The sequence below is a fragment of the Strix uralensis genome, chromosome 18, assembly GCF_047716275.1.
Source record: "Strix uralensis isolate ZFMK-TIS-50842 chromosome 18, bStrUra1, whole genome shotgun sequence".
Lineage (NCBI taxonomy): Eukaryota > Metazoa > Chordata > Aves > Strigiformes > Strigidae > Strix > Strix uralensis.
The window spans coordinates 3,848,643-3,918,574 of NC_133989.1; the positions used below are offsets into that span (position 1 = coordinate 3,848,643).

Here is a 69,932-nt window from a genome sequence, read left to right on the forward strand (position 1 = left end):
CACAGCAGCAGGGATCTGGATCCGGCGTTGAGCACCTGGGCTGCCCCGCGCCCTCCGCCTCCAGCCACATCCAAGCCCAGCCCTGCCTCCCTGAACCATGGCTGGCACGAGCCCCAGCCTAGATGTCACCTTCCTGGGGTGTCCCAACTGGAGCCTTATGGGCCAAAATACTGGGTGCTCTTCAGCCCCCAAGACATCAGCCTTGGGGAGAGGGCAGCACCGAGGTGGGCAGGGGCTGATCCAGCATCAGCGAAAATCGTAGGAAGCCCACGTGGCCACCACTGGCTCTGCTCCCAGTTGCAATTCCTTCCCAGTTTACAGCACTGGGGAATGCAACAGGAATTAGTGCCTGAGCACTTCAAAGCCTTCGCAGCCAGCACTCGGGGTTTCAGCCCCATGATGGCAGTGGTGGGTCTCACAACCTCCCTTCAGCCCTGGGAGGCTTCTTTGCCCAGGGCAGAGCGGAATTGAGGACTCAGCAATCCCAGGAAGTGTTTACCGTTAACATCAGGGGTTTCATTTTTTTCTTTTTTGGAGTAGAGCCAATTATTATTTCCCCTGGCTCGTTATTCAGCAGAGATTGGTTCCCAATCCCATTTCACAGCAGCCGATCCTGAGCTGCACGAGCCGCAACAAGCCGTGCCATGCCTCGGGTGGCTTTTACTTGCTGGGAGAGATCACCCAGCCCTGGGAAACGGTGGGTTCTGCCCAGGGAAGTGAGAGCAATGACTATTTTTAAAATTTTTTTCAAAGACTGTGAGATCTCTGCTCCATTTTCACCAGATTTGCTCAAAAGGCAAACACAGTGACTCTGAGATGGTTTGTGTTTAGGCAGCTGTTTCGCCAATCCAAGCATGCTGAGAACACGCAACCCGAGCTCGCTGCTTCTGCTCGCTGGCGCGTGCCTCATTTCTTTTGAAAATCAGACGCTTTAGGGGAAAGTTTCTTCTTCCAGCTCTGCGTGCCCACATCTTGCATATGCAGGCGATCCGGCACACCTCTGCTCTGCATGCAGATAAAGGCACAGGCGGGCTGCAGGCAGGGAGCCAGGCTGGGGGTGTGCTGGAGCCCAGCAGAAACCTCCCCTGTGCCACAGTGGGGCTGAAAAACCCGGGTCCCAGCTCAGCCTTTTACCTTCGAACAACAGAGGAGATGTTTTCTCCCTGGTCATCTCTGTGTGGTTGAAGGCTGAGTGTCCAGGTGCTTTGTCAGGAATGGGATTACTGGCCACGACTCAGTAACCCAACATGACTTTTAGGGGAGAAGCTCCCGTGTGGCGGTGCTCAATGCCCTCACATGGAAGTGCCTCTTCTCCCAGCGTGGTTTTGGTGGTCCTGGAGGACACCCCAGGGTGTGCAGGGATTTTCTGACCTGCTCGTGGGGGCAGGGAGGTTGCACACCCCTCCTGCCCAAACCCGCAGGGGACCCTCCACGATGCTCTGTGGGGATACTCGGACACACGTCCCTCCCCAGTACCACCATGGTCCAGGAGGGACCTGGTCCCACAACCATTTTGGGGGATCTGAGACTCCCCAAGACTTTGGCTGATGGAAAAGAAAGAATTTACCCAACATCAGCATCGCAGGGAGGAATGAGGTCATCACCGATGTAACGAGCTTTCTCATCTCCAAAGTTTCCGCTTTCCATCCCTGCTAGTAATTTCAAAGTTCATGGGATTAGGGCAAAATTCTAAAAATTAGGGCAAAAGTTCTTAAAAATTCTTAAAATTAGGGCAATATTCTTAAAAAACAACCCCTCAGTTTCAGGCTATTTGTTTACCTCCTGCCTTTCCCAGCTTACTGAGCTGGGGGTGTCGTGGGTTGCTCTCCACCTCTCCTGTTATTTGGGGATGTTTTCAACCAAAAAAGGAAAAAGCAAGGTTTCTTTTGAAAGTAGAGCACTTTATCTGTTCTTGGGGATTATTGAACACTACCGCCATCACTTAGTGATGGCACTCAGCATGCTGGAGCATTAATAACCCCATAACATGAATGGGGAAACTGAGGCAGGGACAGGTGGAGCAGAGACCTGAGCCTGGGGCAGGACGTGGGATGCTGCTCCCAGTACACGGGGACTGAGGGCAGCCAGTGCACCCCGGGGTGCCCCCAGCTCATGTCCAACCCCCCCAGCACCCCGCACCAGCTCTCCACCCACCAGGCTTCCTGCAGGGCTCGGCTCTGTGCATCACCTCTCCAGGTTTCTCTGTAAAATGGGGTGAATAACACCCAGTTTGGTGTCTCCCAAGGGTTCAGAGAGGCTGCAGCCAGCAAGGCCATGTGGGGTAGCTGAGCAATATGTGTTGCCTCTGTAGAAGTTGTGTGTGGTGCCAAAGGGAGGAGAGATGCACAGAAGCATCTCAGGAGCCAGTGGGAGATGGGTCCATCAGGCTCAAGCACCAAAGCTGTAAGTTTTCCCATCATCAGCCCCCAGCAATGTGGTCCCGACACGAGTCCTGCAGTTCCTTCCTCAAGAAGATGCCTTGCCCTGCCTCATCCCAGAGAAATGTATTTTAAACAGCTCAAAAAGTAGAGGAAAAGCCCGATTTTCTACCTGGGCTTTCGTTACTCTTCCATTTTGCCTGTGCCCCAGCCTGGGGCTGAGACACTGTGGACAGGTCTCAAAATGCATCCTCAGATGAGCCTGCTGCTTTATGTGTGTGCGTGGTTTAGCAAATGACTTCACCTTCCAGATTTGGGCTTTGCCCTGTTTCTATGACTTTGCTAAACATCACATACACAAGATACTTCTCTTTTATTGGACTTTTTGTTTCTATTTTAGGCTGAAACCTGAATAATTTGAGACATCCTCACCTGGCGTGCAGCACAGCCCTGAACATGACCACAGAGAGTTTTGCAGAGTTCCTGAATAAGCTCAAGGAAATCCATGAGAAAGAGGTCCAAGGTAAGGAGACACGAGAAGTCATATTAAAAACTGGCCAAGGTCCATTTCTTTGTAATGCCACCTTGATCTGTTTGGTTTCAAATAACCTGAAGGAAGGAGGAGCGGGTGTGGGTTAGGGAGCTTTGGGAATTAGGGCTCAGCAAGTATCACCCATGGGGATAGATGGGGATGCAGGGTCACAGCCTGGCCCTCAGGGGAAAACACCCTCTGATACCACCTTGGTATCTCTCACCAGAGAAGAAGTAGGTTTACTGAGAAAATCAGTAACTTTGGATGATGAGGAGGAGCAGAAGAGAGAGGGTATTCCTGCATCCAGTGTTCCCAGAGGGCAAGTCACAGAGGTGCTGAGTCCCTGCAGGAATCCCACTTGCTCCAAGCATTAATCACAGGGGATTTGACTCCTTTCCTGCTGCCATGGTCTGAGATAAAGGTGAATTGGGAGGTTTGCACAAGTGACTTCCACACCTGCCGGGCATTTTCTCCGAGCAACCTGGATTGGGGTGTATTTGGATACTGAGGCATCAAAGGCAAAGTGGAAAGATGCAATAATCTATCAGACAGAAGCAGAGGAGGATGAGGCTCTGTTAAAGAAAACCTTAGAGTCAGGTTGGAGAGTGTATTTCTCTAGGCAATACATTATTCCTCAGGTCATACATTATTAAAATAAGAACCACTAGGTTAAGCAACCAAATGCCAAATCCAATTGTTTTCTTATTAGAATAATTCCCAGTATCAATATTATGAACAAGACAACAGCACTTTTGGAGGATTCTGGCTTATGAATTCATTCTTCTCTTGTGTAATTTCAAGCCATGTGAGAGTTAGAGGAAACTGTTGAGCAATTTAAACCACATGTTTACATCTACTTTGCATAAAATGGATTTGACAAGATGTAACGTCTGCAGATCCATCAACGAAAGCTGTTCTTGTTCAGCTGTAAATATCCTCCAAGATGCTCTGCAGCCCTAAGAGTTATAAAATACTGCCCTCCTGGGAAATGCATGCTGTAACAAGAAATAAGTAGAAACAAAACTGAAACAGACTTTTTGGGGGTGGGAGGGAAATGCAGACTCATTAAATAGTGGAAGTACAAAATGTGCTCACATTTTGTACAACTTTCCCAGCTATATTAAACTGCGGTATTGTTTAACACAGGCAATGAGTTATTCCTTCTTGGAAATAAGGTTTGTAAATTGATGAGGTTTCTGCAAAGCCGGGCACCCTCCTGAAATTCCGTCATCACATTTTGTTTCTGAGTGCCAGGGAATTGGCAATAAATACCCACCTCTCCATCTCTGTTAATTATTCCAGGCCTGCAAAGCAAGCTGACGGAGCTGACGACAGAGAAGTGCCGGTAAGACATGCCACGTCTGCTCTACCCACGCCGTGGTGGGATGGGGGGCGGAGGGGAGGTTACACCTCTTCCTTTTCAGATCTCCCAGGCACTCCTCCGAGGCTGCCTGATTTAGAGAGCACAGTTTTCCTGTCTGGCTCTGCCAGATTCAAACCTTTTGGTGACTTTTGCCATGCAAGTCCCCAGCACAGGCCAGGCTTGAGGTGACCCCAGCCCACCTCCTGTTTGCCTTCCCACCAGCAAGTGATGCTGGTACCAATGGATGCTTGTTCTCCTGGGAAGCAATAAACTGGAATGAAGCAAGCTGCTAACTCCAAGGGTGGGTGTCACAGGGCATCGTCTGGGCTCTAACACATTTGTTTCCCCTCCTGCCACACAAGCAAAAGCAATTCAGCCATACTGGTGCAAGCAGCACAGCAGGCTCAGGGCAGAAATCCCTCCCCTTGACAGGGCTCTGCGAATAAAGGCACAGATTTGGGGGAGAAATCTAATAACTTATTTGTTCTGTTTCTTCAATTAGTGATGCTCAGAGAATTGAAGAGTTGTTCGCTAAAAATCACCAATTAAGGGAACAACAGAAGGCCCTTAAAGAGAATGTAAAGGTGTTAGAAAACAGGTAAGATTTATTTTTCAGTAGGGTGTTGGTCAGTGGCAGCGAGTGCACCCTCCTAGGGACAGAGTTTGGGGTTTGCTGTCTTCCCAGAGGTGGGATGTAGCCCATGAACCTCTTTTTTGCTCATACGTGGCTGCTGGGAGAGCTGGGGGAACCCAGACACATGCAGAGGAGCTTTCCTAAGTTGGAAACTGGAATGGAACTGGAATGGTGGAACTGGAATGGTGGAACTGGATCTAGGAGGGGTGGAAGGGCCAGGGCTGGGCTGTATGGGTGATAACCCCTCTGACCAATTCTGGGTGATGGACTGGGTGTTCATACTTTTCCATGGAGAGGGCAGGAGCTTATTTCCCCCATGGGAACCATGTGGTAACAAGCTGCTGGCCATGGGTTTTCCTCCAGGCTGAGAGCGGGTCTCTGCGACAGATGCATGGTCACCCAGGAGCTGGCGAAAAAGAAGCAGAATGAGTATGAGAGCTCCCATTTCCAGAGCCTGAAGCACATCTTCATCCTCAGTACGTACCACCGCCTGCTGTAAGCTCAGCTTTGGCTGGCTGAGTCTTTGCTCAGTTAATGCCTCTCCCAGATATTTGCACATGAGTGTCCCGGTGATGGGGAACCCAGGAGGGGTTTGAGAATGGAGAGAAGGGAGGGAGCCAATGTGAATGTCGGGATCTTTAAAAATCAGATCTGACCAGGACTGGCAGCCCATGTCCCCCCCAGGCAGAGGTAACCACTCAAACGAAGTGGCAGAGCTGGGGAATGAGAGATGCTCATGTCGAGAGCAGCCCCAAGCTGGCCAGACCATGTCAGCTGCCTGGAAAAAAGAAGCATTTGGCACTGCAGAAGCAACACTCTGGCAAAGACAGGAAAGTCATAGCAGCAGCTCAGCATGGGTAAATGAAAATCAAGCAACACGTGTGATGGATCTTCTCCCGAGCCTTTGGCAGAGCTCCCAGCACCACTCAGGCTCAGGGTGTTTTTCCCTGGGGATCTGGCTGGCCCAGGAAGGGTCATGGGGGTAAAGGAGATAAGGCATTCAGGAGGGATGGAGAGGTGCCAGCAGCCCTTGGTTTATCTCCCCTGTTATGCCATTCCTGCCCCAGTGCTGCTTTTGAGCAACAGCAAGCCAAAGCAGCAGCCCACCCTGCCCTCACTTGCTGGCTCCTCGCTGGGGCAACTGTCTGCTGGGTGCTCACAGCTCCCGCTGGCCTTCGTCCGATCCCCCCCAAGGCCCCCAGCCCTCCCCTTAACACAGCACCCGCTCCTCGGAGGCGGCCGTGGTGCTCATGGGCTGGCTGTGTCCATCCCGCCGTGCCACAGCCACCACCCCATCTGGGTCATGCTCTTCCCCCAAGTTGGATGGGCTGCAAGCAGACCCCAATCCTGACCAAGCCCGAGTTGGAAAGTTGCTCCCTTTTATCCCTTAGCCCCCAGTGTGTTTTTGGAGAAGGAAGGAAATTCAACACCCCTCCAAAAGCTTTTGTGGCATTCCCTCCTCCTCCCCCATGCACCCCAGCAAGCTGTGAGGAGCATCAGCTCTCTCCTTGCAACACCTGAATCCACAGCACAACTTGTGTCCCTGCAGCTAACGAGACGAACCGCTTGAGGGAAGAGAACAAAACTCTCAAGGAAGAACTGAAGACGCTCCGGAGCCTGGAGTAAGTGTTTTCCTGGGTTTCATTTATTATGAAGGGTGTTGGCAAGGACAGAGGCATCTTCATAGCTGAGCAGGGCTACATCAAGTCCAGGTTGTCCTCAGGAGTATTTCAGCATCTACTTCCCATGGATTCCTGTAGATGTTAGACACCAAAACACCCATAATGTTCTCTAAGTCCTTGTTGACCTTTGCTCACTTCCCTGTTTACCTGCATCCAAGGATTCAGTTTTTGGGGAACAACAGTATTCAGCACCCTACCATGGGAGACTGCTTATGGGAAGCAAAGCCCTGGGCTTCTCGCCTTGGCCATAGACCTCAACCTGGGCTTCCATAGCTTTTCCACGGCACCAGCTCCCCTCCTGCAGCAGCCAGAGAGGGTCTGCAGGAAGCAGGTTGTGTTTTGGGGGAAGGAGAGTGACACACAAGGGACTGAGACAGGGTTAAGAGGGAGAAGTGATCTGCACCAACAGGTTCATATCCCAGCAGAGCACTGTGCTGAAGCCAAGTAACCTGCCAGGCTGGCCAATATATACAAATCAGTTCATTCCTCAAGGGTTTAAAGTCCGGAGGAATTAGCACTGAGGGATTAGTTTAGAAATGTGTTTTCTTTGGAGCACAGAAACACCATATGCTTAAAGAGAAACTTGTTTTTACTCCCCAGTGCTTCCCAAGGCCTGAGGAGTTTCAGATCTGTAGGTCGGGTTGGGTTTGCTGAGCACTGAGTGCTCCTCCTCTGCTCTGCTCTGCTCTTCCTTGGGTTGCTCAATAGGAAGATTTCCAGCCGTACACCCATGACTCAGCATCAGGGTCCAGTCAGGACTTTGTCCGTGGCATAAGCATGGATCTCCGAGACTCAGTGATTCCCTCATAGTGACCAAGAGCATCAGCCCCACCAGGTCACTATGGTGAAGGGGGACAGCTGCTGTGTCCCCGTGCTGAATCCACCCCTACGTCAGGCTGAAAGCCCAGTCAGGGACGTACATGTTCTCACAGAGCTTTTGCAATAGCCACAGTTGGGTTTTGGCTTACCCAACGTCGTGGCTTCCTGCGATGTTACCCACAGCCAAGTGGGGAAATCAGACCTTGAGCTGTCGTGCTGGCTATGTCCCATGCTCCAGACTGCAGCTGAGCTAGCAATAAGCTGCAATGGAAGGAGGTAAGTCTGAGGATCCAGTATATCCACATACATATATACATATATATATATATATGAATATGTATATTTATATATCAGGCTCTATAACTCAGTGCTCCCAGTACTGTGGCTCTCAAACCTTCCTTCTCCTGCCCGAATTCATTCATTTGTGACCTTCTCCTTTCAACAGGGACAGGACAAAGCACGCAGGAGTCACTGCCAGAGAAAGCAGCTCCACCCCCAGCTCCCCCTTGCCTTTACTGTCCCCAGTGAGTAAGAATGCTGGCACTGAGAAAGCAGCTCACAGGGGAGCAGAAGAAACTCATCACGATGTGTCAGGCCTCGAGCTGGAAGAAGGTGGGTGCTGCTGGCTCCCACCACCCTTGAAGACCTGGGAATGGGGAGAGTGACTGAGCCACAGTGCAAAGCTGCTCTGGGAAAGGGTCTGGAGAGCAAAGACCAAGCTGTTGGCAGCTCAGATGGACATTGCCATGGGCAGAATAGCTGCTGGGGTGCGAAATGCATGTCAGGGGAGAAACACGCTGCTCTGCATTAGAGCAAGAGTGGTTGGGTGCCCTCACTGTAAGATGAGTGCTGTGCAAGTGTGGACCCGCCACCCATTTCATGCAGCGACCATGTCGTTGCCTTGCTGTCACCCACACATGCAATCAAGGGTACATTCAGTCAGGTGCTGGCTTAAGCCAGACAGAAATTTTGACTCAAAATCTTCAATAGGAGGTTGTTGGTACCAGCCAGTGACATCCTTGGGAGGTTGTGAGACTCCAGCAGGCTGCAGGGCAGGGCAGCCTGCAACAGCTCTGCGGGACCACCACAGTGGCTGGTTGTGTGTTTTTTTGCAGAAAAGCCTGCAGGACAGAAAAGCTCTCCAAGCAGTAGGACTTCCCCAGGCACTGTTCTCCAAGAAGTCAGCCTCGCAGAAATGGTGAGTTGCCAGAAGTAGCCTGATGCCCTCAGGCCTTCTCCCCACCACTGTGGTCATCTGAACTGGATCAAGAGAGGTAGACTGGGATAGGGAAAGGCAATCAGGGGTGAAATAATTAACCAGACTCAGGGAGTTTGCAGTTGCCAGAGCCAAGAAGGGCACCAACCAAATGCCAGATGCATCCTCTCTGCAGAAATTGCCACTCACTGCAAGCAAAGCATTTGGAGTTTGGCACAGGGTCCTGTCCCTGCTGCGAGCGTGCACGCCTTTGTTTTCTCCTGTGTTTATCCTCCATGACAACACATCTAGCATCCCTGAGTCCTCTGCCCATTGCTCTGGTTCCTCTCTCAGATGTCTTGCTGGGGAAAGCTCTGAGGAGTGAAGGATCTGGGGAGATTGTGCTGAGCCACATTTCATTGCAGCTTATCCTGAGTTATAGAGTCAGCTCTCCATTATCTGGGCGAGCAAGGCGCTGGAGCATTGTGTGTCGGAAAACCCTGGAGAACATGTAAACTGTGGGAGTTGTGGGTACTGAGAACAAATACACCACAGCAGCCCTGCCCAAGAGCATCGCAGATGTGTCTCCATCTGCAGCATAATGAATATTGGTATTTTCAGAGGGCCTGGCATTCAGTGGTTGCCATTTTGTGCATTGATGCAAGACTGCCATGCCTTTAAAACATGGAGAGTATGTGTCAGCTGAGGGATGCTGAGTGATATGGTGATACTGGGCACTGGGAGATGAGACTGCAGGACCTGAAGCCCTGTTCCTGGTCGTGGGAACTCAAGCCCATATACACACCCACATAGATGCTTCTGTTCTGGCACAGGCTTCGCTTACCTGAACTCCACAGAAAACTTGAAAGAGCAGGTGAAAAGGGGTTTTGGTAAGGCTGCAGGCAGGCTGTGAGGATAATTAATAGGGATCGCAGGAAGGGTTGGTGACATCTCCAGGTGGGCAGGGGAAAGTCAAGTCAGAACATGTGGTGAGGCTTTTATGACAGCAGATGGAGATGATGATGTCCTGGCCTCACAGACAGGTACTCCACTGGAAATACACCCACCAAATCAGTGCATGCCAGGAGCTTGCATCAATAAAGTCTAGTGGCCTGACTAGGGGTCAAGGAATTTGCAGGGTCTTATCTTGGTTAAGCCACTGAATCATGGCTTGACTTGAGAGGAGGCACAAGACCTGCTGGGTTACAAATCAGTGCAGCCAGAAAATAAAGAGTACTGTATATCTTGCTAGAAAAAATGAAGGGGAAATTTCCTGGGAAAACCAATAAAAATATGGCTGAGTCATTGACCAGAATCATACCAAACAGAGCACTTAGGAGCTGTCTGTCTTGTTCACACTGGCGAAGAGCTGCGTCTCTGCTTGGTGGGGGTCCCCTTAGCCAACGCACTGCCTGGGTTGCACAGCAGAACAGCTCACCTGGACTTTCTCCCCTCTGCCACAGGCATCCCAGAGGGTCGCCAACCAGCTGCATGGAACCATCGCCCTGGTGAGACCTGGTTCCAGACCCTGCTTCCTGGAAAAAAGTCCCTTGGGGGCAGCAGTGTCCCCACCAGCAAGGAAGACTCCTCTCCCACCAGAGCATGAGCACAGCCCCAGCCTTGAGGCGTGAGTTACCTGTTCGTGGGTCGTGGTGTGTCGCAGCTGTCCCACCGGGCAGACTGTGATCAGATGGCCAGTATTCGCTGCATCTGCCCACTTTCTTCTCCACACTTCTCCCACAGCCTCAGGGAGGGGGGGTCTCCCTGTTTACAGCAGCAAAAAATGACTGGAATCCAGCCTGACAAGATCAGCCTCTCGTTACTCCAGCTTCCTCAGACAGACCCATAAAGTAAAGTGGGTGCCCCCATCTCCAGCCGGGAGGAGAAGGACTTGCCTCACGGGAGGCAGCAATCCCTGCTCCTCCTTATCTTTTCTACTGGGCTTTTCTGCAGGGATCAGCATTTCCCTGGGCTTATCCTCCCCATTGATTTCAGAAGCGCAGAGGGCTGAGCGAAGCCAGTGAGTTCACCTGTAGAGACAGTGAGTTTCCCAGTGTGGGAGTAGATCTGCCGAGCATTCCCAGGAAAAGCTCGCAGTCACAGAAGTTGCCAAATAACCAGTGATAGCAGAGACTCGGTTTGTAGGGGAGGATCATGCACCATACTGACCTTCTTAGCATGGCTGTAAAAATCTCCCAGTGAGTGAGATCAGGGAGGATGGGCTGTTCCCCTATCCTGGAGGTCTTCAGGCCCACCAAGGCACTAAGAAAGCCCAATGCTGGGTATTTAGGATGCTTCTGGCTATAAGGCATCATTTGACAAGTGACTCCTCAGCAGCAGTGCTGATGTGAGCAGTCACTGCATTCCCCCACTCACTCAACCCCCTGTCTGGAGCTGCCGTGGCCCAGGGACAGCAGAGAACTCTTGGATGGTGGGATGGCGGTGGTTTCCTGCGGTGCGTGCTGTGCAGAGACCCACTGCCAGCTGCCCGACGCCTGCAGCCACCGGGACCCTCCTCCGCAGCACAGTACCCAGAGGCAAGTGTGATGCATGGTCCAAGAGCTGCAACAGGGCACAGAAAGAGCAGGAGAGACCACACACATCACTGCAGGAGCTGGGAAATCACATGAAAATTCTCTAATTGTCATTATTTTTTTCCTGCTTCTTTTAGTTATTTAACAGCAAGCAAACCGGACTCCCCCAAACTTGCTCCATCCTATGAAAACCTAAAACTGACCACCCGGAGAGAGCAGCTCTGCCTCCTCCACAAGCACCTTTCCCTGCACCAGTTGGGACTGGCGAGCAACTGTGCCTCAGCTGACCGGGACGGCAGCAGCTTCTCCAGCCATTTGCTCAGGACCAAAGATGCCGACAGCAGGACGCGGTCGCGTGATGGCTGGGAAGATCACGCAACCTTGCTGAAGCTCCCCGCCGCTATGGTGTACGTGAGGGATCAGCAGCTGGAGGAGAAGCTGCACCTCCTCAAGCACAGGGAACGGCTGCAGCATTTCCTCATGCAGCGGTGCCAGCCAGGCCAGCGGGCAGATGGAGACCCAAAGCCCCTGCCCGAGGAGCGGCCCCTCTCCCCATGGCCAAACATCACGGCAGGGTGCAAGGAGGAAAGGTCCTTCCTGGAGGATGCTGCAGATGGGAAGGAAGAGAAGGCGCTTTGGCTGAGCAGGGACAGCTCTGAGCTCCAAGAAAAGGTGAAGGCAACAAGGGACGATGGTGCAGACGCACCGCTGGATCTGTCAGACTCTGGCCGTGGCAGGGACACAGGCTGGCACAGCCGCCGGGAGCCATGGGGGGCCAGCAGCCCACAGCCAAGCCCCGGGGAGAGCCCCACTGTGTCGGCAGCCCACGGCCCCGGCAAGAGACACGAGGCAGAGCGGGACAACTTGCGTTTCCCCTACCGCTGGCCCAATGCCACCCGGGCACTGCCTGGTGCTGTTGAGGAGGAGGAGGAGGAGGAGGAGGATGCAGCTGTGGTGAGTACAGTTCGTGTTGGCATCAACCATGGACCCTTCCCCTCCCCAAGGTGCCCGGCACTGGATGCTGGCACCATTATGACCACCATTAATGACCCGTGGGAGGATGGCTTTGCTGCCTGTGAAGCCAATGGGGACACATTTAGACATGGCAAAGCCACAGCCGCTCAGCCCTGGCTCTTGTTGCCCATCTCCCCTTCCTTCCAGCACCCGTGGGGTTTCCATCCAGGTCCAAGGACCAGTGTGCAGGAGCGCCTGTGTCCCATCCTGCAGGTTGGTGCAGGAGGGGTGCTGAGCTCCCCTGCAACACACCACCAGTGCATAGAAAGGCCTCTGCGATGCTCGTCCCCACGGGTGTCACAGTCATCATGTAGGGGCTGGGGACAGCCCTTTCCTCCTGCCTGGCAAAGGCAGCATTTTTGCTCCCTGTATCCTACAGCTCACGCTCTCACGGGCACATCCGACAAACAACTCCACGCCGAGAGACCCAGAGGCCCTTCCAGAGACTGGGGTGAGACTGGATGCCAGTGCACAGAAGGGAGAAGCAGGTAAAAAGCCCCAGGCAAACATGACTCTTGATAAGGCAAGAGCAAAAGACACATTTTGGTGACGGTATCTTACAGCAGGAGCTCTCTGTGCTGGGCTCTGCACGCACCTGCAATCCCGCTGACCAAAGCAGTAGCTAACCAGCACAGGATGCCCTTCCAGGGACCCAGGTGGCTCCCAGCTCTTTTGGGCCATCAGGGGAACTTCGTGTTTCACATTTCCATCCTTGAAGTCTCAATTTTCAACCCTAGGGATGCCCAAAATTTAGGCTCAGTATCTATAGGGAGAAGAGCCCAGTATCTCTGCCCAGCATAGACCATGAGCCACCCATGGGGTGCCCTTGGACACCCTGCAGAGCACCCTGCACTCAGCTGCTGGGTGGCGCGGAGTTCTCCAGGAGCTAAAGAGGTCAGTTAGCACCGACCCATTGGCAAAACCCACCCCACGACGAGCCGTGACAAGACAAAGTTGCTGCTCCAGCATTACCCGCCCCTCTCAGGGAAGCAGAAGTTCAAAAGTCACCCCAGCAGAGATGAGAAAAATCTGGGTTTGCAGGACTCACACTGGAAAAACCATCCCTGTCTGTGCCCCCTTGCTCCAAAGCGTGCCCTGTGCTGGCACAGCGCGTAGGGTTGAGCATGGAGCGAGGGATGCTGGTACCTGCAACAGGTAGGACAGGATGCTCTCCTCCCCTTCCCTTCTTCATCCTCTGTAAGAGTCCTTTCCATTCCCAAAACCAGCAGTGCCCTTTGTCAGGGGACACGCGGTGCTTTCTCCCTGCCTGGCCGCCATGGGACATGGGTGCCAGGTTTGCCCGGGCGGGTGGGAGGCAGCAGCCATGGGGAGCGGAGCAGGGAGCACGTCTGCTGAGAGCTGCTCGGTACCGGCCTTACTGGCTTGGCCAGAAAGTTGAGCTCACCTGGATTAGTTGGTCTGGGCGTGTCAGAGCGGTTTGGGAACACTCTCCGGAGCAGGATTTTGCATGGTGGAAAAAAAAAAAAAAAAGGGAGTCCTCTGTGATTTATATGCTAAGGAGATATCATCACAGCAGAAGAATTTCAGCTGATTACATTCTGGGTGTGGGAATACAGGACTTTCTTCAGTTCTCACCTTAAGGTTGACACAAAGCCCAGGAAACAATACACAAATACTTCTGCACTTTCTAGTGAACTTTAACCCGCGGAAGAATAAAGTGAGGATGGGATCAGACTACGGGGGCTCCAGGAGTGCCTGAAAGCAGCACCGTCTGCTCTCCCACCTGAGCAGGGGCAGCGGGTGAGGCTGCCCTGCCAACAGTCCTACCCCAGCTAGACCACCTAGGTGTCAGGAACAAGAAATATTGAGGTCCCTGCCCCTCGGAAGAGGGCACAGCTCCATCCCCAGCCTTTTCTGCCCCTCCATGGCCAGCACAGGTGTGCCGGTGTGGGTGCAGACAGGGTGATGCCACCGCCAGCAAGGCTGGGTCCCTGGCGCGGGCAGCTTTGCTCTGTTCAAAGGTCGGGTGCGTGTCTGGTGCGTGCAAGTACGTGTCAGGGGTTGTGTAGCCTCGGGGCCTGTGTGCAGCAAAATCCTTTTGCTGGGCAGAGAAGCAGCTCCCCCACCTTTCCTTCCTCTGCTCCTCAGCACATGTTCCCTGCCGAGAGCCACCAACTGGCACAGGCAGTAAACGTGAGGATTTGGCCTCTTTACCCAGACATGCATCTCCCCACCTGGGTCTCAAATGGGAAGGTGCAGTCTAGGGTTTTAAATATCCCTCAGCTTCCCAACCCACACACGGCCACGGACTTTGGGGCAGCACTTGTGACCTTGGGGTAGCAAAGTCCTACAGATACAGCTTTATTGGGAGCTAGTTGCCTAACAGAGTCCTGTTGGATCTCCCATAAACATTCATTTCAAGCCACATAGCTCAGAGTGCCTCTGCTCTACAACACAGTTTATTGCTGAATCTGTTTTCTGCCTCGATGTCTCTCAGAGCCTGGGCTGGTGACTCTACACCTGCTCATGAGCTTGTCGGGCCCCCCACCAGCCAAAAAAACCTTCCTTTTTTGTTTCCTTAGATGATGATGATGACACTGAGTCTGGGAAGCAGGAATCTGATGAGCCAGACACGACGGACAGCGAGGTGTGTTTGCTCTCTTCAGCCATTAGCTTTGGCTGTTGGGTCCGAAAGGTGTAAGATGGGTTGTCCCTGCCTGAGCTCACTCCAGGAGGTGATGGCTCTTTCTCCATGAGGCGTCAAACCCCATTCCCACACTTTTACCCAACTTGTTGCTGAGGGGTAGAGATATCACTCTTTCCAGCTAGTCAAGACAAATGCATTTGTCACCACTCCGTAGCAATGGTCACAAAGATCCCCAGTAATGCCACTGGGCCATCAGCTTCCTGAGAAAGTGGGGCGGTTTGTAGACTGACTTCTCTTCTTGTTGGTGTAGGTGGCTGCCTCATATGAAGATGATATCCTACAAGAAGCTCAGGCTGAAGGGAAATATTTTTGCACCAAAGACAAAGCTCATGCATTACAGAAGAAGAGAAAAAGAGGACAGGATCCCTGGACGAAAGGTAGGAAGGACGAATTCCTTGTGACATCAGCTCAGGGCTACAGCTTCTGCTGCTTCCCCAGGGGCTCCCGTGAGAAATACCCGAGGGCACCGGCTGCCTTCCCTGTGGCGGAGAGGAGGGTGCTCCTCCACCGAGTGCATGCCACACTGCAGACAAATGTTTGCCCAAGGTGATACAGTGGAGTCTTTCATTTCCCAGTGATAAGACACGCTGCACTGTGCTTTGGCAACGGTTGTATCTCCAGCCAGAGGAGCCCCTGCTAATGGTTAGCCAGGGGACCCTGGGCAGGGTAGCCAGGAGAGCACTCCTGAGCACCTAAGATAACAGGGTTAAGTCCCACGTGTTTGCTTAGCTGGTCAGGGAGGGGGTGATTGGAGAAGGACAAATTCCCAGGAGTGAGTTATTGACATTCAGGGAAAGGTTTCTGCCAACTCTGTTGATCTTCCAGTGCGGCTGCGGAGGTTTTCCCTGCTGACAGAGGAATGTGTTGTACCCATGTTTCCTACAGGTGAATAAGCAGAAAACTGCTCCTGATAAGGGCAAGGATAAGACAGTGTGTCTGTCAAACCTTAAAAAGTGCTCTGTCAGAAATACCCCGCTACAAACCCCCTTTGTACTCTTGGTAAAGACAGGGAAGTGTTGACTCAATTATAAATGTAAAGAGGGCAGTTGCTTAAGCATGAAGGGAGTTTGTTTAATGGCAAGCACTGCCCTTTGTGCCCAAACTTTTGAGGTGCCTGCTCACTCAGGGGACACCACCACAGCTGAGTGAGAAGAGGATTTGCTCTATAAAACCAGCCACTCAGAGCAACGGGGTGGAAGCTGCTCTGTGGTCCCCGGAGCAGACACCATCCAACCCTCTGGGACTGGATGGGGATGTCCCAGGTGAGGGCTGGATGCAGCTGTGGCAGGCATGGGGTGATGGAGAGGTATAACCCCTTTCTCAGCATGTGGTGTGTGCCATGTACCACACTGGAAGCAGGAGAAATCCAGGAAATGCATCCCGCTGGTCTGGGCACCCTCAGGTACACTCCAGCACCAGGTCGGTTCTCTGCCTATTTCTGCTTCACATATTTCTGTTTCCAGAGACACAACAGCCTGCCCCAGGTACCCGTGCATCTCACGTGTGAGAGGGGTTTCTCTTCATCTTTCCTTTGCTGAGCTTTGCTTCCTCCTGCGCTGTCCCTATTTCGGGAGGAGGTCACGCTGACCTTGTACATGTAAATCCATTGCGCTGCAGTTAACTCTTGCGGTCATCTTGCTGTTTACAGGAGCTAAGAAGTCAATGAGAGGAAGAAAGAAAGTCAAAGTGGAGCAGGGCTCAGCAGGGATCATGAAGCAAACTGAGAACTGCTCCGCTTCCCACAACGATACCTCCGAGGAGAGCTAACAGCAGGGCAGGATGAGAAACAACACACACGCTGCAGACCAAAGGAGAGGGCTCAGAGACCTCAGCACCCCACCCACGCTGGGAGAGCAACTTCTCCTGCCGTGCTGGGCCAGGCAGTGGGGAATTCATAAGGACTTATTAATGAGTAGAGCATCCTGAAAATCCTCACTCAGTGCCCTGGGAGAGGCAAGGAAGAGCCGTGCAGATGATACCTGGAGCAGCCAGGTCACTGCTGGTGGAGCAGCGCATTCAGTGACCCCCAGCCCTGCGCTGGAGCAGACCCTCAGACTGGTGCAAGGAAGAGGAGACACCCTCTTTGCAGCACTGACCATGTTCTTCCCTGGAATTTCATTCAAGAACGGACTACCCAGACCCCACTCCCCTTGTATGATGTCCTGGTGGCTGGCCCAAGGGTGGTGACCAAGCAGGGCCCCATGAACAAACCTGCACTGATTAAATCCCTATCCAGGTTTCATACTGGATTGTGTTTGCCTTGGAGAAAGATGATGGTTTTCTTTTCTAGTTAAGTGAGGAGCAAGCACGTGGCGGGCAGGTGGGACTTGTCCCTGGAGAGGGCAGGGAGAAGAGCATGGGAAGGGAGGGCTTGTGTTGCCCCCTCTCCCCAGGGTGTCCTGCATGCCTGGAGAAAGCAGGTGTGTGAGACCAGCTCAGCAGTTCACACTGACCTCAGCAGGATTGCTGGGAGCTTGTTTTCACGTGAACAAACTGTTCTTAAACCATTTTTTCTGATGTGTTAAGCACGGGCAAGTATTCCTTCAGCATCAAGTATCCCTGCAGCCACGACACTGCACCAGGACCCAGGCTGGGTTGTTCCTAGTGCACGTGGGGAGAACAGGGCAGAAACGGAGGGAGACCAGAGGAGAAGTGCCAGAGATGATACCTGCCCTGTCTGATGCACCACCATTTCCTTTACCCACAGTTATTTCTATTTAAACATGGTTTTGTTTGCCTGTTCACAAGAACGAAGGGCAAAGCACAGCAAGCCAAGAGCACAGCCTGCCAAAAGCATCCTTTCGCAAGCAGGCAGCAAAAAAAACCCACCCCAAAAAGCCCCACCTGCAAAGGAGCTGGAGAGAAGAACAGGGCTCAGCCTTGCCTGGTGCAGCTGCAGGGCTGGGGGGATGTCAGCCCTGCACCCAGCCAGGGAGGAGGATGGTTTTTCAAGGGAAAGGTGAATCCGGGTGGCCAGGAAAGGACTAGGGAGGGTGTGGGGATGTCCAGGGAAAGCAGGGGGGCGCCCGCAGGGGTGGTTGCTGCCAGAATATTTCAGAGCAGCTAAATGTCCCAAGCTGAAAAATTATTTAGACAGCTCTCATCTGCCTCCCATCTCTGCAGTTTTGCAGGACTCGTTGGGCGCCACGGGGTATTTTCATTAGCAGCTGCCTGTGGAAGCTCAGCCTCCAAATGACCCTCGGCAGAATCACAGAATCATCTAGGTTGCAAAAGACCTTGAAGATCATCTAGTCCAACCATAAGAGCAGCGAGGCAGGACGGGGTGTTACATCTTGTGCAGAGCACAAGCCACCATGTCCCAGGTGGGCTGTAGCCCTTTGCCAGAGATCATGTCCCTTGCTGATGGGCTTTTCCTCCTCCCATTCAATCACATCTCTCAGCAGCTTCTCATTAACACAGGCCAAACCCCGAAAAACAGAGAGGGTTGACAGGTTGGAGCCGTAGCAGGAATTTGTAGCTCTCTTGCACTGCTGTGGCAACCGCTTCCCCTCCTTCCCCCCCGAAAAAAACATGCAGTAGAGGCTGTGCTCAGCTGGGAAAGCTCCTCTGGCTCAAGCCTTTAGTCATGCTCTGCGCCAAGGAGCAAAGTCCCAGCTTGTGAGTTTCCGACTGGCAGTGGATATTCTGGGAATCAACGTCCTGGAGGTCTGTGCTCAGAAATGCTTGAGCCATCCAAGTTATAAAGTGGTGATGGGTCTAACGAGCCGTATCCGGGTGAGGCAGAGGGAGGCGGGTGGGCAGCGCAGGAGGGAGCCCAGGGCTCTCATGGCATGACCACCCGATGAGCAGACCCCAGCTTACACAGCACCTTCTCCTGGGGGCCAGCTCAGCCCAGGTAACATCCATCTCTCATTTTGCATCTCAGTGCCGGGATGTGGACCCAGCACACAGGAGCTGGCACAAGGAGGGGGTGGGCAGGTGGGGGTGCGGGGTTGCAGGGCTGGTTTATCCCAGCTCAAAGCGTTCATCAGATCACAGCCCTGGGAAGTGGATCAGGACCACAACTGACACCTTCTCCTTTCCCTCCCGGGCAGCCAGCAACGCGTCTGTCCCTTGCTCAGACTGACTTGCAGGGGGCAGCAATACCCAGAGCAGCACCGAATGCTCCTTGTGAACTGGACAAATCTGTCTTTTAAAAATACCCCATCCAGAAAAAAGGAAAAAAAAAAGGAAGTTGAAATGTAGACCTGTAAAGAGGCCCCTCAGACTGCAGGGAGGCAGCCTGGGATCAGGAGAACTGAAGGAGGGAGGGAACTTTTATGCGACTATAAAATAATCTCCTCCCTATAACAATCCCTTGATAAGCAAAACGTGCAGAAGTCCTGCCAAAAATAATGAATTCCTCAATTTCTTTTTTTTTCCACAGAGATTTTTTTTTCCTCCCAGTGCACAAGACCACCACAGAATTCACCTTCATTTATCAAACTTTTATTTTCTTTTATGTTGTTTCTTGCCTTTTTCCAGCAGGCATTTTCAGCTGATGTCCCATATCTCTGTGCAGGATGTGTTTGAGGGTCTGGCAGGGACACATATTTCATAGTTAGGGCAATCCCATAACTATAAAAACAAAAAACAGTTTTGTCAGCTCTGAGCAAAGTGCTCTTCCGAGGAAGTTGCTGAAGTGAAATAAACTTTATACGCTGCACTTGATCCAGCCCTGGAAAATCTGCTCCTACCCAGCCCCTGGCTTGCTGTTGCCCCCCACCCCCACCATGTTGCAGAAACATGGATAACTGCTAAAGTCCATTAATTCTCGTAATTATGCTTGTCAGTCTTTTGTTCAAGTCATTCTTGACAGATAAATGTATGTATTGATTTGGTAATATGCAGGCAGCCTCAGACTTGAATTATTCTGCAGTGAGGAAGAAATCTGAGACCTGCAAGGAACTCTGGAGCTTCGCAGAGGTTTTCCGTATGCAAGTTCAGCTCTGCTCGAGGTAACACGTTTGCAGGAACACACTGAGCAGCATTCAGCCCAACGGGCTGATCCTGCCTTCCCTGAGAGCACAGCAGCCTTTTAATAACTTCACTGGAGTTTAGCTAATGATTCCAAGGGGCATCGGTGTAGCAGACCCAGCAATCTGTGGTTTTTGCAGAGTTAAACCATTCTTGTTGCCACGTTTCTGTTCAGCACAAGAAGGACGTTTTACACAATGATCTCCAAAAAGCCACTGAAATTACCCTTAAGAGTGCATGAGTTATGACTTGCAGAGCAGTAAAGAAGAAGAGAAGCTGTCCCATGAACAGATCAGTCCTTCTGGGAGACTGGCAGCTCACGTTTGTTTTGTTTAGACAAATTATAGCTCTGATGTCACCAGTGACACGATGTAGGTAGGATGTCTGGGTCGATGAACTGGTTTCCCAGAGGAACGGGCTCAGAGCACAGCTTGGGTTCGCTCAGGTCAGGGGCTGGATTTGAAATTGCACACAAATTTGAAAGAGGAATGGTGTAAGCATTTCAGTTCACTTTTAGTTCATTCAAAATAGCAACAACTGGTTCCTTTATTGCCTGTCATGCAAAACAATTCCAATAACAGACCATCGCAACTCTTTTGCTTCCTGATCCTTGAGCCTCTGTACATGCTGAATCATTCTCACAGCACAGATCGCTGCTCTCAGCTTGCAGACCCCCCCCAGTCCTCCCTACGCATCATCCTCCCACGAAACTCAGCAGTAAACTGACATTTTCAGCTACTCTCTAGACCTGATTTGTAAAATTTCGTAAGAAATAAGTTTGTGCAAGTCTAGCCGTGAGTATAAATCTCCATCTCGGAAAAAAAAAAAAATCGCCACCACACAAAGGTTCCTCTGTTGCCTGTGTAATGGAGACGGTGCTGTGCAGGGCAGTAGGAAGCCCAACGAGCTCAAAGCAAAAGGGAACTGTGCTGGGGACGCAGCTGGCTGCAATGTAGGAACCAAAAGCACCAAAAAAAGGAGAAATGCACATCAGATTCTTCCCCCTTACGATCTTCTGTGGTGGTATTGCCTCTATGGCAATAAATATTTTGAAGGTGACTCAATCCATGCCCTTTTCATGAGACTGAGCACCACCTTCTCTGTAGTGAAATGCTTTTAGCCGAGATCTGATCAGTAAGTGATGCCCATTTATAGTGCTGGCTTTGGAAACACAGCTTCAGTCCTCAGTTCACCACAGGAAAACTCATTCCAGGCGTTACTGAAGTCTTGCTTAAGCCGTGTTTTGGGGATTTAACTGGACTGGGCATTTTGTGCGGGTCCTTCCCAAGGTCAGATGCATCCTGCATGTGTGATGAAGGCAGCAAGCACCCTGGCAGTCCCATGTGCAGCTCTGTGGTGCACAGCTGGGAGCTCAGAGGGGACAGGGACAACTCGGGCGCTCAGAACAGAGCACAAGGGCAAGGCTTTACACTTTTGAAAGGAGGCTGTGAAGTTGTGGATCAGTTTATCAAGCCCAGCATGCAGTGGTTGTTCTTGGAAGGGAGACATTTGGGGAAGTCCTTTGCTCCTTTATCTCGAACAAAGTTTATTGTAGGAAATTCTGAGCCAAAGTGCATGTCCCTCCTGCATCCCTTGGGCATCACAGCTTTCTGCTCTGCCTTGAACGTTGTCATCAACCCTTCAAGAGTTCCCCAGCTCCCGCAGGGCTGTGCTGCACACCCTGCTCTTACCAAACTTGCTGCTAGGTGGGGTGATGTCCAGTGGGACCTCTCCAGAAAACACATTTTGAAAGATCTTCCCATGAAAATTATTGATCTATTAATAACAGCATGTAGTGTAGCGCCACATGGTTCAGGGGAGAGGGTTTGATTCATTCATTCACAAATCCTCATGTAAACACCACATACATTTTTCATGACTGAAGCACACGGCCCTCCTGAGTGCAGAGCTATATGATTAAATCAATCAGCTCTGTGTTTTTTAAATATTTCATGTCACACAGGAGAGCCTGAGTCATTTTCCAAGGCACACCGTTACCAGCACAGAGGTCTGTTGGCAGTGTTTGCCTCCTGGGGCTCAGCATGTTATTCCGCTGTAACGGGAAATCTGCAGTGGGAGCAGAGGATTGCGTCACCCACCACAGGTGACTGCTCAGGAGTCCAGGGGACACAGTCACTCTGCTCCAGCAGCGGCCAAGAGAAACCAGGACTCACAACTGGAACCAACTGGAGGCAGGTTGCCACTGCAGGCTGCACAGATAATGTACTGGTAGGGCCAACAGCTTGAGTCAAACCTGGCTCACAGGTTTGGGATGCAGGAGGAAAGCGATGGAGATGGATGTGCCAGTGGAGAGCAGGAGCAGTCCAACATGTGAATGAAGCTAGGAAGGGTTTCATAATTTCTTACATGCGTAACATCTGTAGGGAATGGTACCTCCGGGCATTTTCTGAGAGATAGTAAATAGGAGGGGGAAGACGAGCTCAGGAAAATGCGTATTCCCAAAAATGCGGTGGTTGCTCTTTAGATGGATGTGGTGAGCCTGAAGCTTAGCTCCAAAGAGTGCTGGTCCCCCTGAATGTGTTGATTTAAGGAGAGGATTTAAGAGGGGTGAACTGCGATAGATCCTCGGTACAAGGTCCTTGGATTAGAGCCTGTTCAGGAGAGAGGTGACAGTAAGCTCTGGATGCATGTTGCACTCACGCATCGCCCTCCCAGGCTTCCAGAAACCACCCTGGTCCCCTGTGAGGCCTCTTGGATACCCAAAAATGTGTACAGAAATATCTGGTGCCTTATCTTAATACTAGCAGTTCCTCCAACTGGAAGGCTGTTCTTCTGGTTCCCAGCCTAAATATATTCATGACCTGTTTATCTTTCCTTGATTTTGGGCCATAATTTTGCAAAAAATGTAACACCCAGCCCACATATGTACTTTAAAATGCTGTTTCATATCAGATGCTTAGACCAAATCCTGCAGTTCTTAAATGTAGAAAAATCTTTGGTGGCTCTACTCGCCATATAATATTGGAATAAGGGCTTGCAGGCTCGGCCTGCTCCACACCAGCTCCTTATTGCAGCTCAGACACGTATCCAAACGGCCCAGGACTTCCTTTAAGGCAAAGCAAGAGCTCCAGGAGCAAAATGAGCATAAGTATGGGAGATTCAGAGTAATGCTTTTCCATTTGTGCAATAATGCTGTTGTAAATGCAAAGCTACCTGTCCTCCCATTTGCCTGGGGTTTTGCAGGAGTGAAGATTGGAGCGTGCTTCAGCCCAGAACTAGAATCTGCTGTGCAGCAACAGCGTGATGAGTCCAGCCTTTCCCCAAAACACCACTCCTGCGTATGAATTAGGAGCATTTCCAGTCAAAACAGAGCTCGGGCTCCCTCCATTCCCCCCACTGTGGGAACTCCCTCATTGCAGAAAACAGGGAGCAAAGGTTGCTTGGGGTTGTACCCAGTCGCTGCCATTTGTGGAAATGACGCTGATGTGCCACCCATGTGTTTTAGCGGCAGATTCCTTGAAACACAGCAACGTGCCCACTGTACTCGTGTACTGTGAGCTAGTTCACTCGTCAGACGTGGATGAAAGCTCCCCAGCATTAACAGCAGCAACATTCAAACTGCTAAATTCAGCTTTGAAGTTAGCAACCCACTAAGCTATGGAGGCTGGCTTCTCTCTGCTTCGTCCTGCGCTGACTCAGTGTCACAATTTACATCCTACAGCTGTTTTTACAAGGAAAGAATGAAAAAAACACATTTCTTTTATAAAATCCAATCTTGCATTCTAGAGAATTGTTTGCAGCAAGCCTAGTTAGGTTTCCATGCCCCTTTACCCCTTGGCTTATTTGATGAGCTTGACAGCAGGAAGAATTTTAATTCCTTTTTATCCCAAATTATTTTTTCTGCAGCTGTGATATGAGATGGTTCTGCCAAATAATTTAGGCTCAGAATCTGACCTATATTGAATAGCATAAGATGCTGAGGATGTTCTTGGGATTTTAAGGGGAGAGTTTATATTTTTAATGGAAGCCTACAAGAAAACATTGTCTTATATTTCCTATCCTAATCCTATTATTATTAGTAAATACTTTTAATGTGATAAGACAAGTGTTGATGTCCCACTTGCAACAGTATACAAACAAGGATCTTATGAGACAGCCACATGAAAAGACAAAGAACCTGTATGTGTTTTATAGGACAGTTTCAAAATCTATCTTTTATTCAGTACCCATATTTCAGGTCATATCCTCAGACATCAGTTTGATTGCTGGTATAAATGGAGAGCAATATTAAGAATTGTCATGCAGCTTCTTTAAAGATATTTGGCAAAAGCATTTACCATTCCAAGGGTCCAGTGTTGTGAATACATTAGTACTCGGTTAATTGTGAACATCTCAGTAGTCCCTTGTTAATGGCAAATTTGGTCTGGTACGTCCATGTCTATGGGCAAAATCCCACTTGGGAGCATGACCTGCTTCAGAGCATGTGAGGTGGGAAGCATGGGAGTCTGCCAGGGCCATTTGGGTTTCAGAGGAACACAGAGGCCACCAGCACCCCCACCCTGCTGTTCACAGCACCAGAGGCTTCCTCACGCCCAGCAAAGCTCCCAAACCTCCTCTGCCAGGCCCAGTGGCATGGACATCATTGGTGCACATCAATGTCCTCCGAGGACGGCAGAAAAGGCAGAGCTTTCTTTCTTGGCAAGCCGTCAGAGCATCACCCTGGGATGTGGCAGACATCAGTTTAACTGCCTAAGGGGTATGTTTATTCCGTGCAGTATAAACACACCAGTCCGGGAAGTGGCGTGCTGCACAGAAATGCCTTGAGTCACTTTGTGGAGATAAATACTAAGTTTACGCTCTCCCAGATGCGGGTCTGCCTTGCCCATATACGGCCCACGATCAGCACTGCCTCGGCTTTGCTTCAGGGGCCAGGAGGCGTGGGAATTCACCCCTCCGCAGGGGTTTCGGGGGCTGCCGGTGAGTCTCAGCGCCGTGCACGGGTACACGCCACGCACGGGGATTCGCACAGGGATCCACGTCCTCGGGGCCAGGGAGTTGGGGTCCACCCCAGCTCCACAAACGAGGACGCCAGGTCCCAGGCTGCTGGGCTGGAGCAAGAGGAGCAACCGCCTTCATCTGCTTTTTGTAGGAACGGTCTGATGGGCGCAACCACCTGCTGATGGTTTTAGCCGATGTGTGGTCCCTGCCTGCAGGAAGGCCACGAGACCTTGGGAATGGGAGATCGGTGGAGTCATTGGGGTGTTGGGTGAGGAGATGAGGGGAGGAGAAGTTTTTAAAAAGTCATACAAAGGGACACGGCGGGTGTTTGCGTGGGCACATGGTGCGTGGTTGGGTGGGGACGTGGTGGGTGGTTGGGTGGGGACACGATGGGCTCGTGGCTGTGGTAGGGGAGTGCCTGAGGGAGGAAGGAGCTGCCTGCGTGACGGGGAGAGGGCCAGGGAGCGGGGTGCCGGGCCGCGGCCAGCCCGGCCGCCGGGGCAGCGCCTGCCCGCCCCGCGGGGGCACCACCGAGCCGCTTGGGCCCACGGAGCCGCTGCGCGCCGGCGCTAGGACCCGGCAGAGCCCCGCCGGCCGGCGCGGGAAGGGCGGGGTCTACCCGTGATGAGCAGCCGAGCCAATGAGCGCGGGGGCCGCTGCCGGGTTCATTTACATTCCGGCGCGACGCACCCAATGAGCGTGCGAGCTACCAGCCGCCCCGCCCCTCCCCGCCGCCCCGCCCGCCCGGCCCAGGCGGTCGCGGCTCATTCGGAGAATGGCCGCGGCCACGGCGTGCGGCTCCCCGCCTCCCCGCCCGCCCCGCGAGCAGCCGCCGCCGCCGCGGAAGCGGGGCGATTCCCGGCGGCGACAGGCCGCGCTCTTCTTCCTCAACAACATCTCCCTGGACGGCCGCCCGCCCTGCCCGCCCGCCGAGAAACCGCCGCTGCCCGCCGGCCCGGGCGATGGGGAGGAGGCGGCGGCGGCGGCGGAGCCGGCCGGAGCCCCCCCCCCGCGCCTGCTGTCCCCGCTGCCCGCCTGCCAGCCGCCGCCCGCCCTGCTGCTGCCCGGCGTCCCCCCGCTCGCCGCCGCCGGAGCCAAGGGGGAGGCGGACCCTCCCCGCGGGGGCATCTTCCTGCCGCAGCTGCTGCTGGGCGGCCCGCTCTGCCCGCCGCCCCCGGCGCCGCCCGCCCTGCCGGGGATGCTGGCGGCCGCCAAACCGGGCGCCCCGGGGCTGCTGAGCCCCACGCAGAGCGCGGCGGGCAGCGGCTTCGCGCTGGAGGCGCAGCGGCAGAGGTGAGTGAGGGGACGGGGCACGCCGGGCCAGCCCGCACCCCCCAACACCACACCCCCCCCCCCCTTCCCCGCCTCGGCGGGGCCGCCCTGACCCCGCGGGGCGTGGGAAGCGGCGGGACCCCCCGGGGCTCTGGGAAGAGCCGGACTTTCCCAGGGCCCTCGGCCGGCCGGCGGCTGCCGGGGGGGGGGAGCGGAGCATGGGAAACGGCCGCCCCCGGGGAGAGCGGCCGTGGGAGGCGGCGCCGGCCCCGCCGTCGCCTGGCCCCGGGACGGGAGCACCTGCCTCGGGGCAGCCCCGCCGGAGGGGTGCCGGGGGGTTGGGGGGTGGTTCAGCCTCACAGGCAACCGGGGAGCGCTGGGGGTGCGGCTCGGCCCTGGGAGGGACGGCTGCTTCTGCGGGGGGTACCCCCGCTTGCGGGAGGGTCTGGTGAGGGGCATCCGCAGAGTTTCACCACTTGGAGTCTCTGGCTGCAGCCCTGCGGGATCCTGAACCCCACCTCCTGCTTTGCCCTAGCCCGGTTTTTGCATTTTTCTGTTTGCAGATGAAGCCGACAGAGTCATTGCTGGGTAGGACGCTTCCTCTGTGTAACGGCCACACTGCTGATGCAGTTGCCTTCTCCTAACCTCTGCTGCTTGTCTGTGCAGTAACTCTGGATATTAATAAATGCTTGTACGCTGGGAACTTTGAGTCAGCCTCAGGGGAGGATGTTCTGGCCTTCAGTGCAGGATTACCGTTGCATTTCCAAAGGACTTCTGTCAGCCTGAAAGTGTTGGTTTTCTAATCGACTGGAAGGCGGGCTCTGGCTCAGATCTTGGGGATGTGAGCTCTGAAGGAACTCTTTTCAGGCCGTTTCTTGCATAAACAGCTTTGTAAAGTGAGCTGGCCCTCTGAGCCTGCAGATAGGCAAAGCCGTATCAAAGGCTTTAAGTCTCCGTGGTTTTTATAGTGGCTTCCAGAGCTTTGTTAGCGAACTGAAATAGAGATGTTGTCTGTGCTTTAAAGCCAGGGAGCTTTGCTACTGCAGTTGATGGGTGTTCCTTTTCAGCGTACGTCTCACAGTGGAGGTGTCATGTGTATCCCCAGGAAAAAGGCTACTTGGAGGTTTGAGTGAATTTAAAGAGAAGTAGCTGTCTGTCAGTCAGGTATGGGGGCCCTCTTGTGCATTGTCCCTCCTGGGTTTTTTCCTTCTTGAACTGTCATTTACCACCCGTTGCTTCTCTTGCAATGGAAGAGACCTTTCTTTCCTTCTTGGAGAAGTTGAAGCTGGGCCTGCTAGATGGATGCCCTGTATGCACAGATTGCACTGTTGTATACCGCTTGTTGAGCAGGAAAGCCTGACGTGAGGGTGTTGCTGTGGCACAGCTCCTTCCTAGCGCTCCTGCTCCACAAAAGCCGGCGCACTGGGTGCTGTGTGATTCGTTTTATTGCCTTAATGCTGTAGGTAAAACTCTTGAGGGCAAGTTTTGCATCAAGAGCTTCACAAGCACAGTTACCTCTGTGGGTGTGACATTCGGTGTGCCTGTGCGTACTGACTTCTGGACTGATGGAGTTCGTGTAAATGATTCAGTCCTTCCCCTTCCCAAGCCAAGTCAATAGGATGCTAAGAAAATATTCACAGGATCTTCTCATTTGATGTCCTTCCTGCCTCTTTGCTTGGCATCTGACTTTAGATGTTATGTTCCACTATAGTAACTCTAATCAATCCACCTGAAAAGAATGATAAATCAGAAATAAAAGATAAAGAAGTATGAGGATGTAATCAAGGGAATGAAAGGGCTTCTGTCTGACAGAACAGACCATGATTTTTCAGCTTGGAAGAAATGGCTGAAAGGGTATATTGTATTGCATTTATCATTTTGTACACTACTTACAAGGATGATTTGCAGTGAGAGTTCATGTATTTCTTGTCTTTAAAAGGAGTGGAGAACATCTGCTGAAACTATCAGGCAGAAGATCCACATCTTTACTTGGAGATACACCCATCTTCTGACAAAAGGACAGTTTTATGCTGCCTGTGGGGATGTGTTAGACCCACTGTATTTCTTCCCAGCCCTGCTGGGCACAGGAGCGGGTGAGATAGTCTGTCCCTCTGTAATTTCGGTTTCACCTGTGACTTGCAGGGTGTGGGACCTGGAGTACTATTTTTTTTTGCTGGACGGTTCCATGTTTGCTGTGTGACAGACTTCCCTTCATCCTAGCAGAACAGCGGCGTCTCCTCCTGTCACAAATACACGGGTGATTCGGAGACTTTCTTTCCTGCAGGACGGTGATGGTTATGCTGCTTTCCCTTCTGTATGTGGCATGCTGTTTGCACAATAAGATTCAGAAATCACCGAACAATCACAGAATGGGTTTCCTTTTATTGGGACTTGGGAATCTGGGTATCGTTTTGCACGGTAATGTTGCTACTTAGATAGGTTAACTGTGTGTGTTGTGCAAATATACAGGCACATGAAATCATCAGAGGGAAGGGGGAGGTGGAATCTGTGCTGCGACTCTGGACATCTAATCTTTGGTGCCCACTTAAGGCAGCTGCTCTCCTCAGAGTCCTTTTTTAGTCACTGTCAAGAGCTGCTTTGAATTGCCCTTGGTGGAGCCTCCCTTAAATGCACCAGGAGCACAGGCTGAAGGGTCTCCAGATTTGCTCCATCTGTGATCGGTGCCGCTGCAGTCGTGTGCCGTGACGGGGATTTCATCGTGCTGGACCTTGATCTCGATCCATGGAGATCACTTTATCTAGAACTGGCCCTTTCGTTGGGCAGAGTTTTATTACAAAACTTGATCTCCTTTGACTTGATTGCGAAGTTGCAAGAAGCCGATGAGACCAGCCAGCGTAGCTCGGGGCAGGTTGTGACGGCACCTCTGCTAGAGTTGGTGGTTCTTTATTAGCAACAGGCAGGATCTTCGGTACGGCCCAAGGAATCGGTGATCTGCTCAGCTGATGTAACGTGGAGTTTCTCGGAGTTGCTCGGTAGCTGTCAGGTCCTTTAGGATGGAAACTTCAGCGGTGCACGCTCCCTGGGAGGCACCATTCAATCTGGATGGTTTCATTGCGCTGCTGGCTGAGCATTATAAACTTAATGACTTTAACCTTCTACTTTTGTTTTCCTAAGGCGTCTTCTGTTTACAGGATCTTAATTTACAATGCTGTGTTATACCAGCTTGCTTAATCTGAGTGCCATCCCTCCTCCCTTCTCCTTTTCCATCTTGCTCTGTTCTTTTGTTCTTTCAGAGAACAAGCCTCACAAAAAGCAGTGGAGGGAGGCAGCAAACAGCGAACAAATCGGCATTCACAGATTTTTAATGAATTTCTGCAGCTGGGCCTGAAACTGGCAGAGCTGTCTGGGGAAACACAGATAACAGAGGGCCCTGGAAATAGCCAGGTTATGAAAGCTTGAAGAATGGGAACAGCAGCCCTGAATGGCAATGCTTGTTGTGCTTCTGAGGTTTCAGTATAGTGCCACGTAAAGCAGCCAGTTCTGCCATATACTCTGCATTTTGCTGGGCCTGAGAATAAATACGGAGACTATTATTTGCAACTGATGCTTTAATGTCCTTGGTGTTCAGTGGTCAGGGAGCTGAACCAAATGTTCATGGTTGCTGATAAATCAGAAATGACTGAGCTAATTTAGGTCATTATAAGGGGGGGAGCTTAAACAGTAGTTGATAAAAGCAGAGTTGGTCCAAAGTGCTGCTGTTAAGTGTTAATTGGATGCTGGATTGCTGACATAGGTGTGATCAAATTAGTTCCTTGGGTGGAATGGCAGAAATGCTTGGTCAGGCTTCTATCCTTGTGATGGTTAATGTGTTGTTTTGTCCTACTGTCAGCTTAGCTGCTGTTTTCAAGACATACAAATATTTTTAAAGAAAACCCTATGCTAATCAGCAGATTTTGTTGAGATGGATGAAATATAACGTTTAAAAGTCTTAGTTTTAATTTCGAGCCTTATTTGGAATAACCTGAGTGCACATGGTGCTTTTCAGAAAGCAGCAAGATCTGTGGGAGCCAGTAAGCTTTGACCTTTCAAGCATGAACAGTAGATTGGGATGTGCTGCTTGGAGCTGAAAATGAACATATTCTAAACCTGAACTTTATTTAAACGTCAGCTGAAATGTTAGGGCTGTAGTCTCCTCCTTGGGAAGCACAGTTTGCTTCGACAGCTTTCTCTCATATTTGCAACTGCAGGTGAATTGCATGTGTCCAGTGTTAAATGCTTATAATTTATAGCTGCCTGTAGTATTCATTATCTGACATTCCCAGCCAAGTATATTAATCAGAAGTTGTATGCCTAGCAGGAAACTTGAAGATCAGAAAATCCACGTCCTTAAATCCTGCACTCCTCTGCGAATGGGTCTGGGTCAAACAATCCTAGACACTTTTAATGCCAAGGTTGTTTGACCTCTTCATTTAAAAGAGTCCAGAGGCTTTTAAAGTAACTTTGATCTCCAGGCAGAAGAAGTCTGTACAGAATTAACTGTACCTTGCCGTTGATTTCACCAGCTTTTCAAAGCAATTGTGCAGGAGCCCCAGCCATGGGTTTTGGAATGCTGCAGGAAAGGGGATGCTCTGGAAGCCCCATTTCTATCTTTGCTTTTCCCTGGCGGCCAGCTCGCAGTTCCTCTCTGCAGGAGGCGATGAGGGTGGTCGGAATGATGTTGTCTTGCTTCTTCAAGTCAAGAGTCATCAGCTGAGAGGGAAACTTCTATCAAATGAAATGTAAAAAGCTGAATAGCTTAACTTTGGGGAGGAATTGGTGGGACCCTTTTTCAGACCTCCAGTAAGCAAGTCCTGTAGGAGTGTTATGCCGGTGAGGAGGACGTGTTTAGGTTGTCGGGGCTCCTTACCATAGCTTTGCTGAGCCCCAAAGTCCTTCTTGATAATTGCAGAAACGTGAACTGCCCAAACCTGCACCTGCTTTGCCGGTTGACCAGACAGTTGTCCCGCTTAGCTGTAGATGAAGCTTCTTCAGGGCTGTTGGTGCTCTTGGCACCGTGACTGAACCAGTTCAGAAGTTAGCAGAGGTGGTGATTTTTTTTTTTTTTTTTACAAGCTCCATGAACTGTGGAATGAGGCAGGGAGGGAGGGAGGGAAAGATCTTTGCTTTCAGTATAAAGAGTAGTTCTGAACTACAAAGGAGCTCCTCTGCTCTGGGTTTGGGTATGGTTTGTTTGGTTTAGAAGGAAAAAGAAAAGGTGGAGAGAGGGGAAGTGACTCTTGCAAAATTCTCTATTAAATTTTTTTTAATTTCCTGCAGTATGTGTTTTAGTTATATTAAATCTTGAAGATTTAATGTCAGCTGTCATGTGTTCCTCCTTTTTCCATCTGTCAAACAGTTAAAGCTGTGAGGCTGTCAGGCTGAGCAAGCCTGAAGATGCTTTTGAGCCTTCATTTGAAGATTGTTCTGAAATCTTCTGGCTCTGTAGTTTGAGTTAAAAAATGCATAATTTGACGTGCACGCAAGCATAATGACATTTGGATTCTTTAATGAGCACTATAAAAAAAAAAAAGCAGGTGACTGCAGATGGAGAGTGCTCGGCCAAAGCCACTCTGTCACGCTAGCTCTTCAAATGCAGAGCTTTAAACTCCTAACCTTTGGATTATAGCTGTGGTGTATATAATTTACTGTGAATTATTATAGTCTAACCTCTGAAAACAATGTTAAATGAAGAACCTTTAACAGGTCTCTTAAGTGCAAGAGAAGAAAGTGTTTCACGAGATAGCCCTCTAATTCATGAGATGTAGTGAGTCTTTTTAAAACTAAAAGCTTGCTGCCAGCTGGCCCTGCTGCCTGGGGCTGTGATCCCGCAGCCCTTCCCCTGACTGTGCAGCCACCTTCTCCAGGGAAGGCTCCTCTCAGGCCAGCTCTCGCTCAGCGTGGTGGTACCCCATCAGCGTAGCCCGCAGAGCTGCCTCGGAGCTGGGTAGCCGTTTCGTTTGCTAGCCAGCCACAGCATGGGCTGAACTGATGCTGGTCAAAGCTGCTTGCTTGACAGCATGGACAGATTTGCACTTGCTCTGTTGTGGTTGTTGCAATTTAAGCGTTTTGCCCTGGTGAGGCTACAACCTTTTGATTGTGGGTTAGAGGGGATGACTGATGTTGCGGTGGGAAGAACCAAGTGCCCATAAAAACACTGTGAGACCTCTCTAAACTTTCTTTGACCGGGTTTCCTCCAGTCGCCTATTTTGTATTTTCTTCTCCTTCCCAGTTAAAAGCTTCTCTCTTTTTTTTTTTTTTTTTTTTTTTTTTTTTTTAGCTTGGGAGTATTATTGTGCTGAAGGCTTTTATTTTAACAAGGCACGTGATGAAATGACAGCATCATCTCTTGGGGAAGTGCATGAATATTTCTAGCATAATGCCCGCAGTGTTATCAAGGACACACTTTGACTTTCTCTTGCCTGTTCTGGTCATTGGCTCAGTGCTTAGTGAGCAGAGCGCAAAGCATAGAGGGAACCAGGTTGGTGAGCGAGGAACACCTCCAGAAACAGGAATAAATTTGGAGAAATACAGTTACTGGTTGTGTCCTGGCACCAGCACATCCAGTCTGCTTTGTGAGAAGCAGCAGGGATTTTAGGAGTGGGCTTTGGAAGTGGGCTCTGAGCACAGCAAACCTTGCATCTGGTTTGGTGGTTCTGTTGCAACAGATGGCTTTCATAATACTTACTGGAAGGCATTATTTTATCCTTGGATTGTCTAAACATTCTTAGCACCAAAACAATGTGATTTATGAAACAATGAATACAAAGCTCATTTCCTAGTAGCATTAGGTCTTAATCATATGTGGTTGTGAATCAGCAGTGAAGTAGCAGCCGCTGTGAAAAGTATCTAATTTCTTTCCTTGTTAGTATTTAAAACTCTCCAGGCTTACTGAGCTTCCCACTTACTCTGCCTCCACCTTCATTCAAATTATACTTCATTTCTGTTCTTTCTCGCCTGTCCTGTAGGCTGCATGACACATTTTTCCCCCTTGCGTGTGGCTTTACTGGTGTTTGAAGAGCGCAGGATTTTCTCCTGGCTGTTTGGGACCAGCAGGAAAGCCCTTGGTGACCCTTCAGTTTTGCAAACAAACCCTGAATGAGAACACAAAGGTAAAGGAATTGAGCCTCCTCCTTCATCCTGAGGTCTCACAGAGGGACCTGCTCTGAAGCATAAAAGTGCTTTCCATGCTCATGTGGCTAATTTGATTTTACTCTTTAAAATTAACATTACTGGAGGAATAACTTAAACTAGCCCTGCTGTGAGATTTGTATTTATTCTCTGGCAGTCTGATACTTAAACAAATGTCAGAACAAGCTCCTTGGATGGTGGCCTGCAATCCAAACTGCGTGTTTGTGGTGCCATAAAACAGTGAGTAGCTGACTTTGTAAAGAAGGAGCACTTAGCTGTATGCTTACTATTGGTTTTGCAGGGTGTCTTCTCTGCCACTGCATTGAACATCAGAGCTGAAACCATCTATCCATGAAAATGGCTTGCTTGGTGCTGGGCACTTCATGGTGTAGATTCTTCGTTAAAGTCATTTGTTTCACCAAATATGTGGATTTGATGGTGATTCAGTATAAATGTCTCTGACTTCTTTTGGCTTTAATAACTGAGAACTCGTTGCTACTGGTGAGCTGTCCTCAATCTGCTTTTGAGCAGGAAGCTCAATGTAAGCACCAAGGGTGGTAGGGCACAGGGCACTGATAGGAGAATAGGGATGCTCACAGTCATACACTCTGAGATGCCAGCCTGAAAACAGTAAATGTCTCTGGGGCTGCATAAGTAATGGCAGTTGCGAAAAAGTAAGCTTAAAAACTGGAACTGGTTTTCTTAATCCCTTGATGCCAGTATTTTACCTAGTCGAACCAAAGCACAGTTCATGCCTGGTTGTTGACTTGCCCATAAGGAAGGAAAATGATATAGCTTAATCTTTAAAATATGGCTTGGCAAAACAAATCTGACAGGTACGTCTTCCTATTGTAAACAGAATTTGGGATCTGGATTTCTTGTGCAAATTACCTTTGGCAGTTGTTACTAAGCTAGTGCTTCCAAAAACCAATAAATTATTTTTGTCCTTGTTATATTAGTAACTCGGTCCCTTGATGCCTGTGATTATACTGAGGCCTGTAAAGGACCTTACAAAGGGACATCCAGATTAAAATAAAACTCTTTCAAGTGAGAAATAGGAAACCAAATTTTATTAGCCCCTAATTTACTCAGTAATTAAAAATCCTTGACCTCCCCCATTCCACCCATCTATTAGCAGTCTGTATGGGTAAAGAGCAACAGAGGATAGGAGCCTTGCTGCTAATTTTAGCCCAGTGCCTGGGGGCTGTGTGCCTGCATGGGTGCATGCAGCGTGACATCCTTCCCCCAGCAGAAGGGCGATGGACGTGACTCCATCTGAAACAAATCCACCCTGCTGGTCCCTTTGGCTGGAAGAGGTCTCAAGTCATGTTACTGTCTGGCTTTTGCAGGCTCTTTGAATGCTCGTGTTGCAGGGCTTGGCGATGCTAGGAGTGGTGAAGGTAAGAAGTCATGGCGGAAGATGGGCTCCAGGGGCTGCGTGGCTGCAAACAGCTGAATGCTGATGGAACGCTGGCTGTGTTGGCTCAGAGTGCAAACCTGTCTGTGTGAGAGAGAGGTGGGGGTTAATTGGGATGAGAGGAGAATCCTTGTAAGATTTTAGAAACTTCTGATTTAACCCTTCATGAAGGAGCGAGACCAGTCGGTCTGTTCAGCTGCTGGGGCAGAAATGCAGGAACCAGACGAGCAAAACAGAAAAGCTTCAAAATGGCCAAATGGCAGCTGCACACAGGGGCTTAAGTAAGATCACTGGCCACTGTAAGGCCCAATATTAGGGGTTAAAATGAGATTCATGAGGGCTGTTTGTTTCCAAGCTTGGAAGCGGAGCCTGGGGCCTCAGTGGGGGCGTGGGTGCCCAACGGGCTGCCCCACTGTCCCTTGGAGGACACAGTGGCCAAGGAGCAGGTGTGGAAGAGGCTTGCCTGTGCCTGAAGCCACGTCTGATAGCACAGGGTTAGTATTCATTTTGCACTCCACTATAATATCTGCTAAAGAATGGTCAGCTTGGACAGTTCCAACTATAGCAACATCCTGAAATGTTACCCTTGTCTTCTTGGGTGTCTGCAGGTAGCCCAGCATGTGGGTGGGACGGGGGAAAATACTCTTGGCAAGCCATCAGAAAGGTCACTGTCCTTCAATCTGGAGCTGTGACTTAACCAGCTTTTTCCTTTCAATTCCTAAGACAGGACATGTAAGGATTACCAGTGCTATACATAGATTGCTATTAGCTGTGTCCTGTTCTGCTGGAACACTTAAGAGCTGTGTCAGCATCAGGGCAGGGGCTCCTGCATGCTGCTTGTCTGTTGTTTGCCCTCTGCAGAGAGTTTCTCTGCCATCACTCGGTGGGGCAGTGGCAGGACTGGAAGAGGACAACTCTGAAGCTGGAAGCACTCTGAAGTTGGGTTTCCTCAGTGGGAAATCCATCAGAAAGGATAAATGTGTGGGGCTGGCTACTGCTTCCCAGGATGGGAGTGAAAATGCAACTCAACTTAATTTGGGGTTTTATCTGAACACAGGAGGTTTTGTGGGTTTTTTTTCCAAGTGCATGTTTAGCTCATCAGGGATTTGGCAGCAGTGCTGGATTGTGCGTGTCCGTGTGTGCACATGGAGATAAGCTAAGGCGTAATCCAGAATTCCTCTGCTTGTTAGCCCCTTATCTCTGAGCATGTGCTGCGTGTGTTTTCTCGCTTGGTGGGTCCCCTCAGAAGTGCTGGCTGTGTAAACACAGTTGCTGGTTTTAATGTTGAAGTTCTGGGAGGGTCCTGCTCTATTGGCTCCTGAAATAGTGGGGGGAAGCACCCAAAAGTGAGCTCCTGATCAAGGATGTACAAACAGGCAAACTCTGTAGCTTGTCGAGGAAATAGCTGGTGTTGGTGAACAGAGTTTGAACTTTCTTTAGGGTACTGTTGAAATTACAGCATGCTCCACAAAGTCATTAACATTTTAATATTGGATACTTCGATTTCTAATTGTCAGGTAGCACGTCAGTAAGGGTGTGTGTAAGGTAACTTACAGTGTATATATTTAATATTCTGGTTTAGTATTTGGGTTGCATTTGGCAACAAATGCTCTGTGTAAACTACTTAAAATCCTTTGAATTCCAGTGGATCAGAGCACAACCAAGAAGTGTTATCCCAGGTGAAGCTGCCTAGCACAGGATACATGACTCGATGTTTTTTTCATCGAAACTAGCAGCTGCTGAAGTGGTCTTGTGCTGCCTCTTGTTAAAGTGTGGATTGGCTGCATGAGAAGAGCACTCTAAAATGTGTATATGTAAGTGCAGACTTCTCAAAGTATTAAATTTTGCAGCATACTCCAAGTACTGCACTACCTAATAAAGAAGCTCTGCACATTGGTGGTACTGAGGAATCTCTTGGACTGCAGCGAGGGAGCTGTGTTGCTGTAAAACATTGGCTGGAGCATAGAGACTGGGTTGGGTACTCTGACTGGATTAGTGAGACTCTTCATGTACACCTTGTTTTGAGATTTCAGGGACAGTGTCTTGCTTAGCACCTGGGATTCCTCCAAGGTGACAGCTTCGCTTGAGGACAGAAAATATTTACAAGCATAGCTAAAAATGAAGTTTCCTGTTGGCAGAGTGGGGATGAGTCATTGTGGTTTTGAGTCAAGGGGCAGGATCTTCCCTTCACTGCAGCAGGTTTTTTGTTCCAGATATGCTCTTACAGAGCAGGTTCAGGTGTTTGTCACTCTTGTCCCTGTTACTGAGGAAGTGAGGCGGTGTTCAGAAGGTGTAACACTTCGGATGAGTCTCCACCATGGTGGTGAGCACACCCTCATTGACCCTGAGGGCGGTTGCCCCTACAGCACTGTGGAGTTACTAGTGAGGGTCTAGCCCAGGCTCTTCCAGTCCATCCAGTTATTTACACCAGCATCCTTTTACAGAAGGACATGGGTTTTTTTGTACCAGTGCCTGTTGTCATTGGTGTTAGCTGTGTTTCCCCTTTGCTCACCACGCATGGCGTCTGCATCCAGCCCTGTTTCCCTCAGGAGGAGAGGAAGAGTGTGGATGTTACCAACTGCATTCACGCCAGGAGGTTTGAGATTGGCCTCCACGTTTCATGAAGGGCTTTTTATGGCAGGTTAGGTGTCAAGGTAGACTGGAGAACCATGTCTACGTGAAAGCGTTAAACTTTCCTGTGCAGTTCTTGCTGAAAAGCAAAAAAAAAAATAATTTTAAAACTGAAGTGCTGATGAAGGGCATTGAAGCTGTGCAAGGAATGTTCTTCAGTAGCACCCTTTAATAACTGTGGACGTGTAGGAGGCAGTCTCTAGCAATGCTGAAGGTGTTAGTCCTGTGGGAGGATTTACCTCCCTTGTGTTTACAGAAGGGGACACTAATTTTTCATCCTCCTACCTGAGTTGTGAACAGCACTGCTGAGAATCTGAAGACAAGTTCCTTCTAGGGAAAAAATAAAGTTTTATACAGAATGTAAGGTAATACAAATTCACAGAGAAAAGGCACTAATTGTATTTTGTTAAGGAGATTGTAAGCAGACTTGGGGAAGAAGAAAAATATTCATTAGTTTTGCATTCATTCTCTCTGTACTTGAGAATGCAGAGAAAACGGTGAATTGTTTCTCATGAACTTGTAGTGAGGAACTAACCTGGTTTCAGGAATACTCAGATTGAGGTGTTATTTTGCAAAACCTCTAGGTAATTGTTGGTATGTACAACTACAGGAGTAACTTCAGAGACCTTATTGCAGAGGCTTGCCAGCAGATCAGCAGTTTTAAGTAACATTTATGTCAGTGTATAAGGAAGAATACCAGAACACCATCTGTTCTGAAGTGCCGGCTTTTGTGTTCCCAGTGTAGCTTGAAGCAAGAGGGGTAAGTGCTCCTGTTGCTGGTAATCTGCTTGTTGTGGAGATCTGTAATGTTACAGCAAGTCCCGTGCATCAGTGATGCTGCCTGTAACGGCGATGTGCCATGGAGAGGGAAACTGCCACGTCTTGCTGGCACAATTTTTGGCAGGCAGCTCTGGCAATAGCTCCAAGTAGCTCAGAAGAGAAGAAATAACTTGCAAGAAGAGGGGAAAAAGAGGTGAAAGCACCTGTTTTTTCACTCAGGCAATTTGCGTTTCTAGATACCATGCTTAGAAAAAGCAGACATTTTGTTCATGTCCCGAATTCTGGTGTATCTCTTCTGTAGCAACAAAATACTGTAGTTTGGTTTCTTACCCAGCTCAGGCTGGAGAGGAGGAAAGGCAAAGTCACTAGGATTAGCAGATTGTCCAAATGTTTCAAAACCTTGAAGTGATGGACTTCAAGACCAGACTTAATCCTCAGTAGCTCTTTTTGATCTTTAACTTGAATGAACTGAAGCTAAAAATGGCTTTGCTGTGTAAAAACTTCCATAGCTGTTAACAATAAATCCCATTTTTCTTGACCTCTCCCCCCCACACACACCCTCCCCTTGCACCCACCCAAGGTGCCATGCTTTTGTGTTGGTGTTGGATGTTAACTTCCAGTCATGAGAGCCTGGCCTGGGTCTGTCTGAGTGGTTTGGCTGCTCATGGATACCAGAACTCTGATGCAACTTAAAGTTTGAATTTTTTCCAAAAGTAAATCTTGTCAAACAAGACACCTGCAACTTCTGTCTCATATGCTGCTTCTGCATTAACTTCCGTGGCAGTATTGTCCATTAGTTGAGTTACTGTGTCACTTTGGAAGAAAACCTTGGACTTGAATGCATGTGGCTTGTGCTAAAAATGCAGCACAATGGACGTTTAAACAGAAGCAGAAAATATGGAATCTGGTAGCTGTAGTGTCAGCATTTTGCTGGTGGCAGTTGAATCTGAGTGCATTGTTCCTATGGAAATTGCAGTCATAGTTTCACAATTCATTTGTAATTCTCTACCAACAAAGAATGACTTGACTTTGACAATAGTAATGTTTCTTTCTTTGCCAAAGTCTATTTTTTTGCTTAAATGTAATATCCTATTACTGTTACACTAACTCACATGATTCCTACTATTATTCTTCTTACATGTTCCATTCTGGGATTTCAGATGGGTACTGAATACTCTTTGCTTCCTCTAATAACCCTCTCTATTGTTTTCCGGAGAGATCTGTCAATTTTATTGAGCTACTGCCATAGACTCTGTCTGCCGACTCCTGCAGCTGGAGACAACTGTCTTCTGAATCAAGAATACACACAGATGTTTGGTCATCATACAGATATATCTGTATTGTCCATAGATTGATATAAAATGACTTATTCCCTTGCCTTGATGGGGGGAGGGCTTTTTGTGGTCTTTCTTGTAAGGTTTTAAATTAGTATTTGGAAGCTTTTTAAGGTGTTTAACTTATAGGTAGGTGTTCGTATTTGTTGAAGATAGTGAATGCTTTTGTTAATGAAGTTGGTGTAAATATGTACTTCAAGGGTCCTGGCGGGGGAGACAAGTTCTTGGCCTTTTTAGGAATTTGAAACTCTTAGTTAAGTGCTCTTCCAACAAAACCAAAAAATAAAAATAAAAAAATCCCCAAATCCTGCCATTTGTCCTAAGAGCTCATAGATCTGTTGCAGTTCATAAACTCAGAGGCCATGAACTAATATTGTTCACTCTTCGTGGTGTTGTACATTTTACAGAAGGCGTTTTATCTCCCAGCGCTGCTCTCTAGACTTTTTAGAAGACATAGTGGAATATGCCAGTGTACGAAGGTACTTTTTTCAAAAGCAGCATTAATCTCAACTCGTTGCATGCAGTCCTCTCCTCCCTCTACCCTCTTCCACGCCAATATCTGAGGTCCTGCATGCTAGTGCTGCCATCTGATCATACAACTGGCATGACTTTTTTCAGACCACTTAACAGGTGTTGGTTTTTTATAATTGCAGAACCAAGCATATATCTGGGTCTCCAAGACACAAAAGTTTGAAGAAGATGCACTTCATCAAGAACATGAGGCAGTATGACACCAAGAACAGCAGGTAAGTTCTTGGAGAGGAAGGTGCCTCCTGTACTCGGGTGAAGTAGGGTGTGCTCAGGAGACTCTAGTTCAATGCAGTTAGGCATTTCATATTGGTGGGAATAAGGGGATGTCCTTGGGGTCTTGTTAGTTTTATATGTACTTCTATCAAAGGCAGTAAGTGATCATATCTGCTGCATCTGCAGCAATTTTCTGGTGGTTCTGCCATCCTGCTTTGAGGAGGTTAAATCATTCTCTTCTAACACCCTCCTTAACTCTAGTGCACAGAGAGGTCAGAGCTGAGGAGGATTTAAGAAGAATGGCTTGATTTAGCCAAATTCCTGGCTCATAGTTGCTGGGCAGAAGAGAAAGGGGAGGCTGCGTTCATGTTTATTATTAATAGAGGTGTGAGTCTTCATCTAAATGTCAAAAGATGTAGATAATATTTTACAAGGGGTATGTAAAAATTACATGAATATAGATACATCTTTAAAGAGTAGGATCTCCTTTGAGGACCTCCCAAGGTGATGGCAGTTACTGAATGCCGGGCTTTGATACAGAGCTTGACTCTAAGGATCTGCAGTGTCAGAATGAAACCTCGGCTTTTGTGCTGCTTTCTGAAAACATAAAACCCATCGCAGTATCTATGTGCCTTGCGGAGCAATATAAGAAGAGTCTTGTGTTCACGTTCCATAAAAAGCTGCTTTGTAACTTCTGAATCTTAATTCATATCCTGATCTTTTCCCATCTGCTTACAGGATAGTGTTAATCTGTGCTAAACGAACACTGTGTGTGGCTTTTTCTATCCTACCTTACGGGGAGAGTTTAAGGATCAGGTGAGTCATCTTTAACTGCTTTGTGAAATGTCTGGTCTATTGTTTGCAAAAGATCTTTTTAAGTGAGTATGCTTGGTGTAGGTCTCCTGTTTTGCAGCAGGTGAACTTATTTAACTTTTAACTTTACATTTACGTGTAAGGACAAGACCTTGCTGTCAGAGCAGTAAAATCAGACATTGCCACAGTGTCAAAGTGTTCATTCACACTCCAAGAGAAAAATAGTGGAAAAAGTAGACTTTTCTTCAGGTGTCTATTCACATTTTAAAGCCCTCCAGTCCTGTGAAATCCCTGAAGCCAACTTTGAACAGATGATATTTGTTGCTGTGTAGGATTTCCTGTACTCTTAAAGTGGTCAGAAACCAACTGTCTGTAGTGCAACAAAAAATAGTGCCAACAAAAAAGCATACAGAGCATCAGGGAAGGGTGCTGCTGTTTGGACTGATTGAAACTGCTTTTAGTGTTTGTACTACATTTTTGTGTAGAACTGTCAATATGATCACTTATGAGAAACAAAACCTGCTAACTGGATTTCCCTGCAGCTTTGCTTAGTCTCTTGTGAAGTCTCAGTTGATTCTGTGGAGGTCTGTGATCTACAAGGATACCATAGAAAATACTAATTTTATTCTAATCCACTTTTGGCAAAACAATTGTGTTGTCACTTCTGTCCTGTACATAATTTATGGGTGAAGGAAACGGATGTTTAGTGGTGGGAATTGTATTGTATGCAAATGCACTTGCCATAAAAATAGTTGATGGGAAAATATTCTCTCGCTTAATAGAAAAGCAGCAAGGTCACTGGAGCTATTTTAGAGCAGTTCTGAGCTGTCGTTCTGCTTGTACGCTGGCAAGGCAGTTCTTCAACTGAAAGCTGCTTTTTCACATTGGAATGTAGGTGACAAAGCTACATGCTGCCATCGCTGAAGCAGAGTTCTGCCAGCAGCCTTAATTCTTAATCTGAGCTTGTGTGCACAGTGGTTGGAAAATTGCACTTGAAAGGCAAGTTTCTAATCCTGGAAAACTAGTAATATAAATCATGTTTGCTGTTAAGTGTTTGAGCACTCGTGTGTTTACGAATGGTATGGTCTTATGCAGAAAGACCGTATTAAAAAAGTTGGTATTTGCCAGGTATATTGTTACAGATTTGAGTTAAAATTATATGAAATCTGATTCTTCAGTTAATGAACATCTGTGTTTTGAAAAGAGTACTTAAAAATTAATGCTTTCTTGGAGATGGGATTGAGGGATTGCACTGTTCTCACATAGAACCCTGACCTGGTGGTGTTGGCTGCAGCTGGTGGATGGCCCTGGTGTTTAGCATAGAGGAAGCTGGGCTTATGCTGCATTTTCTAATAGTGCATTTTCTTATCTGCATTTAGTGATCTAAAAATGGAAGGACAGAAGCAACGACATCCTTCTGGGGGAGTTTCAGTCTCTACTGAGATGGTGCTTGGACTGGAAGGAGTAGAGCTGGGTGCTGATGGCAAGGTAAGGATTTTTTTCTTTTTTTTTTAACAGAAGCAGGGGACAGCAGGTGGGTAAGATGGCTGCTTTCACCCCAGGACCATTTCATGCTGGGGCAAATCACTTAATTTATGCAGTGCTTTGCCATCCATAAAGTGAAAGATGTAACTTTTCAGAGTAGTGGAAGTTTGTTTTGATCCTAAAAGTTTGAAATGTTGGGCTTGTGGTAAAGCTTCTTCTGAGGAGGCTGTTGAAGGCTGTGATCACTTCTGCCTGTTTCTGGAAAACTGGTTTGATTTTGGTACTTCAGGCAACATGTGAGTGATGTTTTGATAGAAATATAGGCAAAATTTATACCTTTTTAGTTAAATTTATGTACTGCCAGAATTTTACTGATGTGATTCTCCCCTTTGCCACCCCGCTAAATCTTCCACAACACTTCCATACTGAAGCTGTGGAAGCAAGGCATTCCTCATCCAACTTTTCCCTTTCCTCCTGTCCCACAGTTTCAAGGTCCCCACTCCCAAACACAAACTCCGGGGGACTCAGAGTTGGAAAATCCTGCAAACAAGCTTTTCAGTAAATTTTCCCCTATAACTACTACAATTCTCTCTTTTTTTTTTTTTTTTAAGGTTGTGTCCTATGCAAAATTCTTGTATCCGACCAATGCCCTAGTTGTTCGCAAAGCTGACAGCCATAGTGCTGTTCCCTCATGCCGAGCTGGTGCTTCACGGAGTCTTCCTGGATCAAGATATAAACCTGTGACAGCAAAAACGATACCAGCAGCAACAGACATTGGTAAGGACAGCCGCCAGCTCTGTCATCACTTGTGCACACAGCAGAAAAGCATAAAAGGAATATACTGGCCTGAAACAATTGCAAGTGGTAAAGTGCATTATTGGGAAGGATGTGCTGCAGCTGGAAGGAAACTGTTTTTATCACAGCCTAGTAAAAAGAAGGCTTGTTCATGAAGTATAAATGATGAGCCTTAGGACTGAGACTTGCACACGTTCCTTAGATCCTCCATATACCTGGCCTAGTTCTGTTTATGCAATTGAAGCTTTTCCTTGGAAATGTGAAGTTTTATATTACTCAACAAGAACATCTGGTGTACATGGAGACAGGTGGTCCTCCTTGCGGTCTAGCCCAATAACAAGGCAGAAGCCAGAGTTTGTGATAAGAATCCCTTCTCTTGTGTAAAAGAGCAAGCCTGACAACTCTGCTGTCTGTTATAGGCAAAAGAATTCAGTCTTGTGCAGTTGTATTCTGCGCATATTTGTAGGAGACAAACTTAGTTTGTGCTGAGGCTAAAATGGTGCATCAGGCACAGGCTGGAGAAAGAGCTTGTGTGGGTTTTTAATAATTCTAATACCTGACTGGTGCATTTCTGACATGCAAACATGTGGCTGCAGCTCCAGTTTGCCTGTACTATGGGATCTGCAGACACTCTTAATGTTTGCTGTTTGAAAACTTTTTTAAAGAGGAAACAGGGAGTTTAAAGCTCTGTATCCTGTGACCCAATGTGCTTTCCTCGTTCCCTCAGGAAGCGAAGCTGGGGAAGCCGCAGAGTATGATCCAAATCTTCTGGATGATCCTCAGTGGCCCTGTGGAAAACATAAACGTGTTCTCATCTTTGCCTCTTACATGGTGAGTGACATGACGCTGAACAGAGGAGTGAGTGCCTGGAATATCCTCCTATAAAGAACTTTCTCAAGGAAGAAAGCTTCCTCTAGGAAGAAGTTGAGACTTTTTGAGAATTGATTAGGAAAAATACAAATAGTTGGGTTTGTATATGCAGCTTGTTGAGGACGAACCTCACACATATTTCCATGTTGTCATTTGCTTCTTGTAACCATTTGCTTACTAGTTTTTTTAAAATTTGTCTCTAGCTGAGGTTCGACTTGGTCTATTACTTAGGATGTTACAGAAATGTTAAATTGTGAATAATAAAACTCAGGTTTGCCTTTGCATTAGTGTCTTTGGAAGACTTGTCTGGCTGTCAGTACTGCTCACAAGAGAAATTATAAGTTTTGCCTCTTGTGTTTCAGACTACAGTCATAGAATATGTGAAACCCTCGGACCTTAAAAAGGATATGAATGAAACCTTTAGAGAGAAGTTTCCTCATATCAAGTTGACACTGAGCAAAATTAGGAGGTAAGAAACAAGCATTGAATAGTGAGAATGTCTTCTACGCTGTACAAGGCTGCTTTTATCTTCCACTATACAGAGATAATGCTAGATCTATCAATAGTATATATGATTAAACACTAATCTCTTGTTGCCAGTTGAGCTGACTGTAGGATGACAGCCCTGTACAGGAATGTTTAGGATGCTGAGAAAGGGTAACAGTTGGTTTTCATAGTTCCACCTAAAAGGGTTTTGTTTCACCATCTGTGCTGTACTAACACTAATGGCCAATTAACGGCGAAGCAGCATTAGCCTTGAAACAAATACTTGTAACCTGATTGTTTGGCTGTAGCACAGTCCCACTCTAACTGGATTGTCTTTCTGGACCCTCTGGCTATTTTCACCCCTTAATTACCAGACTCTAACTAAAGATTCTAGGATAAAGAAGAGTGTTAGGTCTGGGGAGTCTTGGTAAAGAAAAGTGTTTTGTGAAGGCAGGACTAAACCACACAGAATTGCTCATCTTCCAGAAAATGCATCTGGCTCATCAGCGAGATGCACTGTTGCGCCTTCAGAGAGCTGTAATCTTGCTGGTATACGTGGCAGTTAATGCAATCAGGGCATTTTGAAATAGCCAGCTTAAACACGATTCTGCTGAATCACCAGGGCTATGTGTAACTCGGCTCCAAGGGGAAGGCTTGCTCAGGCAGAGCCTGTGTTCTGCAGTGTCCTGCATGCTCCTCTTTAGCTGTTTTCAGTAGTGTGTTTGTGCAGAGATCTTGCAGGGGTAGTGTGGATGGCAGCTGTGAGAGGTAGCATCCACCATAAAGTCTGCCTTAATGCTGAAGTGAAGGACTAGCTGTTGTGGGACATGTGTAAACCAGTCTGCCTTCTCCCTCAGACCTGATTCTTTCTCCAGGTGCGTAGTCGACAGGTCTGTAAGCAGCAGCTGCTGTGATCTGCAGGGCTTTGATGTGGTTTTCTGTAGGTCAGGGTGGTTCAGTCTTACAATATGAATCATGAACCAGTTTGGGAGCCCAGAGGGAATCATACAGCAATATCCTGTATGACAGTGAGGCAGCTAAGACCCTGATGTTTATGGGCAGATGAGGAACTGCTCTTCCACAGTTGTCAGCCAGGTTAAATCAGTTTGTGCATCAGCTCCAACTTGCTGCCAGCTGGACTTCTCCAGTCTAGGATAATACTTGTCATGGGTTTCCAAATATGAGTCTTGCCCATATGTCTTCTGAGCTCGTGCTGCAATGTTTGTAGACCATGTCATAAAAGCTGTCGTGTTTGAGAGGGTGTCTTTTTTCCTCTTCCCAGTTTAAAGAGAGAGATGCGGAACCTGAGTGAAGAGTGCAATCTGGAGCCGGTTACTGTCTCCATGGCTTATGTTTACTTTGAGAAGCTCGTCCTCCAAGGCAAACTCAACAAACAGAACCGCAAACTGTGTGCTGGTGCTTGCGTTCTGCTTGCAGCCAAGATCAGCAGTGATCTCAGGAAACATGAAGTTAAACACCTTATAGACGTAAGTACTGAGACTTGTTTCAGGTGTTGTCAAAGTGTTCTCTCTAGCTCATAGAATAAGACAACGATTAAAGCCAAGACTTTCAGCAGTGCATGCTTGCATTTAAGACCAGCTCTTTCAGTCAGTTTTATGTCTCATTAGGGCTCTTCCTTGATTTTTTTTTTTTTCTTAATTCCCTTAAACTACCTGACTGGTGCAGTCTAATGCCCTACTGATCCTACAGTGAGGTTACTATTGCCCGTACTGTTTCTCAGGCAAACACATGTAACTGTTGTGTGGGTGTCACAGCTGAGCTGATAAGGTGGTTTACTTGTCTGATCCCTGGCAACACTTTCAATTCTGTAGGTACAGCTCTGGCCTTGCATCACTGACTCCTGTTTTATGCTGACTTAATCTAACAGTGCATTGGTATTCTGTGGATTAACTGATTTTTTTCTTCCCCCCCTTTTTTTTGTATTACTATCATAGAAACTAGAAGAGAGATTCAGATTCAACAGAAGAGATCTCATCGGTTTTGAATTCACCGTCCTTGTAGCTTTGGAACTGGCTCTCTATCTTCCTGAAAACCAAGTTTTACCTCATTACAGACGGCTCACGCAACAGTCTTAACCAAAGCTGCGCTCCAGCTGACAGCCAGTGGCGCTGGGGATCGCATCACTGACTGCTGCTGGTGACGTTGCCACTGGCCTTTGTGTGCCGCTGTGTGCATCCTGCCCTGGCTACAGCTAGTTGTGAAGTCTGCAGTGTGTTATTAAACTGTCAAGGTGTGCATTATGGACACGTATGCCAAGTCTGGGGGATGGTACGAGAAGAGTTATTGAACTTTATTTTCTTTTGGACATTTAAAGCACAAATATTCACCAGTCAGCTGTCATGGCTGCTTTTATTATTCCTTATTTATCTTTTTGGTTTTACTAAAACTGTTCTTCCCTATGAAGAATACTATGGTATTGTTTCTTTTTTATTTTAAGCCTTTATTGTATTCCTTAGACTAAAGGAAGCATCCCTTCCATTCCAGTGCACCATAAAGTTCAGACGTTTCTAAGAATCTTCTTACATTTTTACATTAATGAAATGCATACTTTATTTTTTTAAAGATGTGCCTAAAACTGGTCTGGTACCAGTGCTTTTTAAGTTAGTTATGTTATTTAGTGGGGAACCCTGAATTTGTATAGCCATTTATTCTTTACCTGCATTGGCCTTGCATATAAGGAAAAACAATTCCAGTATATCTGCACTAACGATACACAGGGCATCTATTCTCTACTATACTATAGATCTATAAGTAGCAAGATTGAAATTACTCCGTTCCAATTTAGTTAACTATTAATACCTTAAAAATATACATTTTATTTAAAAAGGAACGATTGTTTGAAAATCTGTCATGAAGTATCACATGTTGAACAAGGTAGCTGCAGCAAAGCGATTGCCATCCTAATTCACTCTTCAGTGGAAGGTGAGCGCTTGACTAGGAGCATTTTGCTGTCAAATGTATCATTATGATTTTTTGGATAAAGTTTCAGTGTTCCGTAGTCTGAAATAAGCACCTTTTTAGTACGACTGTATTATATATGGTCTTATGTGCTCTGAGCAAATACTTGTCAGTAGAGCTACTGCTGCCAAACTAAGCCAATGAAACAAAGCATGCTCAATATTTAAAATGCTACTTTTTTACTCTGTTCTTCCAAGCATTGCATCACTGTGACGGTCCTCATAAAACTGGCATTTGTTGCACATCTGAACAGCCACATAACGGCTGGTGCCCAGCGGCGCTCTAATGCTTATGCAGAGGTTAAGGAACTTCTTACCATTGGCTATTCTTTCTTTTTTTTTTTTTAATATCCGGGTTGGGAATGAACTTTTGATTATATGTGGAACCTTCTGTGATATCGGCTCTTGCGTTTATTTTCTGAAGCAATATTATGATGCAAGTAACTGTGTCCATTTGCAAAGAACAAAACTGATGCTTGGCTATTACAACTGAGAAATTCATAATTTAAGTTTGACTCCTAAATGAAATACTAGACCTTGTACTGAGGTGAGGGACCTGCTACCTAATATGTAAAGTAATGTAAATTCCTGTTCCTTGTATTAAATGTTGGTTGTAGCCAAAAACAAAGCTGAATCTTTGCTCTTCAGCTGTGTTTTGTCTGAAGCTAATTTGGCTTCATTAGAATTGCAGCAGACTTTACTGGAGCCCCTTCCTCTTTAAGTAGGGCTGAAAATGTATTTTTCATATGTAATAACTATCAAATCTTTTGTAACTGTGTTCAGCTGTATGTAGCTTCAAGTTATTTGTGTAAAATTTAATATGCTTGTGATTTCTCTCTAACACAGAAGACTTTGCAGTCTCTAAGTGAGACGGTAGCTACTATGTTAGACAGTAAGCTTGCCAGTTATCTTTCAAGAGGTTTAAAAAATTGCCTACTAGTTAAAACTTTCTACTGAATATAACTGTGCTTGCATGCAGGAAATAGTGGTGTACTAAACACCTAGCATATAATGAGCCTTCAAATTAGCAAACAGTGGTGAAGATGGCTGAAGTGGTCCACCAATTCCTAAAGTCATTAGGGGAGGGGACAGAGGTAGAACTGAGCAAAGGAATTTCTTGCACGCTATCTCCAGAACTAGTAAAACACTTTGGTTAGTATGAGTGAAATCAGAAAATGTCTTTCTCTGGGAACTTCTTCGTTTAGTATATAAAGAGTTTTCTGTAACAGAATTAACTTTCTCACCATCAAAGGAAAAAAAAAAAGCACTTTGGTTTGCAACACTTTGCAGTCTATTCAGTGGAAGTTTGTCTAGTTGCAGTGGGCGTTTGGGGCTGTAGTTACACTCCCAGAATCTACGGTTTCATGTCATAAACGGGCAAGCTTTTCTCTTTCAGAAGAACAAATTAGGATGAGGAGCATTAAATTAGAGAATGCTGACCGTTGTCTGAAGGTTACTCTAAACATTGGCATGGGCACACGCAGTGTTCTTGAGCTCAAAAGCTGTTTTGGAGCACAGGCCAAAGACTCCGCGGTGGAGCAAACGCTGTGCCAGTGTCTTGTGGAGTGGGGGTTTGGGGCTGATGCTGTTGGATAATTTTGTTGTGGTATCTGTGCAGAAACAGTCCTTCTGCAGAGATACAGTAACTTGTGTGTGTATATGTGTTGATTTTTCAGTTTCTAGTGTGGCTTGCAGTCCTGTGTGGGAATATTTATCTTTTCACCTAAAAGCTGCCACCATGTGGCAAAGGACTATTACTACGTCATCCATTGATAAACTGAAAGTGGGACCCAGGATAATAAATGCCGGCTTTACATTTTCACAGCCCAACTCCTCTTGCTTTGACGAGAAGCGCTGGTTTATGCCGAGGGGTGGTCTAGCGCTGTGTACCGTGTAAAGATGCTGCTGGGTGGACTCAGCACGGAGAACTCTTTTCATAAGAGGCTGTACATTTTTATGTAAACAATACTGTCTTACTCCATTATTTAAGTCTGAGTCGTAGCCTGTTCCATTTCTTCCCCCCGCCCCATATCAACTTGTGAAATTAAGATGCTGTGAAATAAAAACTGTTTTGGTACACGTTTTGTAACCAAACGTCTTGTTTCGGAGTGGTCTTTCGCTCTCCGTGAGGGTCGCTCCGGGGGTGGTCGGTTCCCCTCAGGTTCATGGCGCCATGACCCTCCCTCAGCCAAGGGCGGCCCGCGGGGGGGCGGGGACGGGCCCCCCGCCCCTGAGGGGACGGCACCCGCCGTGTGACCCACTCCCCCCCCCCAGCCGGCGGGACGGGGGTCGAGGGGTGGCGGGGCCGGTGCCCTTCTCCCGGAGCCGGTGCCCTTCTACCCGGGCCGCCTCAGCGGGGTGAGGGTTGGGGGGGCGGCGACCGTTTAAGGGCCGCGCTCCCCCGCGCGTGACGTCATGGCGCCACGCCGGAAGCTCTCCGCGCGCGCTGGCGTAGTTCCGCTTCCGGGACCGCGCCGTCCTTTCCGCCGCGGCGCACGCGAGGTAGGAGCGGGATGGCGGCCGCTGCGCTGGAGCAGGCGGCGGGGGGATGCTCTTCCATCGCTTTCCGGGGAGGGAGCGGCGTGCTCCGGGTCGGGCCCGCTGCCCCGCGGGGCGGGCTGGGTGTAGGGCCCGGGGGTTGCACTCTGCGCAAGCCAGGCCTTGCGGAGACGGCCCCTGAGTCCGGCCTTGCTCCCTGTAGGTATTACCGCTTGGTGCCTGTGCCTCAGCGGCAGCCCGAACAAGATGCAGAACGACGCTGGGGAGTTTGTGGACCTCTACGTCCCTCGGAAATGGTGAGCGGTTCCCTTCAGAGGCCAGGGGAATGGCGGGTCTGCAGCGCGCCTAGCCCGGGGAGCTGGGCCCTGGGGAGTGAACCGCGCCTCGGGCCCGTACAGTCTATACAGAAGCAGGGCTTTTGTAGTAGCGAATATCTGGGGGCGGGAAATCTCTTCAGTTTTTGTGTTTTTAAATACCTTGTGTAAAGCATGTGAAGTAAAGACTTTTCGTTTTCTGTTACATAGCTGTCAGCCTTGCAGTGGCGGTGACAGCTCATCTATGGTTCATTTCCGAACTAGATGGACATGCTTGTAGCCTGCTAGTGTGTCTGTGCTACAAGCCCTTGTAGTGAACCTGTTAGGTAATCGCTTGTTGCCTTGATAGAACGTCTTAAGGACAATTCTGAGATTATAGTAAATGGACAGTGAGAAGCTTTTTGTAAATGCGTGTGTCAAAAAATAATCACTAAAAAAATAAACCATTTGTAAACATTTTATTAGGTTTAAGTCAAATGGTTTTTACAATCTGTGATTTCTGAGCGCTTGCAACACATATTTTTTGACAGCCTTAATGGCTGCTAATGAAAAAGGCATAGAAACTGCACTCTTGTGTATTATTTTAATTGCTGTATTTTTTGTGCTTTAGAAGAGAAAAACTCGATATTCTGTGTGTTTTGAAGGCGTGTGTGGCTGTGTGCAGTGTATAGGGATGAACTGGACATACAAAAACCAAAGTGAAGGGATGGTTGGTAACTTAGCATGACACTACCAAGTGAAAGTCTTCTCTAACTGTACTTAAAACTGCTTTTTAATTTTCTGAGCACTGAAAGCTTAAACTGTTACTGTGCAGCTTTAATTTGCATGTAAACTTGGCTTTAATATTTTTTTTTCATTGTCGCTGTTTCCTTTTTTTTTGAATATATCTTGTTATTTTATTCCTCAGCTCTGCCAGCAACCGAATAATTGGTGCTAAGGATCATGCTTCTATTCAGATAAATATTTCTGAGGTAAGTTTCATAACAGAAATGTGTGATGAGAGCGCTGCACCTTTAAACTTATATCAAAAGTTAAGAAATGTAACAGCTTGTCATGCATCTCCAAATAATTCAATAGAGACCATGTCAGTGTAGAGCTTGAAGGCTTTCAAACTTTTATTACTATGTCACCACTGGTCATTCTTCAGTGTATTGGAACATACTCATTGGAGGGAATTTCATAAAGCTCTGTACAGTCTGTTCCACTGCTTAGCTGTTTGACTGAATACAACTTCCAACTCGAGATATTAAGAGTTATAAATTAGGGAATTCCTTGTCCTGAAGGAAAGAAGGAGAAGAAATGCTTGTTTCTGGGAGTTTTTTACCCATTCTACCTTCACTTGTCTGTGAGAAAGAACCATTCTTCGGTCTCTTCTCGGGCACCCTGATTTGTAATTTTTTATTTTCGTTGATCTTCCCTTGTGCTTTTTCTAGTTTGTCCAGACTTTAAGAAAGACACAGTTTCCGAAATACTCCCCCCCAAAATAGTCCCCCGAATACTCTCCCCTGAAATAGCCCCCACTGAAATAGGCCACCCCCAAAATGCTCCCCCACAACAGTCCCTCCCACAACAGTCCCCCCTCAAATACTTGTCCCCCCAAAATACTCCTCCCCCCAAAAAGCTCCCGCCTGGAATACTCCCCTCAAATTACTCCTTCCCCCGAAACACTCACCTGAAATGCTTCTCCCTGAAATGCACCCCCTGAAATAATCCTCCTGAAACACTGTCCCCCAGAACACTCCCCCTGGAATACTACTCCTGAATTACTCCCCCCAGAAATACTCCCCCCCGAACTGTCTTCCCAGAATACTCCGCCCCCGAAATAGACCCCCCAAAATACTCCCCCCTGAATTACTTCTCCCCCAAAATAGTCACCGCTGAAATAGTTCCCTCTGAAACACTCCCCCCCAAAATACTCCCCCCAAAAAACTCTTGCCTGGAATACTCCCCCCAAATTACTCCTCCCCCAAAATACTCACCTGAAATACCCCCTGAATTACTCCCCAGAAATACTCTTCCCCCAAAATACTCCCACCTACGATACTCCCCCCTCCTCCCCTGAAATACTACCCCAAAGATACTCCTCCCCCAAAACACTCACCTGAAATACTTCCCCCTGAAATGCTCCCCCCGAAATAATCCTCCTGAAACACTGCCCCCGAAATACTCCCCCGAAAACACTCCCACTGTAATACTCCTCCTGAGTTACTCCCCCCCTGAAATGCTCCCCCTGAAATACTCCCCCCAAATACTCCAAGAGACTCCCCCTGAAAGTCTCTCTCCGAAATAGTCCCCCCCAAAACAGTCCCCCCAAAATACTCCCCCCAAAACAGTCCCCCCCGAAACACTTCCCCCGAAATGCTCTCCCCAAAACAGTCCCCCTGAAATACTCCTGAAACACTCCCCTGAAATACTCCCCCCCGAAATACTCCCCCAACACCCCACCTTGATTAAGACCCCCCAGTACTTATATTAAAAATTACTCTGCCTTTACTAACCACCCTTTACTTACACCCCCTTTACTTACCCCCCCCTTACCACTGTTTACTCACACCCCTTTACTCACCCCCTCTTACTCTCCACTGTTTACTCACAGCCCCTTTACTCGCCCCCTCTTACTCTTCACTGTTTGTGTGCACCCCCTTTACTCACCCCCCTTACTCTCCACTGTTTACTTGCCTGCCCTTTACTTGCCTCCCTTTACTCTCACCCTCTTACTCTCCACTGTTTACTCGCACCCCCTTTACTCGCCCCCTCTTACTCTCCACTGTTTACTTTACTCACCGCCCTTTACTTTAATGGGGTGTGAGGCCAAAAAGGGATGGGAGACCAGAAAAAAGTGGAGGTCAAAACATGGTGGGAGACCAGAGGGAAGTAGAGGCTGGAAGGCAAATATAGGCCAGAAAAAAGTAGATGCCAAAAACTTCTGAGCTATATAGCTTGATTCATTTCTTCTTAAATGGGAGGTCACAAATCTACATTCCTATATTTTTAAATAATTGAGTCTCTTCATCTGTCTGACTAAAATAATTTTTAAAAATGTGCTGTTTTCAATTTCCTGTAAATGTTAAGACAAATACTTTTCTTGTTCACTCTGTTCCGTTCCTTCAGTGATCCCTATTTCTTGTTTTCAAAGGATCAGAGATGAGCAGAACTTGAGAACAAACCCACATGGTATTACAGGGTTCACTACACTGTTTAGTTTCATGATTTATGTTGTTTAGTCTTTTTTGCTGTTAAATTTCTCAGCAGCTGGAGGAAGTGAGACAATTTGTGTCTCTCAGCTTGGGCATTTTTCTACCTGTGTAACAAGACTGTCCCCTTCCCCCCTTCCTTTCAATTTTCCATAATACTGACCTTAATTAAAAGAAATATGAAAAAAAGAGCAAAGGCAGTAAAACCCAGAAGTAAACTTTACATTGAACTTTTCTATTATTCTCACCATTTTGTATTCTGTTCTTGTTATGCTGTGTGATCTATCAAATTTTATAGGTGCACTATGTAATTAACTCTAAATGTGCTGTGAAAAGCTATAGTTGTCTTTGTAACTTCAGTATTTGCCTTGGGGTTTTGTAGTTTGAAGAAGAAATATTTGCAGTATTTAACAAGTAATTTTTCTCTTTGGGTGCTCGGCAAGTGTGATGTGAGAGCGTAAAATTTTACAAGAATCTGTATGGAGTAACTTGCTTGTGTTTGCAGGTTGACAAGGTAACAGGCAGAGTAAATGGCCAGTTCAAAACATATGCCATTTGTGGAGCAATTCGTAGAATGGTAAGTACTTTCTTGATCCACAAAATGATTGTGCTTCCTTTTATTATTAACTAGTAATTTTTTAGATTTATATTTGGCCCTGAAAATACAATATGCCTTCAGCTCATTCTAGAGGAAGAGCTTTTGTGGGGATAATGAAGACAGTGAAGACATGAACAAATTCACTTGCAAGAATCAGTTTCTTCTGGGATTTTTTTTTTCTCAGTCCTTTGGTTTGTAGAATTATGTATGTTTATATTTCTTTAAAAATCACTGAAGGATGCAAGTGATTTTTTTCTTTTAAGAATGTACCAAGTTACTAATATCTGGCTTTTATCTGTTGTTTATAATTATTAGAGATGATACTACCATGACTTAAATTTGTTAAACATGTTGTCAAGCTTCCTAGAGTTCATCAGAAGTCTGCTTACCCAGAAATATATCTTGTTAATGCAAGTGTATATTTTATCAAGTTAAAACTGTTTCTTACCCTGAAGGGTGACAAAGAATTTAATGGCTTGTTTTGAAAACCTTAATCTTTGCCTGTAAAACGTAGTGATCTGTGGAAGGCGTTGTGCATTTCACTACCAGCATTAAATACTGCAGCTGCTTTTCTTTTTAATGTGTATCAGCAATTATTTGATCACTTCAAAATAATTTTTATTTTTTTTAAAGGGTGAATCAGATGACTCCATTCTGCGTCTGGCAAAAAATGATGGAATTGTTTCCAAGTGCGTATGTTTATCTTACCCTCTAACTCTTGCAGGGTAACTTCCATACCCAAATCCAGCTTTTAGGATTAAAGTGTATGCACTGTATTTATGCGGTGATTACACAGTTGGTCAAAAATATTTACTTGAGCTGTTGAAGCAAACTAGTTTGTAACAGTGTTTGTTTCATTTTTTTCTAGGAACTTCTAAGTGAAGAAACTCCAGTATGGAACATCTGATGTAAAATAAACAGTTCAAACCTATATTGTGCTGTGTCTTTTGTTCAAGTCATAAACATCGGTGGATTTATTACAGCTAGTCTTAAAAGACTTGGAAACGTGTGTCTTTAGAAGATATACGGATTCGGATTATTAATTCTTAAAACAAATCAGCTTGGAAATTCTTGATTTTCAGCTTGCTTCACTCTTTGGTTCACTATCATCTTTCTTTTCCAGATTTAGTAAGTTTTGCAACTGTAGTTCAACTCTGGTTTTGTAATGGAACGTTTTGCAATGTAGCAATCTAATTCAGCTTGCTGCTTTTCACTGACAAAACTAAGGGAATTCTTTTGGTTGCGATATCAAAGTTTAGTGTTTTTTCTGCTGATAGAGGCTCACAGTATTTGTTCTGCCATTGACACAGTCTTTAAGTGAAGTATTAAATGCATGGAAAACTGTCTTATCAGAAATACTTCTTGGTGTGCTAACAGATTGATTGCCCTGTGAGAGAGACTTAAAGTTCTACCTTCTTACTCTTATATAAGACCTTAATGTTGAATAGCAGGGAGATAGTTTAAGGAGAAATAACTCTGAATAATTGGCAATATTTTCATAAATTACTTAGTAGCCCTTTAATGGCTAGATGGACTTTCTACCTGCTGATGTGATATTTTCTTTTACTAGCAGAACCAAGGCAGGATGCAAGCAGTTTGAATGATACTACATCTGCTGATATTGCCTCTCTTATCTGTCAGTTCCCTGGCTCTGGCTAATGTCCATCACTTCTTCTGGTGTAACACACACACAAGGTTTTATGATGTAGATTGAAAGAATTGCTTCGAGATTCTACCTGTTGTACATCAGGTGTTTTAGTTTTAATATGAACTGCTTGGTTTTCTGATAATGTAAAGCTTCTGAAGCAGTTACTGGGAAAGAAAAATATTTGTTGGCTCAGACTACACTGATACTCAAACCACAAGCTTTGCTGAGTTATCGTGAGGCATTAACTTCAGATACTGGATTAGAAATAGAGTTGATTTTTCTGCAGGGCTGAGATCATAGATAGACTGTCAAGCTGAGGTGTTTAAAAAAAAAAAAAAAAAATCATCCTGACCTTAGAGTACTATATGCTGACACCTCTGAACTTGCTTCTGCTGTGTGTGCCAAAAGACACCAGAAATACGTTGTTTCATGGCCTGTTCTTCTTCAATCAGCTCTTCACATTTGGGTTTGGTACTGCATTTGGGAAGTGCTCAAGGTGCTACAGCTGCCCTGAAGAACCGTTGGGATCTCGCGTGTCGTTCTAGAGGGCCACTGCTTGCAGCAGTATTCTGACCTTGTTATGTCTTAACAGCATTAAGCACTGTATTAAATTGCAAAAGCTCTCCACAATATTTTCCTATACTGTCTGCAGAAATTGAGAAACAGAATTGCGGTAAGTGCTAAGCTAGAAGCAACTGCTGGCTCTAAGATATGGGTATGAGAAAGGGGAAAGAACAGGTGTTCAGAGAAGAGCAGATGCTTTATTTTTGTGTTAAAATCATAGGCACCTCGGGGAAAAGAGATTTCTCATTTACTTTGGCTAATTCCACAAGGACTTAAAAGCATGGTGTCTTTTCTAGTGGTATAATGTCTCAGATTCTTGTTTTGCAGGAGACATACAAGAAAAGGCTATATCCTCTCTTCCAGGTGCTGCTTTTGTTTGCATACGGTACTTTTATTTGTCAGTTGATGTTTATTAAACTAGAATGTCATATATGGTTTTGGTAGTTTTAAAGTATGCTACTGTGATATGACTGGTAGTGAAAACTTACCTTGTCAGCTGCATTTTACCAATTTCATAATATCTACAACTATACTCAGGCTGTCCTTCAGGTTGTGCGTTCTCCAGAATTACCAAGGGAGGTTATATCCAGACCATACCGTGTTCACTCCCGTGTGGTCATCTCTAGGATGATATTTGCAGTTGCCCTTACATCTCTGCATAGGTCCTCTCTCAAAGTTTCCTCAAGCGATAGAAACTGTTTTGGTGACGCTTTGCTGTTTATGCTGTAAGCTGTCTCCATGTGGAGTCGGTTACTATGTGGCTTATTTCTGACTTGTTTGCAAGTTACTGTGGCTGCATGTGGGTGTGGGAAACCTAAGCCTCTGGCTTCTCTCAGGAGAGCCTGGAATAGGGATGCTGTTGCCTCTGAACTAAGGAGGATGGCCGAACTACCCAAGTGTATCTTTGTCCTTATCTGTATTTTTCTTGCTTCTCAGGCATGTCAAAATGCAGCATGTTTCTTTGGAAGATCCAGTCTTGACACCATGGATATCTGTTGAATCTAAACATAGCAAACCAGGCCATGTTAATGTGTAGTTGCAGTGTGGTGTGTTTTTTAGTTTGAATCACTTTTTTTTTTCAAATCATAAAGTGAATTAGGATTTCAAGTGTAAGCTGCTGTATAGATATAATGAAGTATGTAACTAAACCTTTGTTTCAGCAGAGAAGACTGAAAAGGACAGGCTGTTCGTCCTTTTTAGCAGAGCTATAAACTAAAATGTCTTTACACATTTTGTCTTTACACTGATAATGCTTGAATTTACTAGTTGTCCTCCAAGCTGATAGAACTTTTAAAAGATAAACTCCTGGATGTTTCAAGTTAGAGAGAACTCAGATGAAAAAAAAAAAAAAAAAAACACCACACAAAAAAAAGGCTTCTTGTTGAACTTAATAATACAGAAAGCACGCAAGAGAGATACCTTTCAAATACCACAAGCAGAAAAAAAAAAAAAACCCACACTTTATTTTTGACCTATTTTCTTCTGACACCTAAGTGAACCATAAAAGATGCGTTAAAAAGAAAAGGGGGGGGACAGGACGGCAACAACACTCTTAGTTGTGATTCTCCTGGAAATAATTCGTTTTTCCAGCAGATAAATCTCTGAAAACACTTTCTGGAAAGACAAATACAGTCTCCAAACTGGAGAGATTTCAGCTTGGCTTATGTCCAATGCTCATTACTTTCCTTTGTACACAGTAAAAGGAGATAAGTTTTAATTGGACTTGATGTTACTTTCTGACATATCTTAAATTAGCTGCTTCTGCCTTGGCGTTAGGGTAGAACTTTAAATAAAACCAGTAACTGTTTACTGCTGATAAATGACTAGTTTACCAAAGAGTTTAAATATTGTTGACTTGCTTCTAATCCCCTGGGACTCTGTTCATCCATGTGGATTTCAGTGGAATTCCTCTGTAAGGCAACGTGAACTGACAGCTTAAAAGTTCAAGATGAACTTGAGGTCTCTCAGATGTCTTTTTAAGCAGTGAAACTCCATTAGCATACAGCTATACCAAATTCACACTTCTGTATTGATTAATTTTTTAAGAATTATGTTGTAATTTGAAGCTTTCTTTGCTTTGTAATACTGATTGTTGCCCTTTGCTTTTCAGACTTTTTAAAAGATTGAAACAAATTACTTTTTCATTAATTGTCAAAATAAGCTTATGAAATGTTATGGTGCCATATCCTAAAACCTAGTTCAATCGGAAAAGGATTAGTGCTGTGCTAAAGGCTTCCTGACGTTCACGCCATCTTCACTAGCGAGACTGCATAGCACACGAGATCTTATAAAAATTTCTGCAGAATCCTAACAAGGGAGGACATGTGTCCCTTTAAAATCAAATTTGAGTTACATTTTCTAGTATTGTGGTGTAAAATGTTCTTTGTTTTCCTCGGACAGGAATAGTTCAGATCTTCTAGAGCCATGAAAGGGAATGAACTGTACTTGTACTGTACAAGATGGACAGAGTTGCCCTTACATGGTTACATTGCACCAAGTCGTGAAATTCTTTTCTGTTACTTACGAGGACTTGGCAGTGACATCCTAAAGACATCTGATTTAACTGGGGCTATTTTCGAGTCTTTGGCCAAAATTTTGCTACTCAGACAAGAGCCTATCTACTTCTTAAAACACCTGGTTTTTTGGTAGGCGCTTGTAGATGTCTCATAATACTGATTTTTCTTTTAAGCCTTGACATTCTTTTGATGAACTACATGATGTTGAAAGGCTGCTTTAGTCAATCTCAGCTGTAAGTGTGTTGTGGTCAGAGGTCCAGGGTTAGGAGGCCACAGCATCTCCTGTTGCTGGGGGTACAGAATTAGCAGCTTTGATAACATCACCCTTGCTTGCAAGGTGCCAAACAGGCAAAACGCTGCCAAGGCTGGGAGGAGGCAAGAGGCAACTTGCTTCCCTGGCATCACTTGTGCTTCACTGCAGAGAAAGGAGCACTGTGACTCACCAGAGACATAAAAGAGGCCAAGAGTGCCTTTTGCCTTCCAGTATATCCATTACTGCTGCCATCTGTTTCCTGGCTCAAGCTCCGGAGGAGAGTGTGGAGCAGAGGCTGTCTCACTAGTGCTCCCTACAGAAAGGAAGCTGGGACAGCTTGCGAGGGGTATAGTTTATTTTCCTAAGTGTGCAGTGAAAGCCTACCTAGAGTACTGAGCTAAGCTGTTACACTAGATTTGGCAGCAATTTTGTCTTTCAGTTGGATGTTAGGGAGAGCTGTCTATTCCCATCTGTTTTGTTCAATTGCTGTCATTCGTGGTGATAACACAGAGATAAAAACACCTCTGCTGCAAATATTACTTTCAACAGGTTAAGGGAGGTTTTGATTTTAGTGAACTCATTGATGACCGTTTGTGTTGAGGCATCCCAGGGGAGGCAGCTTCCCCATATGTATGTTGGACTAATCAGCCATGGAAAAAACACAGAAAACTAATTAGGCATTTTTTCCTGCTGGGAAATACACTATTGTTTAATATCAGGCAGGAGTTCTCCTTGACTAAATCCTCATTGGGAACTGCAGGTATTGAGATTTTAAGAATTAAGAGCAATTAATAAGGTCAATGTGGGATTGGTTTTTTAGTGTCTTATTATGTAAAAGGTATTATTTTACCATCTATTCTCAGATAGCCGATAGTGAGTAAAACAAATGTGGCCAGGCTGAACCAAGCATATTATTCTGCAGCTACATACACAAGCTTTAGTCTGTTAATAAATCCTGTTCCATGGTTTCTTTCTACTAGACTGGGACTGTGAAGAAAAGCAGACACATGCCTCTTCCGCTGAGGATGTGGGACCCTCAGTTCGGGAGCAGAGCCTTAGCCGGTTTTTGCAGTCCTGGGGCGGGTTGACCATGGCCGGCTGCCAGGCGCCCACCCAGCCACTCCCTTGCTCCCCCTCCTCGACAGGACAGCAAATAAGATGAAAAAGCTCGTGGGTGAAGGCAGGGAGATCACTTAGCAATTACCGTCATGGGTCAAAACAGGAAAATTAATTTATTGCTTATTAAAAAGGAGTTGGATGGTGAGAAACCCCTTCCATGCTCTTTTCCCAGGCTCAGCTTCAGGGCAACACCCACTCTGGTGCCTGGAGCTGCCTGTCCTCCCCCAGCCCCAGTGCTCGCAGGGCTGTCTCTCACAATTATTTTTTTTACCTCACCTATTTTGCCCATTCTTACACGCGTTTTCCCAGCCATGCCGGCAGTGTGGTGGGGGGGCTGGAGCCGGCCGGATCCGGCTGTGTCCAGCATGAGGCGGCCCCGCTCCTCCTCACAGAGGCCCTCACACTGAGGCCTGGGCACCCATACCCCGCAGAGCTCTCCTCCCCATCAAAAGGCAGTGAAAATAAAAACTTCTGGTGCTACAACTGGTGATGGGCTTCAGCAATGCCTCGTTCTTGCGTTGTGTTTCTCCTGTGGCAGATTTCCACCAGCTTTACGGAGACATGTATAATTATCCATGTCTCACACCTGGGAAAGCGATGGCGCTCTAGATGTGAGGTATGGTCATGGGTCAGACACCTGATAGAGCCAGGATTAAAATGCAGATCTTGGGAGCCCCAGAGTTGTACATATATTATCTGTTAACCCACAGCAGATGTTCTTCTGAGAGGACAGAGGACGATCCTTATGCAGGGAGGCCAGGTTTGCTGGGCGTTGACTGGAGATTATTGCAGGAATGGAAGTAAAAGTCACGCTTCATGTTTTGATGAGCTGATTATAAACTGTGTGCTAGGACACACCACATACATCAAAATTAAGCTGTTGCTTATTTGGCTCTAAATGCAATAATCCTTTTGCTGCTTTTGTAGGGCACCAGAGTCCTGAGAATCACCTTGATCCATCTATCGATGCATACCAAAAGGCAACCCACCGGCATCCTGATGTGAAGTTACTCAGATTGTTGCCCACTCTCACGAGTTGCAGTGCCTGTCAGGTAAGTAAGGTTGAGCAAAAATTCTAAGATACTGCCTGTTTTATTTCACAAAACAGCATTTTCAGAAAGTGTTTAGCACAACTCTATATGGGTTGCTCATTGAGCTGGGAAATATAATAGTTCATGCTCTAGGCAAAGTGTTTCAAATGTCTGAGGCTGAATAAAAATAGCACTTCAAAATAAATTGGGTAGTGCACTGGGGAGGTGGCAGAGATCATTACTTGTAGCTTGTCCCTGGTTCATTCAGTTCTTTCCTTTACAAGGGCTAGAAAGGTTGGGGATTTAATTCTGCCTTTGACTAGTTTGGTGCTAAAAGAAAGGGATTTACATGCCTGATTTCTGTTCTGACCAATGGAGCCATGCTCGCAGCAAACTCCCTCTGCATTCCTGGGAAAATGGGGTCATTTGTGCCGGATCACTCAGCCAAGCGCACGAGCCGGATCTGTGACTGTACAGCCCACAAGCCAGCTGTGCTGAGGAAATAATGACCTTAAAAAGTCGATGCTGCAGTTGAGTTCCGTGTCTGATGATGGGTCACTTTTGCTGCTGTCTTGGGTCTGCCCTCAAGTGCCTGGAACCATCATCCCAGAGTTCAGTACATTAGCTGGCAATCTCAAACTTGGAAGAGTTTCCAGGCAGGCTGACCAAAATCTGAGAATCTAAGACTGCCTGTACCCAAAAATAAGTAAATAAAAGGAAGCTAATCCCAGATGGTGCTGATTAAAATGTGAGCTACAAAAGGCAGATTAAGGAAGCGGCTTTCAGGCTGCAAAGTATATTACCTGAGAGGGAGCTTGATCTTTGTAGCACAGAGCTCATATTTCTGGAAACCCAGCACATCTTGACACAGCACTGCCTTTGGAGAGCCTGCATCCTCCTGCAGAAGATAACGGTGCCACGCTTTGGGTCTTTTGATCACAAAAAGAACTGATGTCTTGGCAGTCACCTTCTTACCAAGTGATACAAGTGTGACCATGTTAGGCATAAACCTTTTCAGGGTAAAGGGAGGCAATTTTATAATAATTTTATGACCTTCTCCCAAATGCTGCACTTGTCTAGGGAATGGGAGGCTTTGCAGGTGTGAGACAGGTGGCAGTGTACCTGCCTGCCAGTGACCCTGTGGCCAGTGTTCATTTCTGATCTTGGCTACTGAATGGTAGGTGTCAGACCTGGTTTGGTCTTAAGGCCCTAGATGCAGATTTTTTATTTTCCAGAACGTATTGTTTGTCACGTATCTCTGTGGGTTTTCTTTTCCAAGCTGGTTTGAGACTATCCTGACAGCAGTATTAATTCTTGCCTCAGCTGGAACCAGTGCTGACTCACTGTCGTGAGTCTTAATTCCCTGAAAACTCTAAATATTCAGGCAAGTGTTATACACATGTATGTATAACAGCTTTCCATGCGGTTATGTAAAAATCTCAAACTATGTCACTTCATCAGGTATCTTGTGGCACATGTCTGTTCTGTTACTCAACCTTCATTGATTTCAGTGCCTTTAAAAAAAAAAGAAAGAAAAAAAAAAAGTGCTGTTTGTTTCTGCTGAGGAGAGAGCTGTTCCTGGCGTGCTTCCCAAGAAGTGTGCATCACAGGCATTCAGAAAAACTAGAGCACTGGGGCCAAGGCTCAGGAGACCTAGTTTCTACTTCTGACAGTGACATTTCTTTTGAGCAAGACCTGTTGACTGCTACATCCTCTACTAGAATTTGCCCATCTCTACAATAAATGTGATGAAAAAAGTAGGAAGCTTTGAATCAATCTGAGGAGTTCTCAGAAAATGCAATATGAGGAGTTCTTTAAATAACTGTTATATGAGGAATATACTTTAAAGAAGATCTGCAGTAAGGTCAGTAGAGTTGAGACAGAGGCAGGTGTCCTAATTTATCATTGTAACTTCTGATTTTATCCTCTATTCAGCAGGGAAATTTTACATCACCAATTTTCTGGACATGCAAATAAATAATCCAGATATCTTTTTTTCTCTTTTTGAATCTAGTACCTTTTACGAGGGTAGGACCGTTTGAGAGTTTTTTCCTCCTTTAAGTAGTAGGTAATGAGAGGGAGGCTCATATCAAAGTTGACTAGTGGAAAGAGTGACTCTGATTTATAGCACTCTGCAGCTTGAGATAATGCCTCTGGTATGTGGCAACTCCAAAATGCAAAAAGCCATGCTCATGGGGAGCCTGTTCTCAGCCAGCCATTTCTTGTACCAGTAGCCATGAATGGCACAAAGAACTGATCATGGTACAATCCACTGCTACCCCAAGGTTCACAGCTGTAGCTGCCGTGTTTGCTCCTACTCCTCTGGCCCAGTCTAAAGATTTCTTGGATCTCTGAGGTCAGTGGAGCCTTTAATGCAAATGCACAGGATACCATTAGACTTAGATTGCCATCTTCATGAATCTGCAAAACACAAAGCTACACCGAACACTCCCCAGAAGTGCTCAGAGCTGGGAACAGAACAGACCAAGAGAAATTCCAGCAAAGGTGGTGGCAACTGATTCTAGCTCCAGATAACAGTTGTTATCAGAGAAGCTCATAAATCCACCCAATTTAAACAGAGTGTCAGGCAGCATCCCGTTCTGCGTTGTGTGTCGCCTCAAGGGATCTACAGCTGCTTGTTCTGATCAACAACTTCCATTCTATCCTTTAGGTTCCCAAAAGTCACTGTTTCCTGGAAAATGTTTGTGGGGGTGCTAGATCTGAATGTCTGTGTGGCCTTAGGGAGAAGGAGCAGAACATGTTACTGTTCCAATAAACAGCCCCAAATTATGGTTTGGCTGTCACTCAGGTGGCTGAAAAATGCACTAATGAGTAAAACAACATATATTGGCAAAAAACAGCATTCCCGAAGTCTGGAGGTTGTTTAAATGTTGACTTTGGGATCTGATTTTCTAATCCAAAGTGTCTGTTGGAATACAAAAAGTCTCTGTTAAAACACAGTGCCAGTGTCTCTCCTGGGACTTGTAATTAGACACCCAATAGCCTCACGCTTCTTGAAGCATGAACACACAGATAGCATAGCCTTCACCACGTCACTGTCACCCTTCTGGTGTCATCACTGCATTTGCAGAGCTACCCTGCACCTTGGGGGATGAAGATTACTTGAGGAGAAGGGCATGAGACCACACCATGGTAATCTATGTATCTTAACTCTGGTTTTGCTTCAAGAATTTGTTTTGAGGTACTATGGCTTAACAAAAACAAGGCAGACCTTTGGGAGAAAACTCATGTTTACTGTTTGGAAAAAAACCCCACAGCTTTGTTATGGAAAACTATGGATTTGCTGTTAAAGAATGATGTAGATGTGAGAAGATGAGCATCCCCATCAAGTAGTTGGTCCCAAGTACAGTGTTAGGCTGACTGTCATGTGCTCCAAGTGATTTCTCAACTCCTTCCTGCTACATGGAAAAAATAATTTGTATTGTGGTCAGCCATCCCTTTTAGGGAAGTACCACAACAATTATTAGGAGCAAGAGGGAATAATGACCTTGCTATTATTCCAGCAACTCTATTAGGGGGAAATCTGTGGATTTATTTCAACTACATTTTGTCACTTCCAGCAAAGAGTTCTGTAGTTTCCAGTACACCAAAAAGAGCATAAGGGGATTTTGCCTCCACTGTCATGACTTTTGAATGACCTCGCAGAACAAGGACTAGATGATGAAGTGACCTCATAAAATACTCTTTTAGGAAAACACCGTATCATACACTGCTGGGTTGAATTGTCTGGAAGAGGATGCTGGGAATAACTCTGACATTTTGCATGAACCTATAAAACAAGACTCTGGACTTGCCCCACAAAGTGGAGAGAGAGGTATGAACCTGTGAAACTTGGTGTCAGCCAAGGAGATGCGTCAAATCTCTATGGCAGCCTGCAGTATAAGTGAGGGGGTATGGAGAGGGGAAGGTTGTTTCTTCTGCTATACGAAAAGGTTCAGGATCTTGGCTACCTTCAGAAGTGTGCAACGTAGCCTCCCTGACTTCTGTGGTGAGGGAACTCAGGTCACAAAAGCTATGTCCTTCTATATATCCAGGTAACTTCTAAATAGGCCGGTTTGTGCCTAAGTAAAATAGTAGCTGTATGCTGAGAGACAGTGCTGGAACACTGCTGGAACGCTGCAAAGTGGTATTCCCAAAGAACAGCTCTGGGGAGCAGCATTTAGGGGAAGAAATTGATAAAATGAGGAAACAGTGACACAATCATCTTTTTCCTTTAGTTTTACTGTTGTAAAAGGTCATTGAAAGAAAGGAGCAGATGGAAATATTTTGTGTTTAGTGAAAGTTGAATACAGGTTGGGCAGCAAGCTCTTCTTACTGTCCTGAAACGAGCTGCTTACCAAAGTGCTGAGCCTGTGATCTTGCTTGAAAAACCATCCCAATACAGCATCACACAGTACGGAAGTGACAGTATGGATGGAGGCATTTCTTCCTGCACTGTTTTGAAATGCATTGCGCCAGGTGAAAGGGATGTTTTACAGCTGGATGCAACCCTCTGTCATGGCTGAGAAGGGAGGGCAAATGGACCAGAACAGAAAACAAGAGGTGAGATGTGAAGAGAGACAGAGTGGCGTGGTAGAGAGAGGTAAAGAGCAGGGAAGCCACAAAACTGAAGCTGATGCCACCAGAACAGATCTGCTGAGCATCTGGAGTGGGTCTGCTGATTCCCCATGCCTGGCCTGCCCTCCTTGTAAGGAGAGGTAGAGCAGGATAAATGCAGGACAATGGACACGTTCAGGCAGCAGTGGGTGAGGAAGGAGTGAGCAGCTGACAAGACTGAGAAGTTCTCGGTCATCATGACTTGGGGGAAATTTCAAGGAAAGCCGCAGTGAGATCTGGAGGGAGGTACTGCTACCTGCTGGAAGAGATTGGGAAGGGAGAGGTTTTGTGTATTTATACACTATGTGGGGCCCAGACATTCAGATCACTGTGCAAGCACTGCACTGCCACGTGTTCTTTGTAAACGCGTGGACAATCACAGCTGAATGTGTACTTTCTAACCAGCTGTGCCGCATTCATCTGCACTGTCTGGTAGTGGTTAATCTTGAAAAGAAGTAGTACTTCCCTGTCTGCTCGTTAGAAATGACCTGAGCAGCAACAGCGTAATCACTTGCACTGAACACATGGTTGGAATCCTTTTGATAAAGTCCAAGGCACAGGACAGCTTCCTACGCATGCTTTCCTAACGGCCTGCCTGCCTCCAGGGCAGACCTGACCGTCTGATTCCCATGGTAGTGACACTGCAGAAGCAATTTTATTTGTTCCGGTCGGCTTTAATTGAACATCTGGGTTAATAACAGGGAGATTCCCGAGGTTGGCATCAGAGTCGGGAAGGAAAAGGAGTCATTTTGGAGTCCTTCCTTAATCCTAGCTTCTTTGTTAGAAGTGTCGGTGTTATTTAATTGACTGTTAAATCCTAATCACATGAGCACCCTCCCTGGGTGTAATCTCCTGTGATAAATTGTCCAGTACTCATGTCAGAGGCGCATTCTGGTCTCCAGCCTTTGCGAGACTGAGAGTGCCCTGTGATTACAGCTGATTTTTAGAGAGGGAACAAGGGAGTAATGGATCTTATTTCAGTTGAAATAGATTTAAAAAGACAATTGACTCCAGATTTGGATAAAGATACTGTTCTCTAGTCTGCTTGAGGTCTTTGCAGATGTAGCTATTTTTACCATGCTTTTCAGCAAATGCTTACAGGGTGCAGGTCTTATCAGACAAAGGCAAGGTGGTACGGCCAGCCCTTAGGGGAGAGCAACCAGACAATTGCACAAGGTCTCATCTCACAGGCAGGAGAGAAGGAAGGAAATGGGCTAAGTTAGGGTTAGGTAGGAACTACTTATCTGTTGGAAGCAGCCTGCACACAGTCAAATCTCTGGGATCAGGAAAGAGAACTTGGAGGTGGAAATGGTAAGTAGATATGAAGAAGGAACTGAGCAGATAAGAGGATGGGAAGGAAGACCTGTAAGTCTGAAAGAAAACCTTTCCTGTCCTACAATCTGCTAATATTTCCCCAATTGATTCTGGTCATTCTCCCCTGTCAGAAATCTCACCCTATGTCTTGGGGTATCTAAGAACAATCAGAGCCAGGAAGATAGGCCAGAGTCAGAGCAAGGTGCTGGCATCCTTGAGGAGCACAGATGCTTGCATGGGTCAGTGTGAAGGGGACAGTAAGTGACTTCTGGGATGCTCATGACTCCACTGGCACTGCATTCCCCAAATCTTGGGAGTTAGGAAGGTGGCAGCATCTGTGAGCTGTGCACCAGAAAGGTCTCTGATCTCAGACCTCTACACTTGAAAGAGGGGCAGAATTCGTTGGCTCTCAGATGCAGATTTCCATCCCACTGTGAAGCCACTTACATTTATACCCAGCTGAGAGGGCAGGTTTAGCTTTGCTCACACGCTCTCCATTTAGAGATTCTTCACCTGATGTTTTCTTAACTCTCAGGGCAGCAGCAAAATAGCAAAGGACTCCATGCCTGCCTCTGGGAAGGTGGTGGCATGCAGCAGCAGCCTAGAAGTTTGCTGGGATCAAAGCCAAGAAACCAGTGTTCTACAGCAGGAGAGGAGCAGCCCTGTGGGAAGCAGCTTGCAGCATGAACACGTCTAGGTAGGACAAGAAGTCTGGCCCAGACGGGCTGCACATGTGTGCCAGATGCAGGCAACTACACCCGGCAGAGGCATGGTCTGGAGTGACTGTCCCTGGTGTCAGGCATCTGTCTCCCTTCTGGAATGCAAGGCTTGGGCTGGGACCAGCTTGTGGGGTGCTATTTATCCTGTAGTTTTAAAGCTATGGCACTAAGGGAAATGGCAGCGTGTGTTGTGGTGGGCTCAGGAAACACAGCCCTGGCTGAGTCACGGGACAGCAATACACCCAATCTCGGATGCCTGTTCCTCGGCGTGCTGCCTGCATCCAGCCCAGCAGCAGCTGTGACAGGGCCTGATGTCCCACCATGCTCACAGCACGTCCTTTGGCATGGCCCTGCTGATAACAGCCTGTTCCCTCAGCCAGCTGCAGGCACATCACAGGCCATCTCATTTAATCCAAATACCATTTCCCTCCCCAGTCCTGATTCATCACCGGGCTAATATCAGTGCCTGTGTGTCAGTACCAAAAGAATGCTTGATAATATCCCTTTTTCTCCTCAGCTTTCTCCCAGCTCCCTTTAAATCCAAAATAATTTGTACTTCCTTATGACCCCAAAGGCAGTACAAAACAAATGTATCAACATGAAAGTAAGCGCTTTAGTCAGTAAAATCCAGGATTTTTTTAAAAAAATAATAACAGGACCCTGAAGGGAGAGAGACTGAGAAAGGAAGAGCAAATAAAAAGAAATGCTATGTATGTCCTGGCTAGGAGCCAAAAGCCCTCTGGGCCAGGTTTGGATAAAATAGGGTTTAATTTCTGGTGTGAGAAACCGCTAGAGTGAATCTGTAGCAAACAAAGGCCAATTCACAAAAGGACGTGGGCCATGGATGGAGGAGGAGGGGGCAGCCTGCCAGTTCTGCCAGCTCCTGTGATTTTATCATGTCTTGCAATATCAGATGTTTTGCTTGCAGCTTCCTTTTCTGCTTGCATTTTTTTAAAACTGCATTTCTACTCATGAAATCTGTAGGGAAAATCTTGAAGTACACCCCAAAGATGGTCCAGAAACCAAAAGGCAGATGAAAAACAAGAGAGTTCATTAACTTATTGAAAATTAAATTGAGATTCTTAAAGAAGACTCAGGGAGAGGAGGGGATTTTTTAAATGTTTGGGCCAGGAAGTATGAAATGCTTTTTTGGACCATGAACAGCTGTTTAGATTTGAAAAGAAATGCTGTGTCAGCAGTCCTACTGGGCTCATCACTCAGAGACAGCATTATCTTCTTGGAGAGCTTCCAGTGCCAGAGGAGTGTGAGATCCCCCAGAAATGGTAGGGCTTAGCACTGCCCCCTTCCAGACCACCAAAAACTCTCCTCTGCAGCTCAGGGGGGTCAGAGAGATGACATAAAGCCAACTATGGTAACAGGGTAGTACAAACCTACCAAGGGAATTCTCTCCATAATGGGAATCTTGCCCAATTCTTAAAAGTTCAGTCCATTTTTTCCCTTGGGAGCATACCAGAGAGCATGTACCCAGACCTGTGGCATTTCGATCGCAGCCCACAGTATGGGTGGTACTGTGCTCATGTCCTGTTACGTACTCTGATTCTTTCCAATAAAGTGAGCAGAGAGTTCTTGTTTGTTCTGAAAATCTAAAGCTTTTCTATTAGTTGCACACTGTGCTTAATACCCTTGATAATTAAACAGTTGGCTGGTAGAATATACTTCATTTTTTTTAAATTGCTCAGATCTAGGCAGTGTGTTTGGTAGTCAGCTCTCAAACAACTAGGCATTTACAGAAACTAATGGCATTATGTGCAGTGAAAACAGCTTCAGAGTCCCTCTCAAGAAGGCTGTTGGGGATACAGGATTGCTTCCCCCAGGAGTTATCCCTGTGTTTTCCCATGATATTATCTGATTTTTGAGGCCAGTTGTGGACTCGGGAATTCTGCCTACGCACATTTCTTCTGGCTGTTGTAGGTCCTGGGATGACAGTAGTTCGGCCCACACAGGGCAGCCTGTGACCATTTACCAGTCCAAGACAACATAAGCTCACTCCTAATTTTTGATTTTGAAAACACCATTATGGGGGTGTAGGGAACAGAA

General features: G+C 46.9%; 3 protein-coding genes across 3 annotated transcripts; all 3 read left to right on the forward strand.

Annotated features, from left to right (window-relative positions):
• The first annotated feature begins 2,783 nt into the window (after positions 1–2,783).
• On the forward strand, positions 2,784–17,088 carry RBBP8NL (RBBP8 N-terminal like). The gene is made up of 13 exons (XM_074888201.1): positions 2,784–2,901; positions 4,213–4,255; positions 4,776–4,871; positions 5,271–5,383; positions 6,457–6,529; positions 7,854–8,020; positions 8,524–8,606; positions 10,067–10,230; positions 11,275–12,091; positions 12,531–12,639; positions 14,695–14,759; positions 15,070–15,196; positions 16,468–17,088. Exons 1-13 carry the CDS (start codon positions 2,835–2,837, stop codon positions 16,584–16,586), a joined length of 2,043 nt encoding a protein of 680 aa, XP_074744302.1. The 5' UTR covers positions 2,784–2,834; the 3' UTR covers positions 16,587–17,088.
• An 8,442-nt stretch (positions 17,089–25,530) lies between these two features.
• CABLES2 (Cdk5 and Abl enzyme substrate 2) lies at positions 25,531–49,582 on the forward strand. Its single transcript, XM_074888029.1, has 10 exons — positions 25,531–26,048; positions 39,725–39,796; positions 39,971–40,063; positions 40,800–40,877; positions 42,254–42,362; positions 42,971–43,136; positions 43,882–43,985; positions 44,387–44,493; positions 45,793–45,997; positions 46,466–49,582. The coding sequence occupies exons 1-10, from the start codon at positions 25,531–25,533 to the stop codon at positions 46,604–46,606; spliced, it is 1,593 nt and encodes a 530-aa protein (XP_074744130.1). The 3' UTR covers positions 46,607–49,582.
• Positions 49,583–49,938: 356 nt separating this feature from the next.
• RPS21 (ribosomal protein S21) lies at positions 49,939–55,024 on the forward strand. The gene is made up of 6 exons (XM_074888484.1): positions 49,939–49,990; positions 50,190–50,283; positions 51,209–51,272; positions 54,001–54,072; positions 54,727–54,782; positions 54,962–55,024. Exons 2-6 carry the CDS (start codon positions 50,234–50,236, stop codon positions 54,969–54,971), a joined length of 252 nt encoding a protein of 83 aa, XP_074744585.1. The 5' UTR covers positions 49,939–49,990; positions 50,190–50,233; the 3' UTR covers positions 54,972–55,024.
• The last annotated feature ends 14,908 nt before the right edge of the window (positions 55,025–69,932 follow it).

Bases quoted from the DNA above. Each gene is read 5' to 3' on its own strand.
- RBBP8NL (XM_074888201.1), top strand. From the start codon at position 2,835: ATGACCACAGAGAGTTTTGCAGAGTTCCTGAATAAGCTCAAGGAAATC. The intron at 6,530-7,853 runs GTAAGTGTTTTC...TCCTTTCAACAG, and splicing joins AAGACGCTCCGGAGCCTGGA to GGACAGGACAAAGCACGCAG. The intron at 8,607-10,066 runs GTGAGTTGCCAG...CCTCTGCCACAG, and splicing joins AAGTCAGCCTCGCAGAAATG to GCATCCCAGAGGGTCGCCAA.
- CABLES2 (XM_074888029.1), top strand. From the start codon at position 25,531: ATGGCCGCGGCCACGGCGTGCGGCTCCCCGCCTCCCCGCCCGCCCCGC. The intron at 42,363-42,970 runs GTAAGGATTTTT...TTTTTTTTTAAG, and splicing joins AGCTGGGTGCTGATGGCAAG to GTTGTGTCCTATGCAAAATT. The intron at 43,137-43,881 runs GTAAGGACAGCC...TCGTTCCCTCAG, and splicing joins ACCAGCAGCAACAGACATTG to GAAGCGAAGCTGGGGAAGCC.
- RPS21 (XM_074888484.1), top strand. From the start codon at position 50,234: ATGCAGAACGACGCTGGGGAGTTTGTGGACCTCTACGTCCCTCGGAAA. The intron at 51,273-54,000 runs GTAAGTTTCATA...TTGTGTTTGCAG, and splicing joins TTCAGATAAATATTTCTGAG to GTTGACAAGGTAACAGGCAG. The intron at 54,073-54,726 runs GTAAGTACTTTC...TTTTTTTTAAAG, and splicing joins GTGGAGCAATTCGTAGAATG to GGTGAATCAGATGACTCCAT.